Source organism: Lissotriton helveticus, chromosome 11 (genome assembly GCF_964261635.1).
Source record: "Lissotriton helveticus chromosome 11, aLisHel1.1, whole genome shotgun sequence".
NCBI classification, from domain to species: Eukaryota; Metazoa; Chordata; class Amphibia; order Caudata; family Salamandridae; genus Lissotriton; species Lissotriton helveticus.
The window spans coordinates 173,059,781-173,131,869 of NC_136072.1; the positions used below are offsets into that span (position 1 = coordinate 173,059,781).

General features: G+C 44.8%; 1 protein-coding gene across 1 annotated transcript; it reads left to right on the forward strand.

Annotated features, from left to right (window-relative positions):
* Nucleotides 1-19,368: 19,368 nt before the first annotated feature.
* Nucleotides 19,369-52,380, forward strand: NCBP2 (nuclear cap binding protein subunit 2). Its single transcript, XM_078666508.1, has 4 exons — nt 19,369-19,526; nt 21,872-22,053; nt 49,880-50,018; nt 51,948-52,380. The coding sequence occupies exons 1-4, from the start codon at nt 19,455-19,457 to the stop codon at nt 52,017-52,019; spliced, it is 465 nt and encodes a 154-aa protein (XP_078522634.1). The 5' UTR covers nt 19,369-19,454; the 3' UTR covers nt 52,020-52,380.
* The last annotated feature ends 19,709 nt before the right edge of the window (nt 52,381-72,089 follow it).

Consider the following 72,089-nt stretch of genomic DNA (forward strand, 5'->3'; position numbering starts at 1 on the left):
ATATGATCTGGAATTACCTTAGTCCCAGTTGTACTTCTGATCCAAATAAAATCAATGAATGGTCTACAAACATCAGCACTGTCCCTTACTTTGAATCTTTTCTTTGAATATCACAAAATCTATCCTTTCAAAATAATCCGAGGCATCTCCTGTATCCAGAGAAGTCCTCTCTGCACAAGTCTGTCTGTCACTCACTGATACGAGAGCGAGTACGCTCAGACCTCAGCGTTTGTTAAGGAGATACCTCGTAATATTTTGAAAGAACAGATTTCCTGATATTCAAAGGAAAGATTCAAAGTAAGAGACAGTGGTGACGCTTGTGGATTTATCTGGGATGGAAGTAAAACTGGGACTAACGGGTCATTCCAGAACGTATACTATATTTGCTATACAGCCCTGAGGAAGCTGTGAGTTACGCCTCATAGCGATTAAACACGTGTTGGTTCTAAGGTTAAGAACAAAGTAGACCAGAAGGCTGAATTTTTTTTTTTTTTTTTTTTTTTAAAACATCAGAATATCAATATTACTGAAGGATACACGTTTTTATGTTCTCACATTTATTTTGGCATGTGCTTGAGGCTGAAGTGTTGTGCGCTCTGTTAGAATAAAACATTGGAGAGAGAAAGGTGAATCACCCCACCTTTTAGAGCACTGTAACCAAGATAGGAGTAAGTTAAAAATATTGTTGGATCGTTAAGTGAGCGCCAGACCGCTACCAAATCACCCCTCTTGAGACAATTTATTGCTGGTTGCTTGGTGTTCCTTCTCACACTTTTGTTACTCCTCCAGGGTGGCAGGGAGACACCCATCACGCCCCTTAACAGCAGCCGCCCCGGTCTATATTCAAACACCTTCCCATACATGTATCCAGGAGATGAATCTTGGGTGGAGAAGGTGCTAGAACCTTCTGTATCGATAGATCTTATTCCATATTAGTTTTACTGGTTCTACACTTAAATGTTTGTAAACCAAGATAAAGCAGCACTAATTGCACAATGTGATTTAAGTACTATACGTTTTTGTCATACTATAACCACTGCACGAACAATACCTTTTGGAGGGTCTAGACCAGAACAGGATTACTCACCGTAGGTATGGGCCTAACACCCAATGCCCTCTGTCACTATTTATAGAATGGACTTCTCAGACTACTACTGCCTGTTAACCCCTTCACTGCGGCGGCTATTCCGCTGCAGTGCTAAGGGGGCGGGGCGGCCGCCGCATGCTGGTGACGGAACCGCTCCGTCAACAGCCGCGGTTGAGCTGTGCTGATGACGGAGCGGTTCCGTCATGGCCCTGCCCGCTCAGTAGAATGCCCAGCGCAGGCGCGGAATCAGCGCCGCGCAGACGCGGCGGCAGGGCCATGACGGAACTGCTCCGTCATCAGCACAGCGCCACCGCAGCTGATGACAGAGAGGTTCCGTCATCAGCGTGCAACGGGTTAAACAACCACTGCCTCAGGGCCTTGCAAAAGGGTCTGCACCCATTGTCCCTGAGGGTTATGTACAAATTATTTCAGGGGGAGGAGGGGTAATCTTAATTTTAACCTATAATCTACAAATACTAGCAACGCAGGATCTGTCAAAAGATAAAACAAGTCTACAGCGATTGTCAAATTATTATGTTCTTTTATTTTATCAATTAAAAGATGGGTTTCAATCCTACCTAAATGTCAAGGATGGTTAGATCCCAGAAACCATACCCTGGTTTAGCAGCATTGAATTGAGGTCTACAATTGCGTCTATTCACCACTTAACCTTACATTCTTTCTCTTCAAATAACGGTCTCTCCAAACAAGTTGGTGGTAATTTTTTCTTCTTACAACCCGTAACCCAGGCAATGATTGGCATGGTTCTTCAGACAGGAAATTAATTTGTCCTTGTGTACAAGTCTCCATTTTGAATACTTCTGGTTCCTAAGACAGTCTGTCGCTTTGCCACGTTAGGGCTCTTTTTTCAGTGGCTACATATACTGTTATGGAATGGCCTTTTTTTCCACATTAAAGCTGTGAATCTTCTTTTGAAAGTTAGTTCTTGGGATCTGTAGTCCTGCATGTCAAATTACTATGCAGTTCTACACGTCATTAATCCAGTGCATGGACTATTATAACGGGCCCCTCACCAAGTGGTTTCTGTAACCTATACATGCCCACATCAGAACACCAAACGAAAAGTTGTGCCATGTACTAATCAATACTATTCATTTCCAATTATTCTTACATACTTGTGGCTTCAGAATAATTGACGAAATCTGCTCACCAATGTATCTTACAAACCATCTTTTTTTGTATTAAGACCCACAAATATCAGCTTGACAATATTCTCTTCAATTAGTTCCCATCTTGATTTTCTGCAAAACCAGCATAATGCAGCTATGTAGATCCACTGGTTTCAACGTTGCTCTCTTTCTGGTGCTTTTTAGCATGAAACGTGTCTTCCTTCGTCAAAAAGGGAAACAATGAATACGGGTTTACCATTAACTGTAGGAATCATTCACTTTCTTTTTCTCTTGTGGATTTCACAATCAAGTTTAAACTCACACAGAACTATCCTTCGAGCCAGCTCCAAAAACAAAATGCCCAATGAACAGTTTCTCTGTAAACTGATATCGCCAACCACAAGTCTTTGCGTCAGAGGCTTGAGTGGCAACCAGTAACACTAGCTTTGACCTGGATGAAGTTATTGACTCCGAATGTCGGCCTGGTTTGAACTCTATAAATTAGGTCCTGGGGGGGGGGGGGTCTTAAATAGCCACGCACAGTGTTCGCTGTTGGGATGTGCCAACTCCGGGTTCCTCTCCTTGGGTGAAACCCTTAGCTCATCATGTGCTACCCTTGCTCGCCGCATTGACCCTCTTATAAAGTTCTAAGAATGAGGACCCGGCAAATTGAGTCAGAGATTCGGTGCGGATGTTGTTCAGGAACTCAGCTGGACGGGGCTCGGGCTCCTGGGTTCATTTGCGTTGCTTGCTTTTGAGGCTACCCTTGGCCTCCTGTAATCCTTCCTTCACCTCTCGTATGAAGGTCTCACTGATCCGCCCGACTTTCCTGCTGGCGTCTTGCAGGTCTCGGGGCGCCCCCTGCTGGATCTGCCGGAGAGTGTCCGAGCGCAACAGGCGGCCCGCTGCCTCGTTGCCCTTGAGCTGAGCCTGGGTCAGTGCGTAGGCGGTGAGCTGCGCCGCACGGCGGATGGGTCGGGACTCAGAAAGCTTCTCTATTAGCTGCGCGTTATTCAAAAGCGAGAAGAGCAGCCGGCGCAGCACCATGATGAAAGGAAAAACCCGACGTCACTATCAACACAAGTGCCCTCTGACTCCTGACGCCTGATCACACGTCACGCGTTATCAACGCAAAACGTACGACCTACAAAAGAGAAGAAGGACTGGAAGCAGAACATGTAGTTATAGAAGACGGACAAATACCGGAAGCCACGTTCTGCTAACGAACTCGGAATACAAACTACAAATGCAAACCGGCACCGGAGTACACCTTGCTGCGAAACACAGATTGTTATATATTCCATCTTTTTCATATTAAAAACACTAAATAAGCTGAGCTATAAAGTTTCGGAGTCGATACGTCAGGTTTCCACATCCAAGTGTTTCGCTTTGTATTCTGGGAGCTGTAGTCCTGTTTAAATATAGTCTCAGGATTACGTGTTTTAGTATACAGCGAAAACCTGGACTGGAAGAGTCACTAAAACATGGATCTGGGAATCTTAAGACTTATGGAATCGTGTTTATTTATTGTGTTTTGTATGGCGAGATCAAAATGAAATAGAACTGTTAAATTGCAGTATGATCGATGTAGAAAGCACTTTAGTGTCATGAGTGAACAGGCTGATGCTCTCATTCTGTAATTTCTGTGGTTTCCCCGTTTCACCTGATACCCCAATCAAGGAAGAAGAGTAATCAACTGTGCTGACTTGGAGCGCCTTTCAAGGCTGCACTTATGGTTACCACAGTAAATTCACTCAGTCATCTATTTACATTTTGCCCTGATGGTGTTTTTAGGTCGAGCCTACTTCTTTGCAGCGCATGTTTAATCCCTCTGTGGGTAAAGGCCACACCCACTACTTTCCATTTGTTGCTGTGTGTGCCTTTCAAAATTGCTTTTTTTTTTTATTCGTGAAACACTGTTCCTTGTCCTGCCTTTGGGCGTGCTTTCACTTTTGTGGCGACTACTCCTGTTATATATGCCCATACTGTTGGTTTTTTAGGTCTCGCGAAGAGAGAGACCTAATGCCGTCCATCCACAAAGCTGACTTTTACGATCCGGATTTGGCCTCAGGCATTCACCCCAGCGCGACTTTTCCTCACCTCTAATTACATCCCTGCTGTTTACTGTCTTGCCCGAGCCTTCCAGCAGCATTTCTCCTCCCCTTACCATTTGCTCCTGCCTCCGAGAGCTTCAAAGGGATCTGCTTCACACTTCACGGCCGCCGTGACTCACATTTCTCCTTCCTTCGTGCCCAGCCCCCCTCCCAGCGCTGCCTTGTTTCAAAGGGTGACTGGTCACCTTTCAGTTGGTTATTACTAGAATATGTAGGTAAACAGGTAAGAATGAGGTGAAACATCTTCCCAGATATTGTTAACGTGTACAAACAACTAAATAATTAAGTGACATTATCACAAATTATGCGGTATTATCCACGCATTTTCTTGCCGCATAATTTATTCAACTCTGCTGCACAACTTGGTCCCTTCCTTCCGTATAACTCAAGTGGCCCAGCACTAGTTTACAGAGTTTCTTAACACATAAATCTGCACGAGACTAGCTGACGTATGATCCGCATTTGTAGATTTAAGACTGCACACTGAGGGATGGGGGGGGAATCTTTTTGGGCATAGATAGATATGGAAAATGAAAAAGTGACCCATTTTCTCGGTATGTGCCTGCTCTTACTAAATGTATATTAGTGGAGTTTTCTTGCAGTGTGCAGAATTCACAAGCCTAGGGTCAGGATCACTGTGCATATGTGCACTGCAGTGTCCTACCTTTCTGCACAGCAGTTATGTCTGTGTCATTCTAGAATCACAAGTGTAGAAAATGTAGGCAAGGCCAGTAAACTGTTTGCAAACCCGCACAGTGTAAGAAGATGGTGGGTGTTTTGGTTGCACGCACTGTTCACGAGCCTGGCACCCACAGTCGACAGTTACAAACGAGGAATCCTTTGCATTCTTGACTTGTATTTCTGCTAGTGTGAATCTATTGCAGGCTTGACTGCCTTTCTGCTAGCGTGAGTCACCTGCCAGTTTTGCGCTCAGTTTCACACTTTCTCCATGTGTGAGCCAGGTCCGAACACTGAAAAAGTGTTGGAAATCCGGCCTAAAGACTGTAGGTGATTCCCCACTGGCTAGTGGCTATCGGGGGATCTTGTCTCGATTATTTTGTTTTCTTTGTCTAGAGTGGGGTATTAATTTTATTTGATAAAGGTGTCAAGTCAATGTCATGCTCATCACTTGTGCACATCCAATACTTGTTTGAGTTTGTGACCCATCCCCCCACTCCCTTTGGCGCCCTTTCTGTCTCCCACCCCTTTTAAGCTTGTTGCACCCTGCCACCCCCCCCCCGACCCCCCCCCCGCCCAAACCCAGTAAAATTTCCCCGAGACAACACCCAATGATGTCCTCTGCATCCGTAGCTCTGTTATTGTCCTACAGCCTCGGCAAGGTGAACTGTCTCACTTGCACTCTGCTGGGAGCCCTTTGTGGCCCACTAGTTCTGTATCGCACAAACTACGCCTAATTCCTGCATTATGCCCTTTGGTGCTGGTCCAGCCACGAGTGCCATCCACCCGATATGTTTTTGTCAAGCCTGCAATATCTCTTCGTAATTGTCTCCTTTGCATAGACGACCGCCCGCACCACACCACCTTTTGTCCCCTAACCAGACCTCCCTCCGAAACAGAGTCCCCAACCCTTGAACGCCCCAGGCAGACCGATGCGCATCTCGCCACACCTCTCCTGCAAACCTGCCTCCCTCCGTGTCCAGCATGCCCAACTTAAAAGCAACTTCACCCCCCCTTATTGTCCTTGAGTCGCCCCCCCGCGCCCCGCAGCCAGCATCAATCCCCCCCCCCCCGCCAGCTCCCACTTGTGGTCAGTTGTCCTTTGCTTCTTAGCTAATGGTGTGGCAGCATGGGGTGAAAGGGAGACAGACAAGAAAGGGGGCCAATGGGGGTGATAAAACCGTTCTTGCAGCCATGTTTCTTTCGCTTATCTAGCAGGAAACCGAGCTCCACCGCGACCGCCCCCGCACTGCCCCCACTCCCCCCCCTCAGTTGCACGAAGCGTTAGTCGCACGATTAGGAGCCAGCACACCGCACAATCCTCGCCTCCAACATGCTGCAAAAGGACAGCCCACTTGCATCCAGCACCTTACACCCAGGACCTTACACCCAGGTGTCACAAGCCTCCCCACTCCCGATCCCCAGAAAGTCCCCCCGTCCAACGGCCGCTCATGCTCCCCCTCATTGACCACAATGCAACCTCCTCATGACAAGCCTTCACGTGTGTCCCCATCCCCAAATTTCACACCCAGCCTCCCTGTATTTGCCCTCATCCCCCTGTGAGCACCCTGGCAACCCTGCCACATTCTGACGCGCTCCACTGTCCCGCAAGACGCCGCCTTCTCCTGCCACTCATTAATAAGCCTCTATCACCTTCCATTGCGAGACCTCTCCGCCCCCCTGGCATCCTGGAGACCCCGGGGGTGGAGCACCATGTGCAGCTCCGTGATGACCAGACCACTCTTAGACCCTAATTTCCGGCCCCGCGCAAGCTAACCAAGGACGCCTGCAGCTCCCACCATCCTCTGCAGCCAGTGCCTGACCAACTTCCCCTTTTTCTTCGGCCTCTGCCCTGTTTAGCGCTTGCTATGCCACCCACTCAGTTAACCTTTGACATGTTTTTACCTTTGATACTTGCACAAGTGCCACCTTTGCCTACGTAACGCTTGTTCTTGTGCCTGAGTGTCTAGCACTTATTGCAGTATTATACCTCACATTATACTTTGTTTTCTCTTGTAACTGCACACTTGTCACTTTTCCTCTTGTGCACTTTTTACTACCTCATGTATTTTTGGTTGCTCACAATTTTTACTACCTCATGTATTTTGTTTGCTCAAATTGTCACTATTACCTTATGTAACGTAACATATGCTTTTGTAATCTGTTCTTTTGTAATGTTTCTCATTATGTTTCATTTCTGTTCCTATTGTGAAGCGCTCTGACGCCTTCGGGTAAAGTCCCACAGCATCACTCAGGGACACCTCAGCATCACTCGTCGCCACCACAACATCACTCAGCACCTCCAAAGCATCAATCTGTGCAACCGTTCAACAACAACTGGTTCAAATATGTTCTCTCAATGTTTCAAGCTTTATTAGAAATGTCACAAAAAGATGTTAATATTTCACTTCTGTTCTTGGATTTTCGTCACAATTGAATACACTGAACATAATCTTCACAAAAGTTATTTTCAAAAGTTTAACCTATTGCCATTATAAATTACAATAGCTTTTATTTAAGTATTCATTATTAAAAAATGTTTAAAGCCATTGTTATTTGTAATATCAATACATCTAAGTCACGTAAATACAACACATATTGCATTACAAATGCTATAGGAGTCACATTTGCGAAAGTTAAAACTATTGGCATTGTAAATGACAAATCTAGTAATTTCACTATTTTCAAAACCAACACAAATAAAAAAATTGGTCATTTACAATACCAATAGCTCAAACTTTCATAATGCGAGACCTATTGCATTGCAAATGCTTGTTGTATCCTTAGTTTGCGCACTCTTATTTTTTGGGGCAATCAATGCTCCAGCGCTGTTTCTCGCTTGCCCACTGCCGTTCTTGTTCCATTTACACATATTTATGATCTGCTCAGAGCACGGGCGCTACCCATGTCGTGTTGCCTTTGCTTCATCTTCCTCCTGTTGTCCTTGTTAACAACCTCCCTCGTCCCTTCTCCTCTCCCTTTTCTGCCGCATGATGATTTTTTGTTTCGTACACTTTTTTATATTGGAGAAACAAAAGGAGACGTGCCAACATCTTCGCTCATCTCCTATCTCCACAGCAGCTGCCGGAGGTCTCACATGCGCCTCCTCTCAGCACGCTGGCGCAGACATTCCTGTTTTGGAGTGCACCCTCAGGGTGACTCATTAAATCAGCCCTGTCGAAAGCACTGTAGTAGGAGACTTTGTATTGAGACCGAAACCCTTGGAAAGATTGAGAGGCAACAACCACCACCAGAGAGACCCCCACACTCCTAGGGCCCAGGAATGAAAGTCACTGATTCATGAGAAGCCGTATACCAGTGAACAAATGAATACAGGCCCAAGGGAGCATGAGCAGTGCGTAGGACATCAACCCCAGACTCCGCAGTCACTGACGGGGAGACACCTAAGGTTGGGAAAGAACCCACTATAGCTGGTGGAACAGACGGAAGAGGATGGGCGCAGGGAGAACTACTTGTGGGTGAAAAGAAACCTAACATAATCCAGAAGATGACAGACTCGACGCACCCCCTCTGTTGCCTAGAGAAAGAAGGAGAGACAATCAGCCAGTCCTTAAGGTTAGGGTAGACTCGAATTCCCTGAGCAAGTGGGGCCAAGAGGGAAGGAAAAACCCTTGGTGCTGATAAAAAGCTGATAAGGAAGCACCATGAAGCAGCAGTAGCGTGAGCCCACAGTAAAACAAAGACACTGCTGGCCAGCCAGATGGATGGGAATATGCAGGCAAGCACCCATCAAGTCAAGGGAGGCGAGGAAGCACTTCTCAGGAGCTGCAAGTTTGGTTTCCTTGGATACTGAACTGATCCGCAGGCCCATGCTTCTTACCCGGGTTTGAACAAAAAGGAAGAGAACCATCATCCCCCCTTGATGACACACATAAGACCTTGTCACCTGAGCGTCTGTCCCAATACACACCCCTTGACCCCCTGACTGATGGGAGAAAATGAAACAGAGCAGCTCCAAACGGGCCCAAGACCTTCCAGATGGAAAATGGAGAGACTCTGCCCTGTAGACTATACCGTTCGCAGGAGGGTGCAGACCCAACAGAGAACTCTGGGTGAGGGCATCTGCGTACAACCACCACTACATGTCATGCCAAACTTGGCGAGTGATTGGCACCCATGTCCCAAAACCTGAGCCACTGGACCCCAATGTTGGAAAATGTCACAGATGGAAAAGGATCTGCAAATATGTCCACAGGATAACGCCTTGGAAGAAAACAAGGGAAAAAGGATTTGTCCACCACCTTCCAAACATGCGACACCCATCATGCTCAAACATATCCTGCATGGGGACCTTAAGTGGTGGTTTCCCGGGTCTTAAAGGCCACCTTTCCTGCAGCCTTAGTCATGGCCTGAAAGGTAGGCAATGAAGATTTCACAGAAGGACATGGTTCCACCTCTATCTTGTCACCCCGAATGGGATGAGTATGCCCAGACATGGGTCCATGCTCTCCATGCCACTGGAGTCAAGCTAGTCTGGCTGATGAGGGGTGATGCCCTGAACCAGTCCCAGGAAGCTTGTTTCTGGTGTAGGAAGGATCTTGCCTGGCAGTTTGGGCTGGACCTTTTCCCACTGCTACAAGAAACATATCTTTACGGAAAAAGCCACTTTATTTGCAACCCACTTGACCAAGCAAAGAACAGACTGAGGGAGCTCTTCAGCATAATAAAACACTAAACTACCTTGACCTCCCAATACGAAACAATAGACACCAATGAACGATGTGTAGATATAGCCAACTTCTTCACTGACAAAGTTTTAAAAATTGAACGCTCGATTATCTGTGACACAAGTACAGCTTCTCAGCCCACCTGCCCCATTGACACACTAACCAATATGATACGTCCCCCCAAGATTCAACTAAGTAACGTAATGCCCCCCCAAAAAAAAATTTATAGCATTAATGATTTCTTACAACTAAAAAACAATGTAAAGTGGTCCGATTTCAAACCTATCTCAGAAGAAGAAGGCTTCAAAATAATCATAAACTTGAAGACCACTTTCCACACTTTTGATCCCTTCCCCTCCTCCCTGATACAGAACCTCAACAACATCATCTCTCCGCTTTGGACCAAAATCATCAATGCCTCTTTCTCGTCAAGCTTTGTATCCGACTCCTTTCTAACCAGGACAAATCACACCCATTCTCAAAAAAACAGTGACATACCCAAGTGACCTCAATAACCTCAAACCTGTTCCTAGCTAAAACTATTAAGAAGTGTGTCCTACTGCAACTCAACCAACACATAGAGGGTTTAAACCACTGACGGATACTGATGACACCTCCTCGACTTCATCTTCAGGGTAGGATGGTCTTCCGCCTTCTAAGAAGACTCGTAAGGAGCATTTTGTTGATGCGCCAACGCATCCTCAATTTTTCACTTTCAAACCATTGGATATTGTACACCCTAACTCCTTCTCTTGGCTTCCGTCCCCAGCCGTGGCTGAATATGTTCAGGCACATATTCGTCAGCCATTTGAGAAGGATGTTAGAGCTCGCCTTCGGTCAGAGTGTCCACGTCCTGACTTGGCTGACAACTTGGCCGACACTCCGGAGGTCGACCCTACTATGGTCACATACCTTAAAAAGTATGCAAAGGGCCCAAAAAAGGGTATTGACAGGGAATGGCGTTCCTGCCAAGATAAATTGTTGGATTTGCTGGGTCCTCTTACGAAAATCTTGGACCTGGGGTTTCAGGCCAAGGAGTCCTCAACTCTTGTGGACCCGGACGAGATGATTGAATGGTCCCAAAGAGCTATTTGTCAATTGGGAAATGCCAATTGCCCAATGTCTTGCGAGCGGCGCCGCTCCATTCTTCTTAAATTGGATCCAAAGTTGGCGAAACTGTCCTCGTCCGAATCCGGTCCGCTGGATCAAGGTTTGTTATTTGGCCAGCCATTCCTAAATGAGTTAACAAAATTTGTTGCTCCCTTCAGTGGGCTGGATAAGGCTCAAGCTTCTCTTAGAAGAGCCTTTCGCCTGGTTTTTGCTAGGGCCGGACGATACAGGGGACGATCGTTCAGCCGAGGCTCTAACCAGAATACCCAGTGGGGATTCCAGTCCCAAAGGGGTGGAGGACAGGATTCCGGTTACAATAACAGAGCCAACTTCTACCCCTCTCGTAAAGTGAGAGGTCAATACAAAAAGGACGCTATGGTGGTACCCAAGGAGGACATCATGATTCCAACACTTCAGGTGAGATTGATCCCAGCTTCAGAGGTTGTCTTAGGGGGCAGGATTAAATTTTTTCTTCCCAATTGGCGTCTGATCTCCAGCGATGCATGGGTGTTAGAGACTGTCCAGGGTTACAAGATAGAATTCTACAGTTCCCTGCATCCATCCCACCCTCCTACTCCCCTGTTTTTTCCCTTCAAGATCAAGAGTTAATTTCAGCGGAAATCGACTCTCTTCTGTGAAAAGGGGCCGTTCTTCGAACTTCTCGCCATCCTCAGGGTTTCGCAAGCAACGTCTTTCTGGTCCAGAAAAAAATGGGCGGTCCCGGTTGGTTCTCAATCTAAAAGAGTTCAACGGAGGGGTGGTTTATCGCCACTTCAAGATGGAAGGCATCCATATTCTGTGAGATCTTCTTCTGGAAGGGGACTGGATGGTCCGTCTCGATCTGAAGGATGCATATCTATCGATTCCCATTTACAGTCCTCATCGGCGGTTCCTGCAGTTCCAGTGGCAGGGGAGTTGGTTCAAGTACAAAGTTCTCCCGTTCCCTCTCAGTCGATAGACTTTCTGGGTTTCCAAGTCCATCCTCTCTCTTGCCAACTCCTCTTGCCCCATAGAAGATTTGTTCCATCAAGCGGGAGTTGAATTTAGTTTTATCGAAACAGAGTATGCCGTTGAGGTCTATAGCTCGGATTGTCAGTCTGTTAGCCTCTTCAATTCAAGCGATCTTCCCCGGTCCTCTTCATTACCGGGCGTTTCAACATTTAAAAATCCGTCATCTCCAGAAAGGCCTCCGCTATTCAGATCTAGTTTCTCTTTTGGAGGAAGTGAATGGGAGATGTTATGGTGGTTGGAGCACATGGAGTCCTGGAATGGACGAGCCCTGCTCAGAGCATCCCCAGGGGTGATCATAGAATCCGATGCCAGTCTGTGGGGATGGGGAGCCCGTTGCAGCAGTGGCGGTTTTACCATTTGGGCGTTGGGGCGTTGCCCCACTAATAATTATTAGGCAAGTTATTGAGTGCGCTGCTTTAAATTAATACACTTTCAATTTTAAAATTGTATTAATTTAAAGCGGCGCTCCGTCGCGCGGCGGCATCACATCACGTGACATTACCGGCAGCCTGCCCTGCACTGTCTGTCAAGTCCCTTAAGAAGCTTTGTTGTTGGCAATAATGTTGCCAATGCACAATATTTGCGGCTGTGCGCACTGCGTATGTTGGGTTTGACCGGCTGCCTTTTTGTGACTGGGAACCCAACATGCGTACAGTGGCCATTGGAAAGCAAGCACAGGGTGACTGGGGGTTTGCCCAAAACCACCGACTCCAATGGTTACAAAATGGGCGGCGTGTTTGCCTGCTCGCTCCAATCCTGACGCTGCTCTCTTCAGAGAGCATCTCTCATCTGAAGAGAGCAGCGTCAGGATTGGCGACTGTTGCTGCCTCCCGACCCGCAAATAGTCAGTCTGCCTGCTTGGTTGCCAGTCTAGTCTTGACTTGGGCAGACACCGCGTCCATGGTGGTGGGAGGGTCCGCCCAGCATCCAACATAGCAATGCCCAATCACTGTAATGGCTTATTGTTAAGCCATGCAGTGATTGGTCATTCTGCGTTGCTGCGCACATTGGGCTGGCCAGTCACCCTTCCTCCTCTCCTCTGCACAAGAGCACGTGCAGTCGACTAGAGATCCTTCGACAGACAGCGACTTCCTGTGTGACAGTCAGTGACAACGACGCATAGAAGAACTTAGAAGAGTGAGTGACTGTGAGCACTGAGCTGCTTAGCACAAGGTTAGTTTCTGACTCCTCGTCACTAGTGTCACACCGCACAACCCCGGCCCCCCATGGTTGTCGAAATCACGACTCCATGATTCATGGTGTTCCATGATGATGTTCGTTTCCAGCCCATTCCCGCCACCTGTAATGTGTGATGTTGTCATTGTTTTTTGTGACCCCCACCAACACCGCACAACCTGGTCCCCGACCTGGCTTCTGTGGAAAGAGACATTATGTTCCTTTCCGGCTCACCTCCACTGTCCGATGCTTGTGTGGCCCTTTAACTGCACAACCCCGGCTCGACATGTTGTTTGTGTCGAAAGCGATACCACCAAGTTAACTTCCAGGTCACCCTACCTCTAGTCTAGTGTCAGTACAGTGTCAGTGAGTTTGTGTATGATTGCTTGAGCTTTGGACCGTCGGCGTCAAATACGATCTTCGCAGCCACCCCTGCTGTGATGTCTATACCGTTTGCTCTCACAGTCTGTGGGTACTGTATGTGAGTGTTTGGTGTGTTTACTAAGTTCTGCAATGTCACTGTCTCCGCGGGTGATGCTTATCTGCATGTGTACCTCCTGCTTGCGTGCTTCTGGTCTGTGACAACCGCTGTGCGCCTACTTGTATGTCTGCACTCTGCTCTGCGATTGCTTTGCTTTTGCGTCCGCTCTGCGGTTTTCGTTTGTGTATACTCAGTGGCTAGGGCTACTTCTGTATGTCAGCTTCACTAGACAGTGACTGCCTTTCTTCCTCATAGTCGTAAACTGGCCACTTCATACCTTTTAGAATTAATTTTATTTTTCATTACACCTCTCTAATCTTGTAGGCTCTTGCTCAAAAGGGTAAATGTGAAACCACAACTCCATCAGCCTTGGCGCTGTTGATGAAATACCAGAACTGGCATTGGGTCACCCTCATGCCTCCTTGCACATGACATGACCACTGTGTCCCCCCTACATCCCCTCTCGCCCCCCTCCACCCCACACACACCAAGCAGTAATCCTACGGCCTTCACTTTTCTCAGTCTGCCACGCATTAGGCAGGCTGTCTTGTTATTTCCAGTCTCATTGTGTAAGTTCCAGTTCCTTTCACACTAAAAGGGAGGGGAGAAAAAGTGGGATGAAGAGGCTGAGAGACAGATGGAGGGCTTGTGTGTTGGCCCAGGGGAAACGCCAGTCACGTTATTGAATTGTCAAATAAATGCATAGGCAGAATATGCTTGGTCGGTGTGATGGTGTCCATCAGCCTGCCTCTGGCAAAATGCTGACCCTTGCATGTTGATGGCAAAATTCTGGCACATTTTGGGAATCCATGGCTTGACATTGGCCACCTCTTACAAAACGCTTGTCCACTGACCCTTGAACATTGCGAACTCACGTTAGATGCATCATGCATCAAAGAACAGGAGGAGCTCTGAACCTCGGTGGCCTCGCTACGCTCGCTTGCTATGATGCAGTATGATTATCATTTTACGCCTCACCACTTTCAAATGTCACCAGCCGCCACTGCGTTGCAGTCAAATCTCGACGGGAGGCCAGTGGGTTCAGGAGGAGTTATCTCTTCATATAAATTGCCTGGAACTGCTGGCGGGGTCTTTTGCGATCCGTTGTCTAGCTCCGCGTCAGACCAACTGTTGCATACTCCTCCGCATGGACAATGTTTCAGCAAAGTCCAGAATTTTGGCGGAAATCGCCAAAGATTTTTGGCACTTTTGTCTTCAGAGGAAGATCACAGTTATTGCAGAATATCTCCCCGGTCACACCAATCTGATTGCGGACTGAAATTCTCGACATCTTCGGGATTTCAGCGATTGGAGGCTTCATCCTCGAGTGTTCCGATCCCTCTCCCGTGTGTGGGGTCCATGCCACATCGATCTGTTTGCATCTCGCCTCAACACTCAGCTTCCCCTATTTTTCAGCTGGCGTCCAGATCCGGAAGCCCTGGCCACAGATGATTTTCTACAGACCTGGCCGTCGAACCTGTGTTACGCCTTTCCCCCGTTTATGATGATTCCCAGGGTCTTGGCTCGCACAAAGCATTATCAGTCGGAGCTGATTCTGATCACTCCTCTGTGGAGGGCTCAAGCTTGGTTCCCAGTTCTCCTGGAAATGAGTTGTGCAGTGCTGCTCCTTCTTCCCCAGCGGTGGAATCTCTTGCTGGACCCTCTCAACAATCCGCATCCCCTGATCGAATCAGGTCAACTTCTCCTAGTTGCATGGCGGGTTTCGGGGATCACTGGCAAGTCCCAGGTCTTTCAAGAGACGCTTCCAGATTTATCAGTGAGGCTTGGGCCCCCAACACACACAAACGTTATGCAGGGGCTTGGAAACGATGGTGTGGTTGGTGTGCTCAACGGGAGGTGAATCTCACTTCAGCGGATTTCTCTCTGATTGTGAACTTTTTGCTTCTCTCGCCTCGTCTGGGATTGCTTATCGGACAGTTAATAATTTACGTTCTGCCATCTCCGTGGGTCATTCTAATATTGATGGCAAGCCTGCTGGTGAGCATCCTTTAATTTCCAAATTGCTTAAGGGTATTCGACTGGTAAAACCGCCTTCTCCAAAATATGTTGACTTATGGGATGTTTCAGTGGTTTTGCGTTTCTTGGAGGCCTGGCCGTCCAATTCTTCTTTAACCCGCATGCAACTTTCAGCGAATTGACTATGTTACTGTGTCTTGTTTCTTGCAAACGCGTTCCAGATGTTCGTGCTCTGGACCTGGCAGGTCGTAGTTTCTCACCTAAAGGTGTGACTTTTGCTATCTTCAGCTGCACTAAATGTAATACGTCTTCAGTTACCTATCCTTCTTTTCCCAACAACCCAAAACTTTGTGTGGTTCAATGTGTTAAAGATTATGAGGTGAGTACTGCTCCTTTTCGTCAAGATATGCGGGGTCAATTGTTGATTGCTCTACAAAAGCCTTTTCGTCCTGTGACCCCAGCTACGTTAGCCCGTTGGGTGCGATGGCTCATGAATGAGGCTGGTATTGATGTTTCCAAATTTGGTGCTCATTCAGCACGTGGGGCTATGGTTTCCAAAGCTTTTTCTTTGGGAGTGACTACAATTGACATCACGAGGGCCGCTGATTGGTCATCTGATTCTGTGTTCAAGTCTTTTTATTATAAACTAAACCAATTGCAAATGTTGCTTCTGTTGTGGTGGATCAGCTTTAAACAAGCATAATCGGAGCCTCCGGTCCTGACATAGAATTCAAAATTTGCGAACATACGTGACAAGAATTTTCAATTCTATTAAGGACATGGAGGCGAGGATTATCCCACCCATGTTTCTGTTTTTGCATGAATTGACTTTATTCTTGATTATTGCAAATTGCATAATGTATTTGTTTTTCTTCTTGTTTTTTCCCTCCCTGTTTGTTGATCTCGTTCCATAATAAGGGAAATGGGTATTACGATTCTATATCTCTTTTCAGGTTCTGATCCTAAGTAAAGGTTCCTGTCCAGCCTGGTTTGGCCTGCCTGACAGTCATCTTCAGATTTCTGTTCCTCTCCGACTGCAAGCACCCGGCTTTTCTTCGCGGTGGATTTCTGTTTGACGCTGTTTTTTTCCTTCTTCCTCAACCTACATATTGGACTGGATTTTTTTAATTTGAACTGTTTTAGTCCCCAAAGAAAGAGGATATGGTATTCTCTGTGGACTTTGGGGCTTTTTATACTGGTTACTCTATGGTTGTCATGTGATACCCTGGTACTCATGAGTATCGTCGTTTTTTCTTACTGTTTTCTAATTGGCTGCTGAGCATTTCTAATAAAGAAATGAGAAAGCATAATCCTCGCCTCCGTGTCCTTAATAGAATTGAAAATTCTTGTCACGTATGTTCGCACATTTTGAATTGGTCACTAATGCTGTTACCTTAGTGCAGGACTGTTATATACCTCTGTGAGTGTTTTGAATACTTTAATATTGTATTTTATACTCTTCAATGACCCTTCCTCCCCTATCATGTAAAGCACTCTGATACCTCTCTCTAGGTAGCGCTATATAAAACTCAATAATAATAATAAAAAGGCATTTAAATTGCTCACATAAACACACTGCATACGCAGAAATGTCACCAATAAGCAAACAAAAAAATTGGCGGCTATGTAGCACTTCTGTGAAACGTCCTCTCACTTCACACTCCCAGCATCCCACTCCCTTCCCTCCGTGAGCCCTAACAAGTCCCCAGTTCATGCACCATGTTAAAACAAGCCGTCGATAAGGGCCTTTACTGGAGTAACACATCAGGAATGGACTTAAAAAAAACTGGCAGCTGTGTTTATTCCATTATCCACACAGGACTACATGTCCCAGAACCCAAAGTAAACAAGCATTAGCATAGCCAATAGGTCTCATGTCTGGGACCTTATAAGTGTTTAGCAACGCAACAGTTGATGTTGTTGCACCAGGGATATTGTGCTGCATAACTAAATACTTATAAGGTCCCAAATGCGAGACCTATTGGCCATGCCAATGCTTGTTCCTCTTGGCTTTTATATGGACACTGGATTTGTTTGCACAATTTATTGTAAAGCTAAAGCTGGTGCGTATGACTAGCTCGCACACAAAGTGTAAATAACCTGAGTGTATTTCACACGTTGATTTATTTCGAATTTATTGAAGACTAAGAAAAAAGCTGACGCTCATCTATCAAGCACTGGCGTTGCCAATAGGTCTCGCAGTAGGAAAGTTGGAGCTATTACAATTGCAAATAACAATGCCTTTTATTTTTGTTTTCATTTTAAAAACATAAAGGGCTTTGTCATTTACAAAACCAATAGCTCCAACTTTCCTACTGCGAGACCTATTGTGCACTGCACAGTGTGGGTGAAAGTGGCACTGCGTGTGTGTGAGTGGCTTTGAGTGAGTGGCGTTGCGTGTGTGAGTGGCGTTGCGTGTGTGAGTGGCGTTGCGTGTGTGAGTGGCGTTGCGTGTGTGAGTGGCGTTGCGTGTGTGAGTGGCGTTGCGTGTGTGAGTCGCGTTGCGTGTGTGAGTGGCGTTGCGTGGATGAGTGGCGTTGCGTCGATGAGTGAGGTTGCGTGGATGAGTGGGGTTGCGTGGATGAGTTGCGTTGCGTGTGTGAGTGGTGTTGTTTGGGTGAATGGCGTTGCGTGGGTGAGTGTGGTGTTGCGTGGATGATAGCGGGCTTGCGTGGGTGTGAGTGGCGTTGCGTGTCTGTAAGTGTTGCTGTGTGGGTGAAAGTGGCACAGAGCCTTTGATGTGGCCACTTACTGATTAGCATTATTAAAATCTGCATGAAAATGTATTTTATTATTACTATTTATTCTTTGCCAAGCACTCATCACTGATCTGGGCAGCAGTCAAAGTGCATAAATAAAAGTAAGTGAACTCTGATCCTGGGGGATTTTGGTAGATGTTTACGTACAGACATACACAATACAACGCACATACCTTAAATGGAAAATATAAATGCAACTTACCTTTATCTGTCGGGGAAAAAAAATTGGGTAGGAAAACTAGTTTGGTTAATGCAATCACTTTAGGCCCCTGCATGCTACAAGCGGGGACGCATTTTTAGTTTGAAGAATGTGATAAGCTGAAGGAGGAGGGGGTGCGAGGGATGAGGGAACACGGCCTGGGGGAAGCTGGCTGGGGAGGGGGAGGAGAAATGCAAGGAAGTTAGGGGAGGAGAAGCCGAGAAGCCGCAGAGCGCACCCTGGGCGAAGCCCTTTGATGTGCTGTGCGGCAAATGGAGGGAGGCTGATGCGCGTTCATGTTTGAACACGTGGTTCACATGAACTGCATGAAAACGCCAGCAAAAAGCTGGTGGTTTCATGAGCATTTTGAGCACTTGAATTCTCGTTCCTCAATGCGCTTGCGCGCATTTAAGGTCACGAGACCTAAAAACCTGGCTTTGAGCAGCTCATCAAGCGCGAACCTAGGACATTTGACAGCTATGCCGTATTCAAACTGAAGGCTGTTTCTTATATGACACGTAAAAAGACCGAGGACTACAAATTATTCTCCTCGGATTCAAAACGCAGCTGCCATCTTTGAATGTTGTGAGTTGATAGTAAATTGATGATTAGAGCCCTCAAAATCCCTTTTCAGGGTGTAGAAAAACAAATATAATTGTTTCATGTTGAAATGTCATACTGCTTCATTTTAAGCGCTTTAAAAAAGTGTAATTATTGCAATACACGCCAAATAATTGTAATTGGTTTACAACCGAGGTGTGCAAAAATGCCTTAATCGAGCAAGGTACTGCTGACCCAAGGACTTAATAAAGGGAGATCTTGCTGATCCCCGACGCATGAAAGCGTCAATCTCTGTAATGACGCTAATATAAAACGACAGTGTGATGAATTTCTCTGGAGCGAAAATATTGCGTCCTATTTCTATGTTCAGTCTTTTGAGCGTCTGAAACGTGGCCTGTGATTGGTCAGTTTCAGGCATCTCTGTGGTAAGTTTTGGAGCGGGCAGGTTGGATTTCTGGTCTGGTGTGGAGTGGAGGCGTAAACATGTCGGCGCTGACCCCGCTAAAGAGTGACACCTACGTCGAGCTCAGTCAGTATCGGGACCAGCACTTCAGGGTAAGCAGGAGGGGCAAACAGCAGAACTGTGGTGTAGGGAGAGGTGGGTACTTGCTTTAGGGATAGATACTTGCTTTAGGGATAGATACTTGCTTTAGGGATAGATACTTGCTTTATCGGAGGAATGGGGTCGAAATGATGAAAAACGCAAAAGCTAAAGGACTAAGAGCCAGAGAGATTCCCTAAGCATCTTGGGGACCACCAACCTACACACCCGCCCAAGCGCCTGGATACCAGTGAGCTAGACCAATCAATATAACATAACAGACAGTGATCCCAAGAAATATTGCTTGCTGTAGGGTTAATAGGCCCCTCTCATTTTCTCGTTTCTACGAATGGGGTGGTTTATTATGATGTGGAAAAAAAGTCTTACTATCTCCACTGGCTCTGCAAAGATCTTTGTGGCGCCATTATCCATTATGTGGACTGCATAAGAGCCCCTGCAGGTCATTGTGCGATACTTGATCTAATGATCTTTATCATTGGAGTTAGAAAGAGGAAGAGCGAGAGAGAGAGAGAAACTTACCAAACGTGTATTTCACATGGCTTCACCCAACACAACCTCAAACAATAAGAGGTTATAGTAAACTAACACTTTTATATTTACCTGAAACCTCATTTTCAACTGTGCCCGTACTGTCGAGGTAAGGGCAGAACAATTTTATAATTTATTGGAATCTTTCCATATTACTTGAATTCGTTGTTTCTTTAACTCGTTTTTTTTTGTTTCTGGAGCTTACATGATACAAAACACAAGTGGAACAATAATTGTGCATTACTTCTTAAGCCCTCTACCCTCCCCTCTTTAAAGTTTTTTTTTTAGTGGTGACTTGCATAATGATGTAGGTTCCAACCACTTAAGAGTTTTCGGATGAGAGACAGTGGTGCAACTCCATCTCTCGCATGATCTCCAACTCCCATCTGACATTCTGAAGAGTGGGAATTAAGCACACAGATTCTCTTTATGTTATTGCATCCCCTGTAGCGTAAGATGCAAATGTTTTGTATGGTGATTGGACCCATTATGGGAGTAACTAGGTGAGATGCACACCTCCCAAAACTCGACTTGTCCAAGTTAAAAAGAAGTTACAAACTACTATCTAACTTTTAAACTTTTACTATCTAACTTTTACTATCTAACCTTTTATAGCCTGTAGTATAGCAATAACTGCATTACATGGGACCCATTGCATATTTTATGGATCATGGAAGCTTGCATGGAAACATTTGGTGTGAGAAGGCACCAGGACAACTGTTAATAACACGTGCGGCCCGTGTAAGACTCTACAATTACACAAGGAGGCTGAAGTATACTAAAAAGTGTTGGACGGAATGCTTGAATCAATATCAGCTACGGGCAATTACTCAGTCTACATTCCAGACCATAGTTATTTTGCACCCCATGCCACCTCAGTTTGGACCCAGCAATATGGCGTTGTTGTTGTTTGTGTTTTTTTTTTTTGTTTGTTTTTTTAATCTTCAAAACCTTTTATTTAATTTACTTTGGGTAACATAGGTATTGGTGGCAAGAAACTGGATCTGTCTGCCCACGGGCCGATATGCATTTGGGTCAGTGGATACTCAAACAATATTGCCGCACCCCTATAATGTCCCACAGTTCACAACTGTAACAAAACGAAAACAGCACCACACCATAGTCCTCCAACGCCTGGTTGTCCGCTCAGGCCAGTCTATGACATACTTGTTCTCACTCAACTCGTCTCACTTCCAGAGAGTGGGAGAATTTGCATCCAGTTGCGTTCTTCCAGAAACAAACACCCACATATGACATTCTTGTTACTACCTGCCTGATGTACCTCTCCTCCCGCTCCCTACCAACTCCACCTCATATCATATACCAAATGTACAGATTTCAGCCTCCACCGACCATTGTGGTAGAGTGCAATGCTCCAAGTATATCCCTCAGTATGCAGCCCAATCTTCCCAAGTACGTTAATACTTCTTGTCTTAACCCTGCTCCAATGGGAATAGTCTAGCCTGGACTTCAGGCTAGGTCCTCCATAAACAATGCAGCAGCAGTATGCCCTTTTTAGGGCTCGTCAGCCTGGTATAGATTGGTTTCAGTGTCACAGCAGTGCACAGGTGTATCTATGCTACATCTGGGCATATCTGCCTTACTAAGGGTGTTGCACTAAAGTTTACAAAAAAGTGATGGGTAGAATGATCCAATTAATTTTAGCCATTGGTAATTAATTACTCAGGGTGCATCCTAGTCTGTTTTGCATACCACGCCACCTCTGTGTGAACTCCGCCATATTCAATACAGTCTTGAATGTGGATTGCTCTAATTTGCTTGAATTTGTTTCTTTCCCTCTGTTTACTAGGGTAACCGATATGATCAGGAGAGGCTACTGAAACACAGCAGCACTCTGTATGTAGGGAACCTTTCCTTCTACACAACAGAAGAACAAATTTATGAGCTCTTCAGCAAAAGCGGGGATGTCAAGAAGATAGTCATGGGATTGGACAAAATTAAGAAAACCGCATGTGGCTTCTGTTTTGTAGAGTATCCTTTATCTATATTGTATGGTGGTCACGGGTAGTTTATACCACACTTTTTTTTTAAATCTCAGTGAATCTGGCCCGAATATTTTTTACATAATGGGTGTGGGATACAGGCAACCAGCCGTTAATATATGAATCCCAATGGAATGACTTAGCTTTTCATGTGTTGCAAGTTCACAAATCGGACAATACTGCTTTATCCTGCTATTTGACTTTAAAAGTGTTACTCCTACCATGGTAAAATCTTGTTGGTCAATATGAATTTTTTTTCTGTGGCTAGGTATGTTGGGAGGGGGGGATCTCTTCAGAGCATAGGGTGCAAAATATTATGAGTGATCAATGACTTTAAAACCCTTCATCAGACCACAATGGCTATGCTTTCCTTGATTGGAGTAGTTTGTTACCATAATTGTAGCTTTCCACTTCCATATCTGCCCTACCCACGTCACAGACTAGCATAACCTCCTTTCTTACTTTTTCAGTAAACTATGTGAAAGAGGCTGATGCAGCACCCCTATAGAAAAACTGTCTCAACAACGCTTACCCAACACCATGATACTCACCATTAATCACTCACAAGGCCCATAAAACTACGAGACAATTTTTGGGCAACTGTATCATGTGACCTAATTAATCAGAACCTATTCACAAAATATTTACACATTTATATACATCTGCAGTTTATCATCTCTTACCATGGTTTTTATGCACATATCCTTTCAATTAAGTCACTAAGGTAAATGGATCAACTGATGGTAACTAGACGTGAATAAACAAAACCAGCTTGTCGTTTCAAAATCTTTTTAAAAAAAATATTTTTATTGACAATTTGTAACAGCAATTTTACCCCCCCCCTGTTTCAAAATCTAATTTTATTTTACTTTATTAATCAAAAAGAGCATTTTCAATTATTTAGTCTTTATTTTATTAGCAAATAAGCAGCATTTTATTAAGGAATAGGCATATTAGACTGACATTTCAAAGATTTATCAATTAGCATGAATTAAAGCAAATAATCAGTTTTCCAAAACCTAAGTTTTATTTTCCCTGTCTAAAACTTGCTCCATCTAAAAAGAAATAGTCATTAAGGCCTATTATCCTTATGTGCGCCAAAAGTCTGTCAGCACGTCACGCCCTTCAGGATTCTGAAAGCGAGAAGCGCCCTCCTGCCCATGGGGGCAATTTTTATACCTTTCTGACTAGCTAAAGTAACTAATTTTCGCATTCTTTTCTGAAAATCCAAACTTGTTATTGGCTGAGCCCTGTCAGTCCACCATTAGGTCATTCACTCCTGACCAAGTCCGGGCCTCATCATAAGCCCTTATTGTTCTTAGTTTCTCCATCCTTTTAGCTTCCTCGAAAATGTTACATTCGCCCAAGCAAAAAACTTTACTTCCTAATCTTGGCAGGCAATTCGAACTTCCTGTCCTTGGACTTTTCTCCAAGAACACATTCAACTCGACCAAAACGGCTTCTGCATTAAATGTTGATTTGTTCAGCAAAAAGCTTTTTTTTTTTTCTGCACATGAGTGAAATCTTCACACACTGCATCCTGCACTGGTTCCCACACACATCGAAGAACAAGATTACTAGCAAGTTCTTAGACCTGGGTCTGCTCCTGGCGAAACGTGCCATAACATCCCAATGGAAAGCGAATAGGGGCCCTGTGGTGGGGAGATGGAAGGCTGAGCTGCTCAAATGGGCCAGATGTGAAGGGGAACTCCGCATGCAGGCCGCACTTAGAACAGATAATGACACGGCGATAGAGAAGGCCAGGGCGTGGGAGGGGCTGATTTTGGACCTCACACTGTTAGACCTGGAGGAGGAGGACACCCCGGCACATAGCCCTGCCCCGGCGGACCGCTTGACCGGAGAGGTGGCGTCCTAGGCTCCATCCTTTATCCCCCTACTTCCGAGTGAGAACTACCAGTCTTTAGCTGGCTACTCCTGTTGGGCTACTTCGAGTCTGCATTGATCGGGATAACTGTGACCTTGCATTTGCTGACGAGCTGGCATGCCTGGGAGGGTGGGGGGTGGAGTCGGGGGGGAAGGGGGGATAGGTCGGGAGGGGGGGGGGAGGTGGAGGGGGTCGGGGTGGGTTAGGGGGTTGAGAAGCCCTTGCTTCGACATGTCTCTAGGCTACGCGATTTGGGGTGAGAGCGTGAGGATTACAAAGCAGCACTGTATTGACTAGGAAGCTGGTAACAACTGTTCAGTGGGACTCCAACATCCGCACATACTTCTCTGCTTTTGCGCTGCTCGACCTCCGGGGTGTGAGCTACAGAGCTGTGTGAAACGAATGATGATAACTCGTAAAGAGACTGCTTACCAGCAGAGATGACTCATATACTGTAACGTTATCACTATTTTTGCTGCAATAAAAAGATATTTACAAAAAAAAAATGAGTGAAATCTTCACTCTGGTCAAGTTTTCACATTCTCTCCAGCACTGCCAGTCATTTCTTAGGCCCATTCGAAAACTATTATTTAAACAAACACAAGACAATAATTAATTAAAGAATTAAAACTTATTCTGTTACCCACCCCCTTTGCTAAATATTAACCCGTTAATTAATGTTACCTAGCCAAAGCATACAAAGCTGCGTTTCATATCAACCTTCATTTAGGCCGCAGAATTGTTCACAAGCTTATGCCACATAAAGACGAAAAGACATAACATAAGCACACACAAATAAGCACATGCCATTAATTAATCAGCCGCCTTTAATACTGACAAAGACAATAGACAAGGTTAATCCATTATTTTTCATGAACTTGCAGTTGCAACATAGAGCACATGTTAGTCCCTCGTGTCGTGTTTGTATTTTAAACTAGGTTAATTAGTACATTTCAACATACACTAATTAATACGGTTATGATATTATGGAAGTTTACCTTTGCGAGTCAGAACAAAATATTATTCTGAACCTCGCTCCATCAACTCCCTCATCTGGTGATTTCAAAATCGCCAAACTACACCCAAAATTTTAACCTTTGAACATGTTTTGGATCACAATGTTAGTATTTCTAAACTCTTGACTCAGCTGTTTGTCTGCAACTCTCATATTGGGTTCTACGAAACTCTTCCATCTCCATCTTTCTCCTGTTCCTTTCTGAGTTTATATATCCTTTTTCTTTTCCCTTAAATACTTTTCTCTTGTGTAACATGCAACTGATTTTCAACAAAAGTATCACAAAGACTGACTAATAAAGGAGTCAGTATTTTGCCTAAAATTGAACTACCAATCTCTTGAAACCAGGTTTTGATTGCTGCAAATCTTTTGCTCAGGCGTTCCGAAAAATCCTCATCTTCTAAAGGTGCAATTTCGGAATGAAGCTCTGTAATGTTTTTAATATACCATTCAATATTCTGGCTCTTGTCAGGAATGTGTGTGCAGCAATGCTGGACATGTAAAATTCCACAAACTCCTCCCTCTTTTGCTAGCAGAATGTCAAGGGCAAGACGATTCTGCATAACCATTGTTCTCATGGCAATGATTTCAGTATCCACTAGCTGAAAACCACCAGCAGTATCAGTGGACAGTCTGTCAACAATTGTGGACAATTTTCTAATGTTAACTGCATTCAGGGTTATACCCACAAAAGGTATTACTGCACCAAAAATATCTCCCAAAATTTCTGAAAAACTTTCTCTTTTGTATCTATTCAGATGATTGCTGATTTCAAATGAACCTCTTTCATTTCTGTCTACATGAAAAATCTTTGGGAAAACTAGACCAACATAACAAGTCCCATACCAGTGGTCTGGGAGATTGCTGTAAGCTTTGTCTCCACATACAAAATAAATTCCAGGAACAATTGGATCTTTGCCACCTTTGAGTCCCCATCCACCCAGGATTTGGTAAGTATCCTCACATTGACTTGCACCCACAAAGTAATTGTTAAAAAGCGTATTGTCTCTCCTAATACAAAGCTTACCACTAACAGGTTTATCTATGTGAATAGCAACATTCTCTATTCTACCATTAAGCTTTTCATCCTCAATCTGCCAAAACTTGGATTTGGTTTGTTTCAGCATTTCATTTCTCTTATAAATTGCTCTTCTCTCTTCAACTAAGTTTAAGAAAGATTTCTCCTCAGCTCTCAATTTACAAGTTAAGTTGTTTCTAAAAGCATACTCATAAGTGAGTTCATTAGTAACAATGAAAAATTCCCTCATCTGCTTAGCATGTTTATTTAAGCTTTTATCAACTTTCAAGTTTGCAAAGATTTAGTCGTAATTAGAATAATAGTACTCTAAACGACCTGTTTGATAAAACAGACTAGCTATTACACTGCAAGTGATGCCATAAGTAAGGGGAAGCATGTTATGTCACACTTTCAGAAACCGAAGCAGGTAGTTTCACACAAATGTAACAATCTTTAACTTCCATAACCCTAACATATTCAGAAAGAAGTCTTGAGAAAGTATTACTAGAAAAATCACCAACAGATCTATCTTGGTGGATCTCTGGCTTGTGATCAATAACTTTAGTTTTGCCTGCTGCACCATGGTTATCTTGTTTAGCCATAACTTTACTTGTCATGTTAGCTTTGTACGTCTCCTTGTCAATTCCAAAGGGGAAAATGACAGCTAAAATTAACCAGACCAGAATTAATAAAATCACACAGATTAAAGACATTTTGCAACATCTCCTTAGAATGGAACATCTTGAGTTACTGTTAACAAAAGGCATCTTTTACTCTGAATAAAAGCCTTTCAAAGAAAACAAAAATCTAACATTTCTAACACCCCCCTATTTTTTTTAAAAGAAAACCTTACTTACTAACAGCTTTTCTTCGACCTTGCGTCTTACACCAATGTGTTTTTCCAGCGAACACAATTTCTTCGACCTTGTGTCACCTAACACAATTTCTTCAGCCTTATGCCAAAAACCAATCCTCAAACAGAAACCACTTCAATCATTATCACTTGTGTCATCTAAATCTTCCTGACTACTACTATTCACCTCCACCACAGGTGGGATGATTATGTATGTCCACTCAGGGGACTTGTATTTCTGATTCGGTTTTATCACTCTCTTTGCTCTATTACTAATCACTTCTATTTTCTTTCCTGCTTGATTTTTCTTATCAGTCACTTTTCTGACTAGAGACTTCGTTCACTTGCTCTTTTGATCTGTTCACCAATTTGAATTTTAGTCCCTCATTTTCATTAGGTCAGTTATCCCCTTTTCTTGGCAATTTCCTCTTTGGTTCAGATGTGTTACACTCTGCTCTCCAAGCTCTCTTTCTAAAATGTCTTATTTCGGAATCTTCATCAGTTTCGCTGTCAGAAATTTCAATTCTAGATTCAGGTACTTCTTTACTTGGCAGCTTCACTCTGTTAGGAACATCATCCTTATAGCTGGTACTTGGTAATTCATCTTCTTCTTCTTCTTCTTCTTCTTCTTCTTCTTCAATTACCTCCAACTTCCCAGTTTCAGAATTTGTATTCCTGCCTTCAGAGCTTCCAATCTGCTTTTCAGTACTCTCCTGATTTTGAATTTCCACTTGATCAGACTCTTCTGCTTCTTTTTCTAGCAGATTTTCTTCATCTTCTGAGTCTAGTATCACGATTTCTTCATTATTTTCATTCAATGCCTCATTCGCAATTGAACTCTCCAGATGTCGATCTTCAGGATCTGGATTTCTTTCAGGTTCTTCTTCAGAATCTGTATCAGTTGTAGTGTCACCTTCGTCAGGATTTTCAGGTGTTGGCACACGAATGGTGTGACTAGCATGAATCCACCTCTTCAATCCTCTGCACTTTACTGCATTTGTTGTGACAAGAATCACCTGTCTTGTTTTCTGTCACCTGGGTACTAGACAATTTCTTCTCCGGTGAACTTTTGTCCTCACCCAGTCTCCTGGTAACAGATCATGAGCTTGTTCCTTGTCTCTTGTAAATACTTCGGTTCCCACCTGATGGAACACAGAAGTCACGACGTCAGAAAGGTTCCTACAGTATTCCAAAATGACGCTATCATTTATACTCATCAATTTACCTACTGGTACAAATGCTTGTCTCATGACTCTACCCATGACAATATCATGAGGGCTCAGACCTGTCTTTTTATCAGGAGTACTTCTCAAAGACATCAAAACAAGTGGAAGTGCATCTGTCCACTTTACTCCTGTAGCTAGACACATCTTTGCTATCCTGTTCTTGATTGTACCATTTACTTGCTCAACAACACCTGATGCTTCTGGTCTGTAGGCACAGTGTAGCTTTTGTTTTATATTTAATGCTTCACAAATCATTTGTAATAGTCTGTTTTCAAAATGTGTTCCCCGATCAGTTTCAACAGTCACTGGAAAACCGTACCTTGGTATGATCTCCCTTAAAAGTAATTTTGCAACAGTAACTGAATCATTGTAACGTGTTGGGAACGCTTCCACCCATCTTGAAAACAAACAGATTATCACAAGTACATATCTTAACTTGTTGTGGGGAGGCATGTCAATGAAATCCATTTGCAGTCAGGTGAAAGGACCACCCTCCCGTCCTATGGTTCCCATGCTCACAACTGTTTTTCTGTTTGGGTTCATTTGTTGACAGATCAAGCATCTCTGGCGAACCGATTCTGCAATCAGTCTGAATTTTGGATTAAACCATGTCTGCCTAAATAACCTAATCATTGAATCTCTTCCAATATGTCCTGGACCATGATACATTCTAGCCATGTCAGCAATCATGCTATTTGGCATAACTGGTCTGTCCTCTTTGTAAACCCAATCTCATCTTCTCGCTGTCTGCAACCTGCTCTTAACCATGTGTCTTTTTTCCTCATCATCTGCCTCATCTTGTAAATCTTTTACTCCTTGCCAAGTCTCAACTACAGATGTTAGCATTAGTGAGTTCAAAACATGTTCATTGTCTTTTTCCCGATTGATTGAAAAATTGTTCTTTGCACAGTGTTTGGCTATTTCATCTGCATAGGCATTACCTTTTGTAATATAATCTTCGCCCTTTTTATGTGCTGCACGTTTCACCACAGCAATTTTCTCTGGTAGCTGTATGCCATCGATCAATCTCTTGATCAATTTTGCATTTCTTATTGGTGTTCCCGCAGAAGTTAAATAACCTCTTTGAGACCAGAGCTGACCATAGTCATGGACTACGCCATATCCATACTGACTATCAGTCACTATGGTAATTCTTAATTATTTTGCTCTTTCACATGCACGAATCAAAGCAATTAGTTCTGCTACTTGAGCTGAACGAATTCCTTCGAGACATGATGCTTCAACTACCTCTGCAACTGTACAGACAGAATATGCTGCTCTCAGAACACCTTCATCTGTTCTTAAGCATGAACCATCAACAAAGTAAACAAAATCTGACTCTGGCAATGGAATATCTTTAATGTCCTGCCTGGGTTTGGTACAATATTCTAAAACATCCAGGCATTTGTGATCAATGTCATTCTCATTCCTGATTTCTGTTACAGTACCATCAGGCAACAATGTGGAAGGATTTAAATTCACACACCTTGCTATCGAGACGTTATCCGATCCCAAAATAGTTTTTTCATGTTTGGTTAACCTTTTACTAGTCAGGTGCTGTGTTTTGCTTCTGGTAAGAAGAATTTCAACAGAATGGGGTACATATACTTTTACAGGAAATCCCATTAGGATTCCTTCACTCTGCTCAAGGCTTACACTTGTTGCAGCTACTGCTTTTAAGCAGCCTGGTAATGCTTTTGCAACAGGATCAAGAACTGCTGAAAAATATGCAATTGGCTTTCTCAGTTTCCCATGTCTTTGGATTAGGACTGATAATGCACAACCTTCCCTTTCACTGCAATACAGCTCAAATTCCTTCTCATAGTCTGGCATACCCAGAGCTGGAGCTTCACACAGACTTCTTTTTAGCTTTTCAAAAGCTTCTAATTCAATTTCTGTTAGAGTAATTGGACCTTTTATGTCTGCTTTTGTCTGTCTCTGCAATGGTTTTGCAATTACTGAAAATCCACTAATCCATTGGCGACAATAACCAACCATTCCTAGAAACATTCTGACCTGTCTGTGTTTTTGGAGGTTGCATTCCCGGAATCATTTTAATTCTCTCAATTGTCACTTGCCTGATTCCCTTTGCGATTCTGTGACCAAGGTATTTTACTTCTTGTTTGCAAAAGTGTAATTTTGCAGGGGACACTTTATGTCCCTCATCTGCCAGATGATTCAAAAGAGTTATAGTATCTGTCGCACAGTTATCTTGTTTTTTTGCAGCCACAAGGAGGTCATCTATGTATTGAACCAATGTTGACTTACCAGGTAAATCTAGGTTTTCCAAGGATTTACATTTACATTTACCCTTGAGGAATATGACACCATGCTAATATGCGATCCTGGAACCTGAACGCAAAAAGTTGCTGGCTTTCTGGATGCAATGGAACAGTAAAGAATGCATTGCAAAGGTCAATGACTGTATACCATTCTGCATCATGCGGAATCTGATAAAGAATTACTGCTGGGTTTGGAACAACAGGGCAACATGGAACAACTATTTGATTAACCTTTCTCAGGTCTTGAACAATCCTGAAAGTTCAGTTTGGCTTTTTAATCCCCATAATCGGTGAATTACATGGACTACTCTCAATCTCTTTTAGAACACCTTGTTTTATAAATTTGTCAATTACAGGTATGACACCTTCAATAGTTTCGGCCTTTATTTTATACTGAGGAATGTTTGGAAAAACTATTCCTTGTTTTACTGTGATTTTTTTAACTGGGTCAACATTTTTCATCAAACCCATTTCACTTCCTGTCAAATCCCAAATTTTAGCATTAACTGTCTCTTTTAACTCTTCTGGAAGATTATCTTTATCAAATGCAGGAAATAATTTATTTTCCTCTGCTTCAACCATTAACATTGTTAACTTGTACAACCCATCTTCAAGTGTTTGAAGCTCTATACCATCCGGTGAGCAATATATTTTGCAATTCATCTTGCACAAAATATCCCTCCCTAACAGGTTTACAGGACTGCTGTTACATACTACAAATCTGTTTGTCTTTAAATTTACCAATTTCAACTTTAACTGGTTCTGTTAAATCTGTTTTAATTTGTTGATTAGCTACACCAACTACTTGGATGGAATCCCCAGAGAGAGGCAGGTTTTCTATTTCCACTGATCTAACAGTAGAACGGGTAGCACCTGTGTCCACAAGAAAAGTGATTTCTACATCATTCACTTTACCACTTACAATGGACCAGACTGATCTACCTCCCAAGAGTGGCTCCGAGCACACACTCTTCCACCTCTCTCAGGCACCGTCATAAGTAATCCTCAGAATCACTCTCTCCATTTTCTTTCATCCAATATTGTTGAGAAACATTTGGCACATTCACTCTTTGCGGTCTGTTTACCTGATCACCTCCGCAGAATCCCGTCTCTGTATTGTACCTCTGCACATTTACACAGTTTGGAAGTGGTGGCTGTGGAATCTGACTCTGCTGATTTACTACCTGTCGCTGTAGCTGTTGCTGCAGATTTCTCATTCTGCATCTGTGGATTTAATGATGCATTTTTAAAATTTCTGGGCGGATTTTTACATTTGCACTTCCAGTGCCAATTTCGCCGCAATTAAAACATGGGAGTTTTTGCTTTAACTCTTCAATATTTACATTACATTTCTGCTTATTATAATTACCCTTAAATTTACCTTGATTCTGATTAACATTTTTATTTTCCGAATTTGCAATTTGTTCAGCCACTTTTACTTGTGCCCACATAGCTTTTTCTTTTAGCTTTTTCTGTTTTGCGTCTATCTCATCACTACAGTATTTTGCTTTTCTCAAAATATCAACTGAGAGTGATTGCCAACCAACGATTCCGTTTCTAATCATTTCACCAATTTCAGGTTTTAAGCCATAAACAAACCTATATATGAAGTGGCTCATGTCCTTTTCACTTAATTTTTCATAGCCACTGTACTGTACCAACCGTAATCTCTCATAAAATGAATGTACTGATTCTTTTGGCTCTTGATTTGTTCTATCTATTTTAACCCAATCAACTTCTTTCGTGGGAATCTTGTTTTTCAACCAGTAAATTACTTTATCATACAGATCCATAACATCTGATGATGGAGCACCTGTTATACTATTTCGAGCAGGTTCTTCTTTAGGCCAACTTACAGAAACTTTACATTCTGTCCAAAGATCTGACGGAACAACAATGTCAAAGAATCCATCAAGATCAATCCACAGAACTTTTGAAACCGTGATAAATCTATCTACCTGTCGATACCACTCCACAGGCTTTACTCTCAGCCGAGGAAAATCATTTGTGAATAATAAAATGTCCTGTCTTGTCCAAGGGACATGTACATACCCACCTCCTGCTATTTCTCTCATCGGAAACTGATTTGCCACTTCACCTTTTTCTCTCCTTTCTTCCTCTGTTTTCTTTGTCTATTTTACTATCCAGTTACTTAAATCTCCTAATCTCTTTAGATACACAATCAAATCCTTTATATGCAATATTGTCCCATTAGAATTCATGTTTTCAATATCCTTTTCAGTAAAATCTATTCTGTAATGTTTACCCAAATTTTTCTGCCTGCTCAAATCAATCTCCAGTTCAACAGCCAATTCTTCTAACTGTTCATACTTATTTTTAGTTTTCCATTGTATGCTTTTACAAATAAACAATAATTCTCCATTCTGATAATGCTTTAAATTGTCAGGTCCAATTGTGCCAATAATCAATTCCTCCAAATCTGCTTTCAGTTTTGCAACATCTAGTAATTTATTTTCTGGAGTCTTTGGGGTTTGCGGAGTATGCGTTAAATCTATTTTATTTATACTCTTTTTCTGGAGTATCAGTATCAGATTCTGCACCAGTTGGTGTTCTAGTATTACATGTTGGACTTTGATTAAAAGTTAAATCAGGCATCATTGTTTTCTCCCGGTGAATTTCAGATAAATCCGAGTAAATAATTTTCAGCCACTTTCTGAATTTCTGCATTTAATGGAATAGTCCAAGCTGAATGTCTAATTTCTCTTTGATCAAATACTGGTTGAACAGGACCAATCATTACTGGTACCGTTACTGCTTCCATGCTTTTAGTTAACTGTTTTTATTAATTCCTCTTTTGTTCGAATATATTCTGAAGTTTTTGGCATTTCCCCATAACCTTCTGTTCTCATTACATTTCTTGGGGTTTCATTTCTGCGAACTGGGGTTTCAGTATAATTTCTATTTTCACCTGATATGCTAGAATTAGTTCTGGTTTCTACTCTTTCAGGAGTAATTGCATTATTCGGGTATAATCTGGGTGATACCTCATCAATAATTTCTCTAGGAGGAGCACTTGGAGTAGTTCCTGGAGGAACCATCGGGGAAGACCAAGTACAAGCTGGTTTATAAGGAGTCTTGATCTGGTTTGTAATATAAATGTCTTCTAAAACTGGATCTTCTAAATCACTTTCTTCAGCATTATTATTTTTCTTTTGGGCATTATTCTTAGCAGTTACTTCACCAAATCTTGCTGGATAAACACCATCACATGCACTACGTCTCCATCGACGCATTCTATCTTCATGAGTTTTTCAATCCATATCTAATCTGGTCACTCTTGCTATACCTTTGCTCTCCCGTTCTAATTGAAACATCTCATCCTCCCATTCAGCTAAAGCCTCAAATTGAGTAGGTGTTGCTGTGGTGAAACGTGCGCAGGGAACCGTGTTGCTGACCCGTGGGATTGCTGCCTAACGGACCCTCTCTTCCCCGGATTCCTGCTACTTCTCGCGGCCCCCGCTACGCAGGAGCCGCTCGTGTGGAGTATCTGGATAATTGACTCTGCCGCCGCCGGCGGAGGAGGAGAGTGACTTGGGACTCTAGCGGGACTGTGAGGACCAGTGGGCAGTGCGTTGCTCAATCTGCCGCAGCTGGTCCTCTTCCCGCCCCCTCCTTTTAAATCGTCTTTGCGCACGGGGGACGCGCGCGGGTGTACGCCGGGCTAAGCCCGGGCAAGCCCGGGCAAAGGACGGGCCGTCTGAGGTCGGCTGGGGTTGGGTTGGGTTGGGTTGGGCCACCTCCCTTGTCCTGTTGATCCTGCCTTTTTTTACTTTGCTTGGGAGGTGTTGTTGTTCATCTTTGGCTTCCTTTATAAACTGTTGGCCTCTTTTGTCATCTTGAATCATGCCCTTACGTTCGGGAAAAGAAAGATCAGTGCAATTGCAGACTTCTAGCGGGGTGGTAACTGGTCCCCTGGACGCCTTTTTAGGTTTCGCCCTGGCCGTAGCAACTGCGTAGCAGTTGCTCCGCCCAGGGCGAAATCTTATGATCCTACATATGGGGCTTTGGTCCCGCCTCTGTCTTCCATTGGCTAGCTCCATAAATGGAGGCTAGCCATTGGAAGACATCAGTGTCAAACACTTTCACCCGGTCAGAACGCGAATCGTGGGCGTTTCTGACACTTTTTTTAAGTCCCGCCCCTTGATGCCGTGAGTCCCGGGCCGCGCTGTGAGTGGCTGCCGGCCAGGGACCTGACTTGTTTTTTTTATGTCCGCAGTCTCTACCGGTTTCGATTTTGAAAAGTTTATCAGTCTCCCTTTCCGTAAATATTAGAGTAGGGCGGTCCAGTCAAATACTGTGTGTAACACGTGTTGCATTTAGAACTGGTGGGATTTTTCCATTTAAGTATACATAAGTAAACTTTCAGCGGGGAAGCTGGCCGTAGCTGTAAAGCGAGTTCCAAGAACTCATTCTTCTGGGTCAGTTGCCAATTGGACGTGCATTAACTATCAACAATATCTTCGCCTTTTAAACACAAATCAGATCTATTGGCCTTGTCAGTGCTTGTTTTGAAAGTTTGGGGCATTAGGAGCAGGGTGCCGACGGAGCTGCCTTGTGACCCTCTTCACCCCCTCTTCCTATCCCTCGCGCACCCACCCCTCGCGCCCTCCAGCCATCGTCTGTGGTCATCTTATGCCTGGTTTTCCTCCGTTCCCAGGGCAGTAGGGGAGTGTGGGAGGAGATGAGGGGGAGGGGTGTTAGTGAGGGTGAGTCTGTACACGCTGGAGTAAACACGAAAGGGCGCTGTGCCAGGTCTGCGTGAGAGGGAATGGCGGTATGTATATTGGACGAGGGGTGACACATGTGGGCACCAGCGCAGACGAGGAGCTGCCAGGACAGTCCCTGGTAAGAGAGCCGTGAGGAATCCGGCTCGGCGCTGCACGGGTGTCGCTGAGAGGTACTGGGCGAACCCTGAACCAGGCACGGCTCCACACGGGTGACGGGAAGGGCGCGAGCTCCCTGCTGCAGCAGCCACTGCCCTGCACGGTGATGGTGGGGTGCCAGGGTGGGCATGGTGAGAAGAACCCGAGGGCCCGGTGATGCGGACACGTTTCTGCACTGGGGCTGGTGAAGGGTGCAGGCGGCAGGGCAGCTCTTGGGTGACAGCCCGATGGAGACGCGTCACTGCACCGCTGACGGTTGGTGTGCGGTGAGCTCCCTGGAGAGAGCCCTGGGGAAGGAGACCGACCGCTCCACCTTTGACAATCAAGGGAACAGTGCAGCCCTGGTGAGAGAGATCCCGCTCCTTGGGTAAGTAGGGAACTTTGCATCGGTGCCAGTGAGGGGGCAGAGCAGGCCCTGGGGAGAGAGAGAGAGAGACAGGGTGTACCTGCTTTGTCGCTGGGGCGCAGGAGCTGTGTATGCTGCCACATTCCTCGATTCATCAGAGCTGTGGGACACAGTACTGTCCCTCCCTTTGAGCCCGGGAACAGTGGCGCTGCTCTGCCCCATGGGCCATGGGACCCGGGGGTCTGGGTGCTGATGTGGCCCTCGGGGCCTCGGAGCTGTGGGTGCTGATGTGGCCCTCGGGGCCTCGGAGCTGTGGGTGCTGATGTGGCCCTCGGGGCCTCGGATCTGTGGGTACTGCTGTGCCCCACGGGACACGAAGCTGTGGGTGCTGCTGTGGCCCTCGGGGCCTCGGAGCTGTGGGTGCTGCTATGGCCCTCTGGGCCTCGGAGCTGTGGGTGCTGCTATGGCCCTCTGGGCCTCGGAGCTGTGGGTGCTGCTATGGCCCTCTGGGCCTCGGAGCTGTGGGTGCTGCTATGGCCCTCGGGGCCTCGGAGCTGTGGGTGCTGCTATGGCCCTCGGGGCCTCGGAGCTGTGGGTGCTGCTGTGGCCCTCGGGGCCTCGGAACTGTGGGTGCTGCTGTGGCCCTCGGGGCCTCGAAACTGTGGGTGCTGCTGTGGCCCTCGGGGCCTCGGAGCTGTGGGTGCTGCTGTGGCCCTCAGGGCCTCGGAGCTGTGGGTGCTGCTATGGCCCTCTGGGTTGAACCGGTCGCTTAGGTTTCCTGGCAGGTTATCACCGTACGGTTTCCCTTCACAACCATTCCTGGTAAACATTTATGAAAGGATAATTCGCCCGTCCATCAAAAGGCCCCCTTAGGTTGCCGGGCGGAATGTAAGACGCGCAGCTCTCCCGCACGCGAGGGAGCCTGCTGAGGTGAGCATCAGAGAGGGAAAAAAAAGTAATTTAACGTCAGCACCACCCTGGAGGCATGAGGCGCTGCATCTTCACGGCACCCGACCAGGGGGGACACATGCCTGAGCGGTGACCTTTCGCAGCAGCACCACAGATCATCCCTGTTGATGGAGGGGCTCTGTGTGGGTGTGTGGAGGGCTCTGTGTGGGTGTGTGGGTGTGTGGGGGGGCTCTGTGTGGGTGTGTGGGGGGGGCTCTGTGTGGGTGTGTGGGGGGGCTCTGTGTGGGTGTGTGTGTGGGGGGGCTCTGTGTGGGTGTGTGTGTGTGGGGGCTCGGTGTGGGTGTGGGGGGGCTCTGTGGGTGGGTGTGTGTGTGGGGGGGCTCTGTGTGGAGGGGCTCTGTGTGGGGGCTCTCTGTGGGTAACATTTGCGAGAGATTAAGCTATTGGCATTGTAAATGACAATGCCATTTATTTATCAGTTTTCAAAACAAACACATAAATAAAAAAATTGTCATTTACAATGCCAATAGCTCTAACTTTTCCAAAGGCGAAACCGTTGCATTGTAAATGCTTGTTAATCAAGGCGACCGGTATTTTGGAAAAGGAGATAGCCTTTACCGAGAAACGGCTATAGATCTTATTACGGGGAAACGCTCCTCTATAGGTCGCATTGCATCAGTGGTTAGCCCTCACGCATCCGCTATGATTCCTAATCAGATTCTGGACCCGGTGTTGGTAGATGTTCACCCCGCGGTTGAGGGATCGTTTTTGAACTCAACTGATGGTGGCTTACAATCTAGTGTCTCTATTGGCAGTGGAGGTGGGGAAAGTGTGTTAAATGCTAGTCCAGTTCAACTTAATTATACTAATGGAGAGTCCCAAAGGAATATGCCCTGCAAGAGGAAGAGTAGGAAGGGCCCTCAGATGAGGGGTATTATCAAAATGTCCAAAATAAATAGTATATCCCAGCCCATCTTTGCCCCAGAAACAATTACCTGCCTCCACTGGTTACAAGTAGTTCTCCGCCTCTCCTTCAAGTACCATTTAGGAATTTAGTTACTAGCCCTGAGAGTCCACACCGAAGGCAGAGATCATATAGAGGTCACAACCCAGAGAGCAGCTATCCTATAGGGGAACCATGACTACTCACAACACTCAAGGCCTAGCACAGATTACAGCTGACATCAAGATTGTGTCACTGAACGTCAAAGGCCTCAACCACCCCGTCAAGCGACGGAAAACACTAGACTACCTGAATAGGCTCAAAGCCGACGTGTACGTGCTCCAAGAAACTAGAGTGACCACAGAGGATGCTAACAAACTTAAGGCAAACTGGATAAGCGACATAGTATGCTCACCAGCAGTCAACAAAAAAGGAGGGGTGATAACCATTATAAGCAAGAAAGGGAAATTCAAGACTCTGGGCAGTGCAGCAGACACGGAAGGCAGGAGACTAGTCACAAGCATCAAAAGAGGAGAGGAAATAATGCACATAGCTAACATCTACGGGCCGAATGCCTAAAAAAAAAAAGTTCTGGGAGGAGGTAGAAAGCGAGCTCAGCAGGATCCCACTGGGAGAACTAGTGATAATGGCAGGGGACATGAACGAGGCGATGGATAATGCCACAGACAGGCACCCGCACAGGCCAAGCCATGCCACACAAGAACAGAACACACTAAAAAACCTTTGCACCAAGCTTGCACTAGCGGACCCATGGAGACTACAACACCCCAGTGCCAGGGAGTACTCATTCTATTCAGCACCACACTACTCATATAGCAGAATAGACTATATCCTCATGTCAAGCTCACACACACACCTGACGGACAGAACGGAGATAGGACCGATAACAGTCTCAGACCATGCCCACATCTCCCTCTCCATAAGTGGGAAACACAATGAGCTACCGAACAGGGGGTGGCGTCTCAATAGTGACATACTTGAGGATCCCGCCAACACCGGGGAGATTGAGGAGGCGATCAAAGAATATCTCTTATTTAACGACACAAAGGACACAAAGGAGGAGACACTGTGGGACGCGCTCAAAGCCACAATAAGGGGGAAACTTACAAGTATTAAGGCAAGAATGAACAAAAAAAGGAACCAACACATTAAAGAACTGGAAGAACAAATAAAGGAACTAGAGAACAACCACATCGCAAACATACTAGACAGGAATACACTCACAACACTAACAAAGAAAAAGTATGACCTCAACAGACTATTAAGCGAGAGGGCAACGACATGGATAAACAAATACAAATCCATAAACGTATGCTCAGCCAACAAAGCAGGTAGGGCACTTGCAGGGTACCTAAAAGCCAAACAGAGACAGCACTCAGTTGCAGCGATCACCGACACAGACAACATAACGCACACAGGGAACAAACAAATCCTCGAAACCTTCAGGAGGTTTTACAAAGACCTATACACCGCAGACAAAGCACTAAAGGAGGATGGAGGGGCGAGCCTTCTAGAGAAACTTGACCTACCCAAGCTAAGCGGCGAACAAAGTGAGGCGCTAGACCAAAACATAACAAAAGCAGAGGTAGGGATGGCCATAGACGCACTAAAACCCAACAAAGCCCCGGGGCCGGACGGATTCACAGTGACCTTTTACAAAAAGTTCCAAACGCAGCTTAAAGAAATACTAGTGAGAGTATTCCAGACTTGTGCAGAGAAAGGAAGCATGACAGACTCAATGGCAGAGGCAAACATTATTGTCATCCCCAAAGAAGGGAAGGACCCACAATTCCCACAAAACTACAGGCCAATATCCCTAATAAACGTAGACTGCAAAATCTACGCTAAAGTAATGGCAGCTAGAATAAACACATACCTACCCACCCTCATACACAAGTGGGATACCTGAAAAACAGGCTCTCACAGGACAACACGAGACTGCTCTGCCACCTAATAAACCGCACGGCAAACAGCACAGAGAAGGCAGTAATGATTGCACTAGACGCAGAAAAAGCCTTCGACAGAGTCTCGTGGCCATTCCTAAACGAATGTATGCGCAAATTCGGATTCGGAGATAGATACAGAGGAATGATAATGTCCCTATACAAAAACCCCCGAGCTCGAGTGGTAGTGAACGCAGCAACATCAGAAACATTCACCCTAAGTAGAGGGACGAGACAAGGATGCCCCCTGTCACCAGGATTATTCCTGCTGGCAATAGAACCCCTTCTCCACATGATCAGAACAAACACGCAGATTACAGGTGTGAAAGTGGAGGGTCAAGCCTTCAAACTCGCAGCCTATACGGATGACATCCTGATCACCACAAGCAACCCACGGGAGTCAATCGAGGCACTGGTACAAACAATAGAGGAATATGCACAAGTCTCAGGGTATAAACTCAACAGGGATAAATCAGAATGCAAACCAATGAACTGCCACACTACCAGAGCAGTACTAGGCAAGTCAGGCCTGGCATGGCAAACGAAACCCCTAAAATATCTGGGACTCCTCTTTGGGAAGGACCTCAGATCAACACTAGAGCACAACGAGGAAGCAATGCTGAAAAAGATTAAGACGAAGCTAGACACATGGGGACCCAAATTCGTCAGCTGGTGGGGCAGAGTAGAGACAGTTAAGATGATGATCGCCCCTATGCTCAACTACTTGCTGTCCATGCTACCACTATCACTAACGACAGACTTCCACAAACAAATCGACAAAGCCATTAACTTGTTCCTATGGGGAGGTAAAAAACCTAGAATAAGTCTAGCAAAGCTCAGGCTGAAAAAAGAGCAAGGGGGACTGAACCTCACAAACTATAAGGCCTTCCAGACGGCATGCCTTGCCAAACAAGGGCTACACTGGGTAGCACCAACACCAGAATATATGCCAGTATGGCTGGAGCTAGAAAGAGGCATTCTAGGAGGAGCAGACCCAATCATGGCCCTCACGGCAAATAGACACCCAGAAGCCAAAAACTCAATAATACGGAACACAAAAATAGCACTACTGAGATTGGATAAAGAGCTAGAAGTAAGCATCAGAGGCACCAAATGGGAGTCATTATGGTACAACACCAAATTCACATACAAAGGGAAAACGCTAGACAGCAAAGAATGGCTCAGCAGGGGCATAACAACACCGTCACAACTAGAGGCAGGAAACAACCCACTCACCTACAAGACGCTCCAACAAACAACTAGCCTACCAGACAAGGAATTCTACGTGTTCCTAAGAATCAAAGCAGCCATCACCAGAGCGAACCTCTCCAAACACAAACCAACCATCATACAGTATGCACAGAACATAAACACGGCAGGTCACCAAACAGCGCAGATCTACAAAATAATCACACCACGCAGCACCACTCTTAATGACAAAACAATAGCCTTCTGGGAAGAGACCATCCACAGACCGCTAAGTGAAGAAGAGAAGGCCAGACTATGGACATCAGCGTCCAAAAACAAGATCACACCACAGTTAGCACAAACAAAATACTGGATACTACACAGACTACACTGGACACCGGCGAAACTAGAGAGTTGGGGCTAGCGACAACAGCAAATGCTGGAACTGCCACAAAGCAAGGGGGGACCTAGCCCACATTATACACACTGTACCTGTATGGAAACACCTTGTAAAGCGCTCTGATACTCCTGGGTCCAGCCAGCGCTATATAAAACCTCTTAAATAAAATAAATAAATAAATATACGACTGCCCCAAAGTCAAAGCGTTCTGGAATAAAGTATACAACCTAATAGACTCGATCACGGGATGCCAGATACGAGGGCTAGCAGGGATAATCACCGGATTCCTTGAGCCACAACTCCAATCCAAAGAAATACGTGATCTAGTCGACATGCTCCTGGCGGCAGCTGTAAAAAATATTCTGGGGTACTGGAAGAACTCCAGCAAGGCCACTTTCAAGCGTTGGTTCAACTGGGTAACATTCCTTCGAGGGGCAGACCACATCACCGCCAAACACAAGGCGGCGAACCACACAGCCAAAGAGGACATGTGGGCAGCCCTAGACGAGTATCTGATGCAATAAACCCCCCCCCCTCTCTCTTCTTCCTTCTTTCTCTCTCTCTTTGCTACCACCGGGCCAAGCATACATGTAAAAGCAGCCCAAGAAAGACAACTGTATACAATGTACATGTGAAACTTATTCAATTTAATAAAAATGTTTGGGAAAAAAAAAAAAAAGATAATGGCCTTTTAAGTAAAATGGAATTATTAGTAAAAACACTTATGCTACCCTTATTAGAACGAACTAGACTTATGAACTTGAAACTGGATTTACTGGAGAATCTTATTAACGCTAATACTGGCATATTAAATAAGCTAGTAAATGCTCAAGTTACACCCTCTATTCCATCTACCATACTAAAATCCCCGGGAGCTGTTACAACTAAACAGCCACTCCAGGCTTCTGCCAAACAACAAACTAATACTCGGCCTGTCATAAATAATCCTGTAGGGGTAACCTCTAGGGGTGGGAGCTTGAAAGATGACACATTACTTAACATCAAGTCTGCCACTGTTGCCCAAGCTTTGAACCCTGCGAAGGGTAGTTCCAAATCGACCCCTTTGACCAAGCCTAGCACTAGAGCATCGGGGAGTCAAGACAAAAACTCCATTGCCTTAGCTCAGAAGGTTAATAAACAGGGCCCCCCTTGCACTGACTTACCTCCTGAGGCTACTCCTTACACGATTGTCCTAACAGGTGTCTCAACCATTAGGGAAGACATACCAGAATCCTATGGGGATCTTAAAAATAAAGTTGTTTTCTGGTATAAAGTTGTTTTCTGGTTAAACAAAAATAGACCCCTTCCACCCTCTTCTGCCACGGAGATATTGAGTGTCAGAAGAGTAAACTGGGTGGGACACAGCCCGAAGGACCTGGATGGGGATTGTATTATAGTAAATTTCAGGGATCCTTGGGTGGTGGACTTCATACGTAGGGAAGCTAGATTTGGGAGGATGGGTGACGTGCAGTCATTGGGTCTCAGTTATTTTTATCCCAAAAGAAATAATGTGCCCTTTGCCAACCCCCTAATGCCTAGAAGAACTTATGGGAGATTTCCAGCAGACAGGACCACATATACCCCATTCATTCCCCAATTGTTTAACCGGTTTGAACCACACTCTGGTTTGGAGGGCATTGACTGACTCCGCCCCGTATTCGGCGGAGAGAGTCACTGGCAACTTTGTAAATGGGGAAGTTGGATTATGCAGTATGGCTTGTTTAGCCAGTCAGGAGGGGGGGCATCAGAAGATGGACGAGGTTGCTGGGAGCGTTTTAGATGGTAACTCCCTGGTTGGTTTTCCGCCTACCGAGGGTGGGGACTTAGGCCGAGAGTTGAGGGTTTTGAATCGAGATGCTCCTTCCATTCAGGATATGGTACTCAAAATAGCTTCATGGAACATTGCAGGGCTAAAGGGGCGAATAGGCTCAGACGACTGGGCAGATTTCGTAGATACTTTTGATATTTTATTATTTCAAGAGAGCTGGGCTCCCGAACCAATTCTTCGGGCAGGCTTTCTTAATTTCTATAAGCCAGCAATCCAGGGTACCAAGGGTAGAGCGTCAGGGGGCCTAGTAATTTGGGTTAGGCAGTCCATCAGTTACAGACCGGTAGAAATTTTAGTGAATAATCCCGATATTTTGGGGATTAAGTTATGTAGGGAAAATCACCAGGATATTATTGTTCTCAATATATATGCTCGAGGCCTTCCCGGCGGGCGATGCCCGGCTATTATAGATGAGTTGGACTCCTACCTTGAATTGATTGGGAGAGATAATCTAATACTTATAGCGGGGGATCTAAACTGCACCTTTGAACCCTTGATGAGCGAGGGTGAGGACTTGTGGTCTGAGGAAGATGCTGTGTGGAATATCCCGAATTTGACACTGAACTATATTAAAAAGGGTACAGAGGCTGCCTTGCACTGGTTAGGGCTGTGCTTAGAGTGGGGTTTGAGAGCGGTCAATGGTCGAACGATTTCTGATAAAGCTGGTCATCCTACTTTTGACAATGGGGTTAGTAAAAGCAGAATTGACTACATTTTGGTCAAAATGGAATATTGGTCTCTCCTGGAAGACATGGTAGTCGTGGCTCGTCCTGAGAGTGACCATAACCCGTTGTCTTCAAGTTTGAAGCTTTCTGGTTGCTCTGGCAGGTCTCCTGTAGCTACGTGCATTACTGCAGAGGCTGTTTTAACCAATGATAGAAGGAGGGTCAGATGGTGCAGGGTCGTGGTGGATCCCGCCTTGTTAGATGGCATATCTTTGGAAGTTTCATCTACCTTGAGTGCCATACATGATCTATCTTCTAATATGGAAGCAGTCCACCAGATCAGTGACCTACATGAGCAGTGTTTCAACAAGCTGAAGGCCCTCCTTACCTTACCTCTAAAGCATGGGAAAGAGAAAGCAATTGGCACTAGCAAGAAATGGTATAATAAAAAATGCAGGGAGGCCCATAGTGGGCTCATAAAAGCTATCAAATCTAGGGTAACCCTTGATATTAAACTGGCACGGCAAAAGTACAAGAAGGTTCAGTGGGAGGCAAGGAGAGTGGGACGAGTGTTATTGGTCTGACCTCCTATGAGGCCTGCCTATCCTCTAACCAGATTAAGTTCTGGGAAGTTGTGAAATGGGGCAGAAACCCTGACTCGCAGACCCCAGTAATTTATGTCTCTGCGGAAGCATGGGTGGACTTTTTTTCGTCCCAGTTTAAAGACCCAGAGTATGAACTCCTCGACTCCCCGGTGACTTGGGCACTATTGCCTCCTTCTCCCCGTCATTCTTTGGTGTTTACAAATCATGACACTGAGTCTGCTCTCAGTTTGGTTCAAGCAGGGAAAGCTCCGGGGATGGACTGTATCCCGGCAGGCTTATTCAAAACTGACCCCCAACTCTGGGTTCCTTATATTACACAGATTGCTAATGCTATTGCCAAGGGGGCAAGGATCCCAGAGTCTTGGAAAGGTGCGGAAATCCTTCCTATTCTTAAAAAGGGGGATCGATCGGTCCTTGGAAATTATCGCCCTATTAGTCTCATAGATTCCCTGCAGAAAATTGTCGCTAGGATGGTCCTTGCCAAAGTCCAAGGGTGGATGGAGATGGAGAGCATTCTCTCACCGCTGCAGGCTGGCTTTAGATCAGGCACCAGCACCATCGACCAGGTCTTCAGATTCATTCTGATATACTGGAAGGTGGTACTGTTGGGCGGAGGGTCCATCTACGCTGCCTTTGTGGACCTTAAGTCCGCCTTCGACCTTGTGCCTAGGGCAAAATTGTGGGCTGTCCTGGTTAAGCTAGGACTGCCGCCCGAACTCCTCGAACTCATGGTAAGATTGCACGAGGGCAATTTTGCTAAGGTGTGGTGGGGGGGACAGGGGCAGGTGACGGACAGCTTTCCCGTAACGAGGGGTGTCCGCCAGGGGTGCGTTTTGGCACCTACCCTGTTCTTATTATTTTTTTAACCAGGTGGTGACGTTTTTTGCTGACACCCCCACTGATGCACCCACATTGGGCGGGACTAAGTTCCCACTGCTCATCTTTGCAGATGATACATTAATCCTCTCCAAGACACGTAATGGTCTTCAAAAGGCGATTAACAGATTTGAGGATTTTTGTAAATTAAATGATCTGCAAATAAATGTGAGCAAGACAAAATGTATGGTTTTAACTAAAAATCGCCCCATTAAAAGCCACATTAGCATGAATGGAGTCGGCCTTGAACAGGTGGATGTCATGACCTAACTTGGAGTGACCCTTGACTATCGCCTACGCTGGAAGCCTCAGGTTGATGCTCTCCACTTAAGATTTGTACGCCTTACGGGATGCCTAATCCAGGAGCAAAGAATGTCTTTAACCAAAAGGGTATCACCTGCACTAAAGATTTATGAAGCAAAAATTAGTTCTGCAATCTTGTATGGAGCTGACCTATGGGGTTTTATGGACCTAACTCCCTTGGTAAGAGTCCAAAATAAATTCCTGCGCAAACTGGTAGGATTACCCCAATCCACACCAATTAAACCACTTTTGTTGGATATGGGTTGTAAGCCGATAAATGAGATGGCACGGTACCGGCTGGTAGCATTGTGGAGACTGATTTGGACGTTGCCGGATCTAAGCCTCTTTGCTAATGAACTCGCGGAAGTGAGATCAATCTTGGGTTCTGGTGATATTCCATGGCTCCGGGAGGTGAAACTAATTTTGGAAAGTATGGGACTTAGCCAATTGTGGGCTAACCCGGGGTCTACTGCTTTCACCCCGAACCAAGAATTTAAAATGCTCTATTGGGCATCTGTTAGATATCAATCTGTCGTCCTGTCAAATGCTGCCACCCTAACGGGTAGATTCTTGGTGCACAAATTGGATCCCCTACTGGAGAACTATTGGGATGTTATTACCAGGAGCCTGGACAAAAAAGTATACCACCAGTTTATAGTTGGGTCTTTGCCAGTAAGGTCCTTTTCCAAGAAATGGCATGGCCATTCAACTGAGTACTGCCCCTGGTGTAATGATCAAAAGGAGAGTGTGGGTCATTTCTTCTTTGCTTGTCCTGCCTTTTCAGCCCCAAGGAATAAATGGATTAGGCCCATTTGTCGTCAGATGAATATTGGAGGGAGTGCAGAGGCATTGTGGACTCTAAGAACAAATACCTCAGAGATTGTGGTTATAGGTGTAGCAAAGTACCTAGGGTGGGCTTGGGTTATCAGAGCTAGACACCTTCATGTATCTTGATTTATCAATTTAATCATGGGTATTTTCTTATACTGCGTCTTTAAAATTACTGTTTAATCTTTTTCTTAAAATGAGGAACTGTTTTGGAAGAAATATGGTGTTTTTTGAATTATATGTATGTATGATCTGGTTTTATCCTTTTTTAATGTCGATTGTCTTTTATGATGTAAAAATCGAAATAAAGACTTATGAAACTGAGTAGGTCTAGGCTTTGGTTCAAGTGTCATCATTCTGTCTCTTAAATTTTTCATAACTTAAATGTTAAAGGAACCATCTTCCGGCCATGCTAAAACACCATCTTTCTTGGTATATTCCATCCAATTTTCAAACCAAAGGCAAGTATGATAACCATATTCACCTTCCATATAAGCTGCAGGTGTCTTGTACTTATAAAGTAACTTTTCACCTTGCGTTTCAATTTTCTTGTCAGATTTCAATTTATTTTTCAATTTCTGAAACCATGAAAGCTTCTTTTTCTGTTTGATATAATAATAATAATCCATATTTAAAATCTGTTTCCTTTACTTCAGTGAAGATCGTAACAAGGTAGTTGGTATTCCGCTGCACCAACCAATCCGTGCGTGAAACTCACTAACAAGCCAATCAGGTTAAGCTACGTCACCACCTTGCTCAACCAATAGAAACACTGCTTTCAGAATAAGCCAATCAGCTGTCAGCTCGTTCTGATCACGTGAACCAATCCGCGCGCTTGCTGTGACGTATGTCAGCCAATCACAGCGCGGACCCTGTGACGTACACTGCCGCTGCAGCTTCTCGTCTCTCGCTCCTAGAGCTCACCCCTCCTTCACAAAATATTTTCACAGCGCCATTTTAAACCAAACTTTTCAATGTAATTCAGTTAATAACTTCACAAAAACAAACCATTTGTCTGTTTCGCTAAAATAAGTGATCGTTTTAACAGTTATTCAAGTATTCTTTTGCATGAATAGACAACGCTATTCTCACAGAATATTCAGATTCGTTGATAAAGTAAAACTACTCTACCCTTCTAACAGGTAACAACAAACGCGTTTCTCTCTGAATGCACATATAGTGACAATTCAAAGTTCAACTCGAACGGTTATTAAAAAATCATTTACGCATATTCATAAGGAAGAAACCCTAACCATGCATACATGAATCTGGGTAGGACTTTAACCTACCATAGAAATCCTCACTCGCCAGTAAGATAGACGACGCTTCCTTACCCTTCACACAAGCTCGGATAAATTCTATTACTCTTTTCACAATGAGTTTTAAAACCGGCTCTAAATCCCTATACTCGAAAGCTATGATTTCATAGACAATCCTCACTATACATTCGACCTAGCACACCTAGAGTCCCTAAACTTGTGCTGTACGTCCACAACACTAGATCAGTACGGATACAGCATTTTGACCACATGCCCTGATTTTAAGCTCTTTAATCCGAGGCTTGTTTTTGTTACCTTTAACCTGCGTAGGCTACGGTGCATTTAATCCAGACAATTGATGGCACATATTTGGCAGTTTTGTGTGCCTGGAAAGATGATTTCTACTCCAGTTAGAAGCCTGACGTAGAAGTTGTTTGGCCTCCTCTCAAATGGTCCTAGATTTTGGCCCCGGTGACCTTGTGAGCAATTGGTTCCTACCCAGATACTACCATGGTTGAAACCCTTTAAATACTTATCTCTTGATTAGATAACAAAATACATTTTGATACACTTCACACTAACCCTCCAGCTCCTTAGTATATTGAGGAACTAAGACTTGTAAAACTTTGATGCAAAGCAATAAACGTTGATGCAAAAACTAAGTGTGGGGATAAAAAAAAGCAAGATGAGCACACATTACATTTTATGCAAAATGCATCAATAATGCACATAACTCAGTAGTCTTTACCATCGTTGATGAACTGTTCAGTCCCTCCACGAGTGTGGCGATTATTTAGTCATTCTTAGTTATGTAAATCTTCGGGGTATTTTGTCATACACAAAAAATTAAAAAAAATTATTCAACATAAATTTGACCTTTACCAAAGTAGTACACATTTGACCGAACACACCACTAATAGCAACCCTTTCTGAGTTAAGATCTGCCACTACCATGGAGATCAAGACCATTATTTGGGCCAAGAAACTGGGTTCGCCTCTCGATCCTAATCCTTCCCAGGTATTTTATTTCAGATGAAGCAAGCTCTTGTATATAAAAAAGAGTAGATCTCACAAAATAGATTAACTTCCACCCTATATACTTAGTTCTGTTTATGGCAAAGTGGTAGAAAATTTAGCCCCTACGCAACGTTTTCAGTTTATTTATGAACATCCAATTTTAGGACTAGATAAAGCTTGGTTCTGTCCATCCCACAATACTGAAGTAGCCTTATTAGCAGTTATGGACAACTTGTGTATGACGAGTGATCAAAGAGGATTTTCCGAGCTGACACTGCTATATTTTTTCACTGTCTTTAACACAGCGTGTCATGCAATACTGATTTTGAGAGTGTATAACGTTGGTGTCTAAAACAAAGCCCTAAATGGAATGAAATTCCGAGTGGAAGGAGAGCAGGCAGTCACCATGTTGCCTTTTAAACCCTCTACAACTTGTGGAGTTTTCCAAGTTTCCTCCCTTGGTCTCATCCTAACTCAAAATATTGAACGCTATTCCTGGTAGTCTTTAGGCAACCCCGCTCTCCTTTAATGTTGGAAAAAAACTGAAAAGTGTCCGTTTTCTGAAATCATTTTAGATGGAGTTGGTCTTTTCAGTATATCCAGGGCTTAGATGCCGTGCTTTAATGTAATTACATGCTCATGAAAACTTGAAACTAAATTGAATATAATGACCATATGCAGACAAGTGCCTTCATCACAGTTTTGCACAGATGACGCTTACAAATATAAACTGTAACATATAGAAACAATCAGTGTGGCTAAACATACTAAAAGCCTGTACATTGATTGCCATCTTCTTGCATGCATTGAAATGTCCCACAAAAAATATAAACTCATGCTGATTAGATCAGTTGATGTGCCATCACCACATCATATATTAATCAAATTCCCACTCGCCCACTGCTTTCCTCTAGCTGCACAAATAATTGACAAATCTGCTAATTTGTTGAAGCTACAGATCTCTTCCACAGACACGCTTCCTCTCCAACGGAGAACATATGCATGGGCTTGTTGTTTTGCACCGCTCCAGGAAATGCGCCTTAGTTTTCATTCTATGAGGAAGCTAGAAAATTCAGCCCATTTTTATTGGTATGTGGGTGCCAACAAAATTTCTAGGACGTAAATTTGTTTTAAGTATTGGCTACAAATAACTTCTTGTTAAACTAAACATTGTTACACTGTTGTAGAAAGCAGTTTGGTAATCAAAAATGTCCATTTTATTTTTGAAAATGTATGCTTTGTGGTCTGCCTGCTGGCACTAACTTTGGCATCCGCTGTGGGAAAATGTTCAATTTGTCGATAGTTGGATGGAATTGATGTCTAAGCCCAATCTTATTATGATAAGACAGTCTGATGCTTTGCACGTGTTTGTTTTAATTTTCATATGTACCATAACCCCCGTTTTGTTGATGACTCGTACACTGTTCTTTGCTCATTTTCTGATAATTGGGGCACTTCACATGGACTTTTTTTCTATGTGACTCCTTAACACTCTCACAAGATATTATTTAAGAAATGATGCAGAAAACTGTATGAGGTATATTAACGGTACAAGGCTGGATGATCGAATTATCAGAACTGACTGGGATGCAGGCTTCAAAGAAGGTAGACAGTTTGGCCGTGGTAGATCTGGCGGACAGGTAAGTAAATTAAAGAATCTTATTTTTTTTTTTCTTTGTTTAAATGTGATGTAAGCTTGTATTAAAAGAAATATATGCATTGTTCGTGCCTACTGGTGTGATGATTGATCCACCCAAAACGTGATGAACTGTGGCTATTCATCGTGGTGTTGCATAGAACATGTTATTGAATTAGTTTGTGTTGAATGGAATACTTTTTCTTGGGTAGATAAATGTAATGAGTTTTAAAAGGGGAGGATTTAACAGGTTCAAACTAGGTTTGGGGGAAGGGGATGTCTATTTATTTACATCACTTTTAAACTAAACTGCTGTGTGATTCTGCAAGATACCAACTGGGTATAGCCACCGTAAGTAGCCAAGCACAAAGACTTTGTTTCAGAGCTATTTTTAAAGTTTACCAAGTTATGTTTTTTGATGCAGGTAGGGAATTCAAAGGACACCTCGGGCAGAGCTTTCTTTGTCCGACAGTTTCCAGATTGCAGTACGAAGTAAATGTCCATTCCTTTAAAGTAATGGCTGTAATGCCAAGTCCAGTTCATCAGAAAAGCAGTGCCAGTATACCTATCTAGATCTTCTAAATTTGATGTTCTGAAAGACCATATAGGAGTACTGGAGCAGGTTCGCACTACAGATGGCAATACATTAGTTTTGAGGTGCTGTCTCAATTATAATACTTTATAGAAGAGATAATTTAATCAATTGCGGTTATCCAGCTGCAAAGTTTTAATTGCGTGGATATCAAATTCCACTTAACTAAGATAGTTGATAAGGACCTACCCAATATATGGAGCTCATATGTCTTCAAGATGGTGCTAAAGAGATTTCTATTGGTAAAAATGTTCGGATATTTCAGTTTCCAATGGAGCAGGACACAGCCCATATTTTCAGGTGAATATGTGGATGGCAGCAAACTTTCACGTAAACATTTTTTTAAATTTATATGATTAACGCCTCCACTCAAAACCAAAATTCCCTTTTTCTGGCCATTAGCTGTCCTTTTTATGGTTCCTTTCGAGCCACAATTTTCCGTTCCATCGAGATCTCCCTCTTAAAGCATGCTCCAGTGTTTCATTCACTCTAGTTATAGCGGGAAGCTTATACTATGTTTGTGCTGTACCACACATAGTAGTTAACAACATTTACCTTCAGTTTGTTACCAAGATCCCCTGGTCAATGACTGGATAAAGCAATGTCCAGATATGGGGAACATACTGCAGCAGTGGAATAGTATTTTCTGATCAATTTCAGCAAAGCGATCATCACTGAACACCTAGCGAAAGCTGAACTTTATTTGCAAATACATTCCTGTATTAAACACACCCCTAGTGCAATTAGTTGGGTTTTTGTGGTGGGATCATTGATTTAGATTTTTCTGGTCGCAGTGGTACATAACAGTAGCAGTGGTCCTCTGCTTGTTCAAAGAAGTCTGTCTAGTCATGGTTTTGCATCCTACACACCTCTAGTGTGTGACCACCTGCCATACGCCTGTTACTCCTGTCCCATAACTCCGTGTTTAAAATCTCCCTATAATCCTGCTAGTTTACCATGTTACTGGGAAGGTGGGCTGGCCATGGTACTGTGGTGACCTCAGCGTCTCTGGAGAAAAGTACACACTCTTGGTGGCTTATTTTAGGTCTGGTGATTAGGTGGGTAGCCTCCACCCAACTGTGACACGATTTGTCTGGACACTGTTTCCCAAGCCCTTCTTGAAACACTCTTGTATTGCATCTCTTAAAACCACAGAAAATAATTATTTCTGGTGGCACTCCCTATATGATTGCAATGGAAGTGCTGAATGGTGCTTCCAGTGTTGTTTCTATATTTTTGTTTTGCTACTGTATTTGGCACCTAGCATATTTTCCCTCTTTTTAGTTTTGTAATTTGCTCCTACAATCTTTCTGTTAAAATCGTTTGTATTTGTTTTTGTAGGTCCGAGATGAATATCGGCAAGATTATGATGCTGGAAGAGGCGGCTATGGAAAAATAGTCCAACCTTTGTGACTATGACGTTGTGTAGCAAATTCAGAACTAAAGTTTATTAGGTTCCTAAACAGAATTTTTTTATTCAATTGTTCGAACTGTGAGACGCAGATTCTTATTGCTCTCAATTTTTAAAGGCTAGAATCTGCAAGAAAAGAAGAAATTCTACTATTGCTAGTAGCTAACAAACTGGGGAGGGGACAGGAATAAGATGTTTTACTTCGATTTGTAATCCTACACCTGGTTCTGCAACAAAGGCATGCTTTGAGGTATATGTGTATGGTAGACATGTATGTGCAATGTTTTGTTTGGCTCTAAACGGCTTTGGATTTTTGAAACCTGTTTGTGCACCTTTGCTGGAAATAAAATCTCAGTCAAATAACGGTGTTTTATTTTTGTAATGAATCTTGATATTTACTTCATATGACTTTGTGACAGTAAGGCGAAAAGCAGATTCAGCTGATCAGATGTCTTCATTTTAACCTAATTACCCTCAAAATAATTTAAAGTTAATTATCAAATTTCTGCCATATGGAAACTGGAATAGCTGAAAAACTCTAATGTAACAACTTACTTTTCAACCCTTAACTTGTAGACCCTGGTTGGACCCGCATCTGTCCTTCGCTAATGGATGAAAATAATTCCATCACTTAAAAAAAAATATATATCTTTATTGAATTTTGAAAGCATTATATATCACATTGTCTCTTTCGGCTATAAAAAATAAATGCATACCACACATCTAAGCAACATTTTCATTAACATCTAGTATTCTTTTTAAACTTGAACATCCTGTTTAATGTACTTTTCTCATGCATGGGTATAATTTAATTCTTATTCCAAAGGCCCATATGTTTTTCGACTTGTAAATTACAAGCCCTTGTATTCTTCCCCTCCTCCTGATACTCTTTCATGCAATGGATGGTTTGAATCCCCCCTTTTCCGTGGTTGGGTTTTTGCTTACCTAGTCAACCCTTTTGACCTGTATGACCTATCCTAGTTGGTAAATTAATTGCCTGTTCAAATTTGGCCTCTTCATAAATTTCCTGTACCTTCGTTTGTATATCTATACTTCCTGTAGTCTGAGTAAGCATAGTTAGCCAGTGCAATTGCAAACCCCCTTGTCATTTGGAGTGTGACTTGTCCAATCCTTTTTTTGGTCCATGCAAATACTGACGTTTGTTGCACCTGCATGGTAAGTTGGAGGCACATGGTGTGAATACATTGCTTTGTATCGTTTCTGAAAGGCTTGGCCCCCACTTTTGTGATGGTTCATGCCACTATACATTGAGCTTAGGTTAGCTTGGTGTACAGCTGCCAGCAATTTGAGGACCTGGATAGGGTATGCAATATCGTTGTCTAACCCTCTGTTTCTTTTACTGTGATGGTTCTGAAACTACTTTCTACAAATGTGCAGTTGTGTTGAAAATGGGTGGTGAGGCATTATATCACAAAAGGAGTTTGCATGCTACCTCTGTGGCGGCTGGAAAATGCGTGGGTAAAGGAACTGGACACTGCCAGGTTTACTGATTACAAGGCTAATCGCGAGGATTAAAATCCTTGCCCTGTCAATCTGACAGATTTCTAGCTGCAGATTCCTTACCTATGATTTCCCCAGGTGTCTGACTGGATCCGGAAGATTTTTTTCTTGAACAGTACCCCTGTGTGCTCATGGCAGCCTGGCTATTCATCGTGGCGTTGCATAGAACATGTTATTGAATTAGTTTGTGTTGAATGGAATACCTTTTGTTGGGTAGATAAATGTAATGAGTTTTAAAAGGGGAGGATTTAACAGGTTCAAACTAGGTTTGGGGGAAGAGGATGTCTATTTATTTACATCACTTTTAAACTAAACTGCTGTGTGATTCTGCAAGCTACCAACTGGTTATAGCCACCGTAAGTAGCCAAGCACAAAGACTTTGTTTCAGAGCTATTTTTGAAGTTCACCAAGTTATGTTTTTTGTTGCAGGTAGGGAATTCAAAGGACACTACGGGCAGAGCTTTCTTTGTCCGGCAGTTTCCAGATTGCAGCACGAAGTAAATGTCCATTCCTTTGAAGTAATGGCTGTAATGCCAAGTACAGTTCATCAGAAAAGCAGTGCCAGTATACCTATCTTGATCTTCTAAATGTGATGTTCTGAAAGACCATATAGGAGTACTGGAGAAGGTTCGCACTACAGATGGCAATGCATTACTTTTGATGTGCTGTCGCAATTATAGCACTTTATAGAAGATATACTTTAATCAATTGCGGTCATCCAGCTGCAAAGTTTTGATTGCGTGGCTATCAAATTCCACTTAATTAAGCTAGTTGATAAGGACCTACCTAATATATGGAGCTCATATGTCTTCAAGATGGTGCTAAAGAGATTTATATTGGTAAAAAGTTTAGGATATTTCACAGTTTCCAATGGAGCAGGACACAGCCCATGTTTTCAGGCGAATATGTGGATGGCAGCAAACTTTCACTTAAACATTTTTTTTATTTATGATTAACGCCTCCACCCAAAACCAAAATTCACTTTTTCTTGCCACTAGCTGTCCTTTTTATGGTTCCTTTCAAGCCACAATTTTCCCTTCCATCGAGATATGTCCATCTTAAAGCATGCTCCACTGTTTCATTTACTCTAGTTATAGCTGGAAGCTTATACTATGTTTGTGCTGTACCACACATAGTAGTTAACAAAATTTACCTTCAGTTTGTTACCAAGATCCCCATGTCAATGACTGGATAAAGCAATGTCCAGATATGGGGAACATACTGCAGCAGTGGAATAGTATTTTCTGATCAATTTCAGCAAAGCGATCATCACTGAACACCTAGCGAAAGCTGAACTTTATTTGCAAATACATTCCTGTATTAAACACACCCCTAGTGCAATTAGTTGCGTTTTTGTGGTGGGATCATTGATTAGATTTTTCTGGTCGCAGTGGTACAGAACAGTAGCAGTGGTCCTTTACTTGTTCAAAGAGGTCTGTCTAGTCTTGGTTTTGCATCCTACACGCCTCTAGTGTGTGACCACCTGCCATACACCTGTTACTCATGTCCCATAACTCCATGTTTAAAATCTCCCTATAATCCTGCTAGTTTACCATGTTACTGGGAAGGTGGGCAGGCCATGGCACTGTAGTGACCTCAGCGTCTCTGGAGAAAAGTACACCCTATTGGTGGCTTAATTTAGGTCTGGTGATTAGGTGGGTAGCCTCCACCCAACTGTGACACGATTTGTCTGGACACGGTGCCCCAAGCCCTTCTTGAAACTCTTATATTGCATCTCTTAAAACCGCAGAAAATAATTATTCCTGGTGGCACTCCCTATTTGATTGCAATGCAAATGCTGAATGGTGCGTCCAGTGTTACTATATTTTTGTTTTGCTACAGTATGTGGCACCTAGCATATTTTCCCACTTTTTAGTTTTTTGTAATTTTCTCCTACAATCTTTTTGTTAAATCGTTTGTATTTGTTTTTGAAGGGCCGAGATGAATATCGGCAAGATTATGATGCTGGAAGAGGCGGTTATGGAAAAATAGTCCAACCTTTGTGACTATGACGTTGTGTAGCAAATTCAGAACTAAAGTTATTAGGTTCCTAAACAGAATTTGTTTTATTCAATTGTTCGAACTGTGAGACGCAGATTCTTATTGCTCTCAATTTTTAAAGGCTAGAATCTGCAAGAAAAGAAGAAATTCTACTATTGCTAGTAGCTAACAAACTGGGGAGGGGACAGGAATAAGATGTTTTACTTCGATTTGTAATCCTACACCTGGTTGTTCTGCAACAAAGGCATGCTTTGAGGTATATGTGTATGGTAGACATGTATGTGCAATGTTTTGTTTGGACTAAACGGCTTTGGAGTTTTGAAACCTGTTTGTGCACCTTTGCTGGAAATAAAATCTCAGTCAATTAATGGTGTTTTATTTTTGTAATGAATCTTGATATTTACTTCATATGACTTTGTGACAGTAAGGCGAAAGGCAGATTCCGCTGATCAGATGTCTTCATTTTAACCTAATTGCCCTCAAAATAATTTAAAGTTAATTATCAAATTCTGCCATATGGAAACTGGAATAGCTGAAAAACTCTAATGTAACAACTTACTTTTCAACCCTTAACTTGGAGACCCTGGTTGGAACCGCATCTGTCCTTCGCTAATGGATGAAAATAATTCCATCACTTAAAAAAAATATATATCTTTATTGAATTTTGAAAGCAGTATATATCACATTGTCTCTTTCGGCTATAAAAAAAATAAATGCGTACCACACACCTAAGCAACATTTTCATTAACATCTAGTATTCTTTTTAAACTTGAACATCTTGTTTAATGTACTTTCCTCATGCATGGGTATAATTTAATTCTTATTCCAAAGGTCCATCAGTTTTTCGGCTTGTAATTTACAAGCCCTTGTACTCTTCCCCTCCTCCTGATACTCTTTCATGCAATGGATGGTTTGAATCCCCCCTTTTCCGTGGTTGGGTTTTTGCTTACCTAGTCAACCCTTTTGACCTGTATGACCTATCCTAGTTGGTAAATTAATTGCCTGTTCAAATGTGGCCTCTTCATAAATTTCCTGTACCTTCGTTTGTATATCTATACTTCCTGTAGTCTGAGTAAGCATAGTTTAGCCAGTGCAATTGCAAACCCCCTTGTCATTTGGAGTGTGACTTGTCGTATCCTTTTTTTTGCTCCATGCAAATACTGACGTTTTGTTGCACCTGCATGGTAAGTTGGAAGCACATGGTGTGAATACATTGCTTTGTATGGTTTCTGAAAGGCTTGGCCCCCACTTTTGTGATGGTTCATGCCACTATACATTGAGCTTAGGTTAGCTGGGTGTACAGCTGCCGGCAATTTGAGGACCTGGATAAGGCATGCAATATCGATGTCTACCCCTCTGTTTCTTTTACTGTGATGGTTCTGAAACTACTTTCTACAAATGTGCAGTTGTGTTGAAAATGGGTGATGAGGCATTATATCACAAAAGGAGTTTGCATGCTACCTCTGTGGCGGATGGAAAATGCGTGGGTAAGGAACTGGACACTGCCATGTTTACTGATTGCAAGGCTAATCGCGAGGATTAAAATCCTTGCCCTGTCAATCTGACAGATTTCTAGCTGCAGATTCCTTACCTATGATTTTCCCAGGTGTCCGACTGGATCCGGAAGATTTTTTTCTTTAACAGTACCCCTGTGTGCTCATGGCAGCCTGGCATATGACTCTTCAAAAATGGAGGTCTGGCTGAGAGAAAGGTCCCAGGAGTGTTCACGGAGCCCGAAGTTCTTTGTCCCACTCAAAGTCCTCCGAACATTCAGGTAAGAGGTCTTCGACTTCTCCTTGTCCCATCAGCTGACGAGATGAGGAAGTGTTTGCATTCTAGGCTTGACTCTTCGGTAGCGCCAAGGCCGACTCTGCGCCTCACGACTTTCCGGAAACCGGAGCACCCACCCACCCACCAGATTAAAGAGTTTTATGAGGCCATGCGCCTCCTATTTGTGCGGCCCAACCCCTCTGGCATGCCATGGGGCCCTGCGGAGTCAGAAGAGGTCTCATGGTTCTGCGGCTCTGGCCGTCCCTAATGGATTCATTCCTGGATCTGGACCGGCACTGGTCATACTTTCTTGACCCTCCTCTATGGCAACGTCATCCCAATCCTGATCCCTGCCACACAGCTGGAGGGGCGTTGCCTGATGATGGCAGGAACTTTGATTAATAGATTGAACCCTGAGTCCTCTTACCTCGGTTTTGGCCTAGAGGAGGGATGGGAGGGGTCGCTGGACTTTGAAGAAAACCCTAATATGGACTGGTGTGAGTGGAGCCAGTGGACTGGATACTACTTGTATGTTCTTCCACCCCCCCCTCTCCCCACTGGCTATGGAGGAGTCTGCTTCATACTCGATGGTGGTGTGGAGGGCAGCTGAGGTCCTTGACCTTCATTTGCCCTTAGTGGTGGTCAAGACTGACATCTTGACTGAGGTGCTGCAACAAGGAGTCTCATTTGAACCACTAATTCCATTCAGTGATTCCCTCACGGACGTCCTGTTGAGGACCTGGTCCAAACCCAACACAGGGGCTCATACCACTAGGGCTATCGCCCGCCACCACCCTGCCCCACAGGGGCCCAAGCTTCCTCGCCCAACACCCTACCCTGGAGAGATTGGCAGTCCAAGCCACAACATCCCATGGCACATTCCCTACCTCTTCCAAGAGGCTGGAGTTTCGGCAAGTGAATATTTCTGCTGCCAGACCAGCATTGTGATCTGTGAACACTGCACGCCTTTTGGGCAATTACTCCCACACTCTGTAGGACACGGTTGATCAAGTGCTTTCACATGTCCCTTAGGAGGCCCAAGCATTCCTTTCTCAGGCTGCAGCCAACGGGAGAGCTGCATCAAAGTTCTCAATCTGCTGTGGACTTCTAGTTCGTCTGGAAGAGGCCGGTGTCGTAGGTCCAGTCTTGGAATGGTTTAAATCATTTGTCAGATAGAACGTTCCAAGTATTCCACCCCCCCCCTTCTGTCCCCCTCGCCCAGGCCATCAGGCAGGCTGTCCCTCAGGGCCCTACCCTTAGCCCCATACTTTTCAATCTGTATGTTCAACCTCTAGCCACGGTGGCCATGGTCAATGGTTTTACCATGGTCTCGTATGCTGATGATACGCAGTTAGTGATGGCCCTCTCCGACGACCCTACGCAGGATGCTACCAAATTTCGGAATGGCCTAGCGGCGTTCGCGGAATGGATGACCACCAACTGCCTTCAGCACAATGCCAACAAATCAGAGGTGGTGTTGGTGGGGAGAGATCGGGGATTATGGAGCGAGCATTGGTGGCCCAAGACCCTGGGCTCCGCTCCCACCCCCAAGTTGGCTGGAAAAAATCTTGGGGTTTAAGGAGTAAGCGGAGTCTTGGACACGCAAGGTGCATGTCGTGGTGCAGGCCAAGGCGTTGGTGAGGAGCGCCTGGTCGTGGTGTGCACCGAGTGAAGAAGGGAGTCTCGGATGCACAGAGTGTGTGTTATGGTGCAGACAGGGTGTTGGTGAAGAGCGCCTAGACATCGTGTGCACTGGGAGAAGAGGAGAAACACTGACGTGCAGGGTGCGTGTCAAGATGCAAGCAGAGGCACTAAAGAGCGCTGGGTCATCGTGAGCACCAGAGAAGAGGCGAGTCGGGGACACCCAGAGTGCGTGTTGAGGAGGAACCTGAGGTGCTGGTGAGGAGTGCCTGGGCAGGGTGTGCACCAAAATCGAAGTAAAGTCTCCACAGTGCTGAGGCCGGGTCTCTGTGTTCACTGAGACCGCCGAAAGGATGCTACCAAATTTCGGAATGGCCTAGCGGCGTTCGCGGAATGGATGACCACCAACTGCCTTCAGCTCAATGCCAACAAATCAGAGGTGGTGTTGGTGGGGAGAGATCGGGGATTATGGAATGAGCATTGGTGGCCCAGGACCCTGGGCTGCGCTCCCACCCCCAAGTTGGCTGGAAAAAATCTTGGGGTTTGTCTAGATGCCACTCTCCGTTATCAGGAGCATACCAAGAAAGCATACCAAGAAATTAGCAGGTACCTGCTTTGGCCTACTCTGAGGGTTGAGACCCTTCTTGGGTTCTTTGATCCTTCTACCCGCCAGACGATGGTACAGGCGGCCATCCTGTCAAGATTGGACTATGCTAATTCGCTCCTGTTAGGGGCAAATAATGCAGAAATGACTCGTCTGCAGCGTGTTCAGAACGCAGCAGCTCATGTACTGCTGAGGCTTCCTAGATCTTGTTCTGCAACTGGGGTGATTCGCCACCTTCATTGGCTGCCTTTGATGAAAAGGATCGAATTTAAAACCCTGTGCCTGACTTTTAAAATCTTAATACTCTCCTCCCCGGAGATCCTGTCTAAATTACTGGTACCCTACTTTCCTATGCGCCAACTACGATCAGCTGGGCAACACCTAGCTATGGTCCCCCCGAGTGAAGCGTCTTCGAGCTGGTAGACTGTCTTTTTGCTGTTTTGTGGCTAAACTGTGGAATTCCCTGCCTAGGCAGATTCGTTGTTTGGACAGCTTGATGTCTTTCCGTAAGGCCGCTAGGACCTTTCGCTTTCCAGTGGCTTAATCCCATATCTCTTCATTGACACTGCTACTAGCGCCAGGACGCCTCTTCGCTGAGGCAGCTGTGTGCTTTATAAAATTATTTAACATAACACAACCAACTGGGCAGAGCGGTTTCATCGACTGCAGCCCTGAGGTGCCACACCTAGTTGAGAACGACTGGCTTTTCAGGGATGTCAAAGCTTCTCTTATGGACATGCCCTTTGATGGCACATGTCTCTCTGGAGATTCAGTAGATTAGGCGCCCAAGTCCTTTAAGAAGGGACTTACTACTGTGCCAATTTGCTCCTAACCACCCAGCTGCGCAAGCTCTCCAGCCTCTGCATGGCAGAGAGCGAAGCAGTATTCTCAGACCTCATGGGTCAAGAAGCCAGCTGTCTGGTCTGTCTGTGCCCCACAAGCAGCTGCCTCCAAGCCTTCCTAATCTGCCCCTTTACCACCAGGGGCATCCAGTTGGCAACAGGATTCACCATAACCTCGGACAGGTGGATTTTGCAGATTGTCCAAAGCGGCTAGTCCCTTCCTCGTCGAGCAAATCCTTCCTCCATGCCACCATCTCACGACCGGCTGAAGGAGGATCATCTTTCCCTCCTCCATTCGGAGGTCAAGATTTTCTTGGCCAAGGGTGCCATACAGAGTATTTTGGTGCCAGAAGAAAGCTGTGGTTGCTATTCCTGCTACTTTCTGGTTCCCAAAAAGGACAAAATCATTTGTCCTATTCTAGATCTGCAGGCTGTCAACTTCTTCCTCAAAAGGGGAAATTCAGAATGCGCATGTTTGCTCAGGTCTTGTCTGCCCCAGGTGACTGGATGTTGCATTGGACTTGCAGGATGCCTACTTTCACAGTCCCGTCCGCCTGCCCAGCGGCACAATCTGCTGTTTACGGTGGCCGTAAACACTTTCAGTTCGCCATGCTCCCCTTTGGCCTTGCAGCGCCCCTCGGGTGTTCACTAAGGTGATGCCAGTGGTTGCAGCTCTTCAGCGGAGATTAGGGGTGCCAGTCATCCCCTATTCATCTTGTTTCACTGTTGAGGGCTGCCCCCCCCCCCCCCCCCCCCTGCCATCTTCCCACATCTAGATTACAGCGAACATTCTGCACTCTGGGTTTGCTATCAACATGCCGAAGTCCTACCCGACTCCCTCTCAGACGCTTCCTTTCATCGGAACTGTTCTGAACACAGTGCTGTTTCGTCCTTATCCTCTTGAGCGGTGAGCCCTGGATATTCAGGCTATGATACTGATGTTTCAGCCTCTATCCTGGATTTCGGTGGAGGAGACCTTCAGGCTGGTGGTACTCATGGCCTCCTTCATCTTGCTTGAGACTTATTCCTGATGACCTTGAGGGCTCTGCAGTGAGACTCCAGTTTCAATGGGCACGGCATCAGGGGAACGTCTCTGACCTGGTCCAAATCTCGGAGGTACTGCATAAGATCTGCAGTGGTGCTAACCAAACACAATTGGATCAGTGGCAGACCCTTCTCCCGCCAGCTCTCATAGTAGTGACAGGTGTGTCACTCCTGGTATGGGGCAGCCATCTGGGAGAGGTGGAGATGAAAGGACCCTGGTTTCTGGGGGAATCCGAATTCCAAATCGCCCTGCTGGAGCTCCGCGTAATCTGACTGGCATTCAAAGCGTTTCTATCTTTCAATGGAAAGCTGGTACAGGTGTTAAGACAGCACCACCGCCATGTGGTACTGCAACAAGCTTGGTGAGTCGGGGTCAGGGACTTTCTGGCAAGAGGCCCTGCATCTCTGGACATTGCAGGAACAGCAGGGCATATCCCTTGTGGTTCAACACCTGGCGAGTTCTCTGAACGCCAGGGCGGATGAACGCCGCCTATGCCTAGCGGATCACTAATGACGTCTCCATCTAGGGGTGGTGCAACGTGTCTGTTAGACCTAGCATATCTTGGCGTTGTTACCCATGATTTTTTGTCTCTGCCCCCTTTGCAATCTAGATGCTTTGGGTACTTTGCCACTGCTGATCCGTGTCAAAGTACACGTGTTCCCTGTGTAATGGTAATTGTTTGGCCATGATTGGTATGTTTGCCTTACTAGTAAAGTCCTTAGTGATGTGCACTGTGTGTGCCAGGGCTAGTAATGCTAAGGCGCTCGGAGAAGGGAACTCTGGCCTGCAGTGTAGGGCCAGCGCGCAGTTTGATAAGTTAGCATGTTGTCCTGACAAGTGCAACCACTTGTCAGGCCTGACTTTCCCTTTTGTATACACCTTGGGTACGCCTGTGGTAGGTCCCGGGTAATCCCTGGGCAGGGTGCAGTGTAGGTAAAAGGCAGGACATATACTAAGGTGTGTTATGACCGGGCAGTGAAAAACACTCTATTTCGTTTTTCACTGCTGAAAGGCCATCCTGCCCATAGGGCAGAATGAAGGAGGCTGGGTGTTGTTTTTTAGCCTAGTTTTCTGTAAGTTTATAATGGAGGTGAAATTTAGTATGTATGAACTCAGTGTCATAACACCTGTTTCTGTAAAGGTGGTTTTGTCACTGTGTTCAGAAACCACTATTTTAGAAAGTGGCTGAGTTTTGAACGCTTAAGCCTTTCTGTGTGTTTCTGCTGAAATGTGGATGATCTGCCTGGATCTGAAAGGTGAGAAGAGCTGGGAGAGGTCTTGACCCGGGGAGGGGTTGAGATGGCACCAGGTTGCCCTGCATCTGGAGAGTAGGGGGGAGGAGAACTGAGGCGGTGAAAAGGCATGGGCTGGTGCTATAAACCAATTGCCCATCTCCTGCTGAGTGATTAAGGATCCAGACCCCTCGGTATGAAAGGGAGAAAGGTGACACTTGGAGGGAGACACCCAGAACTGATTTAGGGAGGGGTCAGGGACCCCTGAGCACAAACTACCTTCAAAGACGTTAACGGGTATAACAATGAGAGCTGAAACTCCTGAACGTTGGAATGAAACAGAAATGGATTGAGACTGAAAAGGCTTGGACCCATTCTGTGGTCAAGAGGAACCTCTACTAAAGAAGGAGCAACTGAAGAGACTGCTGGGGAACGACCAATCCTTGCTTCGTGATCTGGGGCTGGTTTGCAGTTCTAACAAGAGAGAGGCAGTTGGGACTGTGCTTGGAGGCGCTGGGTCCCCATGCTTGAAGAAGACTGTGCTTTGTGATGCGTCTTGTAACCCCAAGGGCCTGAGGTGAGCTGGCTCCCTGTTTGCAAAACACAGGACCATAAAAGTTTCCGGAGAAGACCCAAGCAACGTGGTGTGCGCATGCTTTTGCAGCTTGAGACCCTCAGAAGTTGTGCCTTGTGATCGTGGGCACGCAGGAGTAAGCGGAGTCTTGGACACTCAGGGTGCATGTCGTGGTGCAGGCCAAGGCGTTGGTGAGGAGTGCCTGGTGGTCGTGTGCACCGGGTGAAGAAGGGAGTCTCGGATGCACAGAGTGTGTGTTATGGTGCAGAAAGGGCGTTGGTGAAGAGCGCCTAGACATCGTGTGCACCGGGAGAAGAGGAGAAACACTGACGCGCAGGGTGCGTGTCAAGATGCAAGCAGAGGCACTAGAGAAGAGTGCTGGGTCATCGTGAGCACCAGAGAAGAGGCGAGTCGGGGACACCCAGAGTGCGTGTTGAGGTGCAACCTGAGGTGCTGGTGAGGAGTGCCTGGGCAGGGTGTGCACCAAAATCGAAGTAAAGTCTCCACAGTGCTGTGGGCGGGTCCCTGCGTTCACTTAGACCGCCGGAAGGAGGGCCAGGTCATTTGGGCCCTCTGAGTGAAACAGCAGCGACCTGGACTGGCCGCTGTGGAGGAGCTGAGCCGCCGGCCACGAGCTCACCGTACCCCGTGGCAGAATTCTGGATCAAGGCCCCAGTCGCTGAAGTAGGAGAAGAGTGGGCCTACTGCCTGTTGCTTCGGCTCTAATCTCGGCCCGTGCTGGCCCAAGGAGGGGCAGTGCTGGGGCAGTAGTGGGAAGCAGTACTTCTGTGTCGTCATTGATCCATATTGGGGGCACTGTTAACTATGCACCTAAACTGTTGTATTACACTTTGCATTATTACTGCTAACGAACTGTTGAACTGTCTTATGACATTTGACCTCAATTGTGCCTGACTAACTACATGCTTGGTGCGCAACGCACTGCATTATTTTTCCCTTGCAGAGGATCTGATTGTAACGTGGCGCATTGCATTATTTCTTCATTGCACAGTATCTTTATTATAACGTGACGCAGTGCATTATTTCTTCATTGCACAGTATATGATTGTAGTGTGACGCATTGATTTGTTTCTTCCTGTTACAGGGCATGCTGGTAGTGCTATGCATTGCATTTCTTCTATTGCAAAGTACATGACTAGTGCTTCGCATGGCATTGTTCCTCTGTTGCACAGTACAAGAGAATATCGTTACGCATTGTAGTATTTGTTTTCTTTTGCAGCGTGTGTGTAATTCGAGCAATACGACTTGCCTAACCTGTTGGTTAGAAGCGTGGTTGGGATTAGAACCTACCAACCCACCGGAAGGAATACTACCCATTCTTATATGTTGGTTTTGTATTGTGTGGTCATATCGTATAACTTCTTATATAAAGATTATACTCATTTTATTAAAACCTGTGTTGAGTCTTTTTGTGGTGACATCATTGGGTTGCTGTGAGTGTGGTTGCACATATTGTACATTCGTGCCTTGGAGATAAGCCTGGCTACTCGTGCCAAGCTACTAAGGTAGTGAGCAGGGCTGTCTCAGGCGGTGTCCTTACTTAGCCTAACATTGAAACGAGGGGTCGGAGACTCCTGCCTCCAGCATTTGGTGGCGGCGGTGAGGGGTAAGGATCCCCCCCCCACCCCCCACTTCCAACAGTCTCTTTCAGCAGTGGGGAGAGCCATGGTTGGATCGGTTTGCCTCTGTCAAATGCGCAATGTCAGGCTCTCGCACGACAACGCTTTTTGTCTCAAGTGGAGCTCAGGCCTCCTGTATGCCTTTCCACCCATACCACTCCTGCCCAGAGTTCTCAAGAAGATCAGGAACAACCCAGGTCAAACACAAGTTCTGTGTGGACAACCAACTTTTTATGGGGTATGTTGGTGCGAAGAAGGATCGGGCAGTGCAGAGGCAGACATTCTCTTGCCGGGTCGTGCTCTGCATCAGAATCTGCTGTGCACTGGCAAAGAAGCAACCTCCCAGAAGGTTTTCGAGCTCATTCCACCAAAGTGAAAGCTTTGACCACTGCATTAGCAAGTGGAGTTCTGGTCCTGGACATCTGCCAGGCAGCTGCTTGGGCCTCCCTGCACACGCTTAACAAACATTACTGCCTGGACAGTCAGATCCGTGGGGATGGGCACGTTGCCCGTTCAGTCCTGTAAGACTGCCTTGTTTTGAAGTTGGTCCGAAGACCCACCACTGGCGTAGGTGTTTCTTGGTTGTCTATTCAAAGGTAAGGATTCTGCAGCTAGAAGTATCTTATCAGATGAACAAGTTGCGTACCTTTGGTAAAGCATTATCTGGTAAAGACTAGACATAGATTCCTTACCAACCCACCTATCGATAATACCTACCGGCAGGCAAGGGTACTGCTCACGAAAAAAATCTTCTGGCTTCAGTCTGACGTCTGGGAAATTCAAGGTAAGGAATTTGCGGCTAGATATAATTTCTACAGGATAAGGCGTTACGAAGGTAAGTAACGGGTGTGTGTGTGTAAACGTGTATATATGTGTTCATTCTGAGTCCGTTGAAGCAGTTTAATTTCCCTGTGAATGACTGTTACCCCTGTTCAATCTTAGCCTCTAAACTGAGTATGGATATTTATACTTCAAAATGTGAAGTAATGCAACCTCCTTGCATTGAGTTGGTCTAATCTCATTAGGTCACTGGTATGTTTCTTCAGATCCAGAGCTGACCATCGATTACATAGGATTGAAGAAGTAAGTTCCACTTCTGTGTTTCTGTAGCATATCATGAAGAAGTTGTACACATGTCCTTTAAGGGCAATAAAAGTATGACCTTTTCTCCAGTGCCAGTCAATAGAATTTAAAACAGTCTTTGTGAACATGCCCCAAGGCTTCCTTGCCCCCACGACCAGGTCATTTGCGATCTCTCCATCTACCACTCTAAATTCACCACACTACTTGTAGGCATGTATTTGTGATGTAAACTACACCTTGTGCAACTTCTGACTTTGCACGCTTCACCGGAATCACTGTGGTATGTAAAATTGTCCACTCCCTGTTGAGTATCTTGTATTTGTGACTGCTGCTTAAATGCCAGGCAGTGCAGTGTTTTAGTTGGAGATGACTACGGAAGAATGAATGTACCAAATGTTCAATGCTGAATGTCTTAATAATAAAACTTATGTTTTTAATTGGATTTTTACAAAACAATTTCTTAAGCCAAGTTGAATTGTTAAAAATTGAGCACAAGATGTGACTGAAAACGTCTGAATACTTATTGCTTGGTAACAACGTTTACCAGTAGGCCTGGACATGACCAGATGATAACCTGGCCAGATTGTCGAAGAGACACCTTTGTGGTTGCTTTCCGTAAATGCTTTAACACTAGCCCTTGACCATATTGAACACTTAATGCTTTTTTTTATGTCTCTGGTAAAGCGGTCTACTTGTCCTTTTCAAATCTGGAGCCCTTCCTGGCGTTCTGTCTTAAGCATGTTTAAGTGGATTGTGTCTTAAATTCCTACAAGCATTCCTGATCTCCATCTAATCTCAAAATACATAGAACTAGACCATCCTTTTTTGAGTTGGACCTTACAGTTAAATGCCTGTGCCTTCCTCCAACTGGATAAATGATAACTTGCTCCAGTTTATTTGTAGACGTGGCAATCTTCAACCAAACTGAGGAAACCATTATCTTTTGTCTAGACGTGGTGGCACTCTGCACCCGGCTGTCCCTGTGCCACTGAGGGTGTAAGTTTTGTGCTGACTTGTGGCATCCTGTGCTTAACTTATCCTGCGGAGAATGGGTTACCAAACCGTTCTACTTACCTGTAAGTAGTACCACTTCAATTGCCCCCTTTCTACATTGGCACTAGAACCCGGGCTTGACCTCTGCACCCTCTGCCCCAGTGCTGCTGGTTACACACCCGAACCATACACCCCCTCTCCCCCCCCCCCCTCTCTCCCCCCCCCCCCTCTCTCCCCCCCCCCCCCCTCCTCCCACTTGCTGCATCTTTGACTGAATGTGCACTTGGTTCATACTATCAAGGTTCCCAGTGCAAATCTGCTTTCCCAAAACACGGTACTTTTGTTTCCACAATTTGCACTCCTCTGACACATATGTACATCTCTTGTAAAAGGTAACCGTGGTACCAAGGGCCTTCCGGCCAGCGAGGTTGCAGCATGTATTGTGCCTCCCTAAGAGACCCCCTCACCGAACACGTGCACACTGCAGCCTGCATGTTTTGGTGCAGATAAGTGAGTAGTCGACCTGGCCCACATCCCTGTATTCCAGGCCTAAGAGCACTGCAAGAGGCATTGGTAAGTCACCCCTACAGCCAGCCTTATAACCCTAAGGCAGTGTGCATTATACCTCATGTGAAGGCATAACTGCATGAGCAGATATACCCCCATAGTGTCTAAGACCATTCCTAGACATAAGTGCAAGATGAAGCCATACTGACTACATGGGCTGGGAACTTGTCACTACGAGTTCCACAGCTCCATAATGGCTTCACCGAATTCCAAGATGTTTGGTACCAAACATCCTAGATTAACAAGCCCACACTGATGCCAGTGTTGTTTGCATTCATTAATAAATGCTCTCAGCTGTGCCCTCCTACAATTAGTGTGTGCCTGACTGGTCTGCACTAACCTGCCACCTCTAGACATGTTTCTGACCCCCCTGAGGTGGGAGCCTTCCGCTCTTGTGGGTCAGAAACAAAGCCTGCTCTGGGTGGAAGTGCTTCACACCTACCCACAAGCAGGAACAACCTAGAACAACTGTGAGCCTCAAAGGCTTCCTGATCTTTGTTATGCTGACCAGGGCTTCCCCAGCTAGTGGAAATGCCTGCCCCATTGACCAAGCCGCACTTTTGGCAGGATAATTATCATGCAAGTACGAATCTAAGAGGCCCACCGCTCCAGAAAAGCTTCCCCAACGATCCTGAGCTAAAGTCCCTCATGAGTTGACCCCTGCCGGTCTCCATGTCGACGCCTGCAGCCTCTGCATGACGGCCCTCTCACGACTGCACTTGTAAATGGACCTCTGACACCAAGGACAACCCTGCACCTGTAGCCCCTGGGCCTTGGGGAGATCCCCCGATTGTGTCCTGACGCTCCAGCACATCCTAACTTACTTGTGCAGCTGTTGTTGTTTTTTTTGTCCAGCCTCTTGGCCTGAGCTGGCAGCCTTTTTCAAGCCAGATTTCAAGATTCTCCATTTGTTTGCATTGAGCGCCTGATCCTGTGTTGGCACTCTTCACCAGGCTGCCCCTGTTCTGATGAGGGTGTACGTTTGGTGCTGCCTTGTCTCTCCACCCCCTTTTGCTTACCTGAGAGTAGGTTACCAAACTGTTCTACTTACCTGTATGTAGTACCACTTTGATTGCCCCTCTCTTACCCCTTTTCTCCATTGGATAACATTGGCACCAGAACCTGAGTTTGACCTCTCCTTCATCTCCTGCTCCTCTTAACAATTCACCACAGATTTCTCCTCCACAGTCTCCTCTTCAGTCTTCACACTCACCTCAAAATGAGGATAAATATAGTTTAGGGAGAGGGATAGACCCAGATGAGCCTTTCCCATACCCTATAGATAATACAGACTGGGAGTACCCAAACCCACAGGATGCACCAGATATTCCTGCCCCACAGTCATACCCATCAAAACCTTCTCCCCCAGAAGATAACATTAGTTTTGGACACCTGCTGAATAGAGCTGACATTTACCATGGGGTCACTATGCATTCTGATGAGGCAGAGGAAGATTTTCTGTTGGACACAGTTGAACAATCGCAAAGGTCTGTTCAAATTCTTCCTATGATTAAAGGGGACATCAAACATGCTCCAGAGATATTTAAAGACCCTGTACGCACTAGGATCCTAAACCATAGAATTGAGAAAAAATATAGGCCTGCACCTGCAGATCCAGCCTACATTAAAGGACAACTACCACTAGACTCACTAGTTGTATCAAATACTAGGAAAAGGGCAAATTCACAAACGTCAGGTGAGACACCCCCACCTGACAAAGAATCTAAGTAATCGATACTTCAGGCAGAAGAATAGCTGCGCAAGCTTCCAACATATGACGTATAGCTAACACACAAGCCCTCCTTTCAAGATATGATAGGGCTCATTATGATCAGTTAGAGAAGCTACTAGAACATCTACCTAACCAATATAAGGAGCAGGCAAACAACCTTATACAAGAAGGCAAGCTAATTTCCAATGTCTCCATCAAGTGTGCACTTGATGTGGCAGACTGCATCTAGAGCTGTAAACACTAGTGTCATACTTAGACGACATGCGTGGCTACGCATTTCAGGATTTAAACAGGAAGTGCAAACTACCATTTTAAATCAACCATTTAATCAAAATCAATTGTTTGGACTGGAGGTAGACACAGCACTTGAAAAGATGAAGAAGGATACTGATACTGCCAAATCTATGGGAGCTTTACAATCCACACAAGCTAAAAGTTCCTTTCGTTGCTCCTTCTACAGAGGAGGCTCCAAACAGACTGGTTCAAACAATACAACATCCTTCAAATCTAACACAAACATCCTCTAACAAAGGATATTTTAGAGGAGGTAACAACAGTAATCGAACCTCTTCCACCACAAAACAGTGACTTTCCTCTGTTCCCCAAAAGCATTCCACTCCGATGGGGGGGGGCGGGGGGGGGGGCAGATTAACACAGTTCCTACCTGTCTGGAATTACATCACAACAGACAAGTGGGTAAAACAAATTATCCAGTATGGCTACTGCCTGGAACTTACAGCAACCCCTCCACAAATACTACCCAGGCAGCGTCCAATGTCTGTAGAGCACCTTACTCTGCTCAAACAAGAAGTCCTGTCACTTCGAAAGGACGCAATAGAAATAGTTCCTTTCCAACATCAAGGAACAGGGGTTTACTTGCTGTATTTTCTAATACCCAAGAAGGACGGGACACTAATACCAATTCTCGACCTCAGGCCCCTCAATTATTACATACAATCACATCATTTTCATATGCTCACTTTACAAGTGCTCCCACTGCTCCAACAAGGTGATTTCCTTACAACACTAGATCTAAAGGACGCATACTATCACATTCCTATACATCCTGCTCACAGGAAGTATCTAAGGTTTGTACTGGAACAACAACATTATCAATTCAAAGTCCTTCCATTTGGAGTTACAACAGCACCAAGAGTATTCACAAAGTGCCTAGCAGTAGTAGCAGCACATCTCAGAAGACAACAAATACATGTCTTCCCTTCTCTAGACGAGTGACTCATAAAAGCCAAGTCATTCAATCAGTGTGTTCAACACACACATCAGACAATTCAAGCATTGCACGACTTAGGGTTCACAATCAACTACACCAAGTCGCACCTGCAACCCTCTCACATACATCAGTATCTAGGGGCTACAATAAACACGTCTACAGTTCTAGCGAATCCCAGTCCTGCAAGGATACAGAGCATTCAAGCCTTAGTCACAATCTTTCAACACCAACAATCTCTGCAAGCCAGAGTGTTCATGAGACTATTAGGCATAATGGCATATTGCATCTTCATAGTACCATATGCAAGACTGCAGATGCATCCATTACAGGAATGTCTAGCACAACAGTGGAACCAGGCTCAAGGGCAACTAACAGACCTGGTGTTGGTAGACAGCCGCACACATCGCTCTCTGCAGTGGTGGAACACCAAAAACTTGACAAAGGGGCGGCCGTTCCTCGACCCTGTTCCACAAATAATACTCACAGCAGACGCATCTCTCACAGGATGGGGAGCCCATCTCCTACATCATACGACTCCAGGACAATGGACCATTCAACAACGATTGTTCCATATCAACTATCTAGAGCTGCTAGCTATATTCTTAGCACTCAAAACATTCCAAGTACAAGTACAAAACAAAGCTGTCTTAATCCGGACGGACAACATAACAGCTATGTATTATATACAAAAACAGGGGGGGGGGAACACTCTCTACAACTGTCACAACTTGCACAGAGCATTTGGAGAATGGCCATTCCACAAAATATATATCTGCTAGCAGAGCACCTTCCAGGAGTTCACAATCAGATAGCAGATCTGTTGAGTCGGCAGACAACAAATTCACGAATGGGAACTACATCTGCAAGTTTTTCAACCATTTTTACACAAGTGGGGTCACCTAGACATAGATCTGTTCACCACACACGAAAACGCGAAATGCCCAACCTTCGCCACCAGGTTTCCACACCCGCTGTCCAAGGGCAATGCGATATGGATTATCTGGTCAGGCAAATTTTCGTACGCTTTTCTGCCACTACCACTAATACCATTAGTAGTATGCAAGCTCAGACAACAGTCTCTCAAATTAATTCTAGTAGCTCCCACATGGGCACGCCAACCATGGTTCACCACACTGCTAGAACTCTCTACTTCCACACCAAAAGTTACGCCTGACACCATCCCTGCTAACGCAGAACCATGGAGACATCAGACATCCAGACCCAAATCAACTAAATTTGGCAATCTCGCTCCTGAAGTCTTAGAGTTTGGTTATCTTAACCTACCACCAGACTGTATGAACATCATTAAAAAGGCCAGGAGACCTACTACCAGAGCTTGTTATGCTGCTAAATGGAAGCGATTTGCCATTTATTGCAACAATAACCAAATTGACCCCCTGGATGCTTCTATCCAGAATATTATTTGCTACCTTTTACATTTACAAAAATGTAACTTGGCATATTCATCCATACGCCTGCACCTTGCAGCCTATTTACAAAACAGACAACATCTGTCTCTTTTTAGAGTACCTGCTATTAAAGCATTTATGGAAGGATTAAAAAGAATCATTCCCCCCAGGTTACCACCTTCTTCAG

Excerpts from the sequence above, each read along its gene's own strand:
- NCBP2 (XM_078666508.1), top strand. The coding sequence starts at position 19,455 with ATGTCGGCGCTGACCCCGCTAAAGAGTGACACCTACGTCGAGCTCAGT. Across the intron at positions 19,527-21,871 it reads ATCGGGACCAGCACTTCAGG|GGTAACCGATATGATCAGGA; the intron begins GTAAGCAGGAGG and ends TCTGTTTACTAG. Across the intron at positions 50,019-51,947 it reads GTGGTAGATCTGGCGGACAG|GTCCGAGATGAATATCGGCA; the intron begins GTAAGTAAATTA and ends TTGTTTTTGTAG.